Source organism: Apteryx mantelli, chromosome 23 (assembly GCF_036417845.1).
Source record: "Apteryx mantelli isolate bAptMan1 chromosome 23, bAptMan1.hap1, whole genome shotgun sequence".
In the NCBI taxonomy this organism is placed as follows: domain Eukaryota; kingdom Metazoa; phylum Chordata; class Aves; order Apterygiformes; family Apterygidae; genus Apteryx; species Apteryx mantelli.
Window position 1 is genome coordinate 7,205,847 of NC_090000.1, and position 70,773 is coordinate 7,276,619.

At 49.3% G+C, this 70,773-nt stretch overlaps 2 protein-coding genes across 2 annotated transcripts; both read right to left on the reverse strand.

Annotated features, from left to right (window-relative positions):
• Positions 1-11,005: 11,005 nt before the first annotated feature.
• Positions 11,006-14,062, reverse strand: TMEM45B (transmembrane protein 45B). The gene is made up of 5 exons (XM_013950531.2): positions 13,876-14,062; positions 13,360-13,572; positions 12,313-12,497; positions 11,450-11,595; positions 11,006-11,132 (listed from the first exon to the last, which is right to left on the reverse strand). The coding sequence occupies exons 1-5, from the start codon at positions 14,060-14,062 to the stop codon at positions 11,006-11,008; spliced, it is 858 nt and encodes a 285-aa protein (XP_013805985.2).
• An 8,947-nt stretch (positions 14,063-23,009) lies between these two features.
• LOC106491005 (transmembrane protein 45B-like) lies at positions 23,010-27,809 on the reverse strand. Its single transcript, XM_013950530.2, has 5 exons — positions 27,562-27,809; positions 26,994-27,206; positions 25,155-25,339; positions 23,911-24,056; positions 23,010-23,129 (listed from the first exon to the last, which is right to left on the reverse strand). Exons 1-5 carry the CDS (start codon positions 27,743-27,745, stop codon positions 23,012-23,014), a joined length of 846 nt encoding a protein of 281 aa, XP_013805984.1. The 5' UTR covers positions 27,746-27,809; the 3' UTR covers positions 23,010-23,011.
• Positions 27,810-70,773: the final 42,964 nt, after the last annotated feature.

The window sequence follows — 70,773 nt, forward strand, 5'->3', positions numbered from 1 at the left end:
CAAGGCAGGTTGGAAGGGACTTCCAGAGGGCATGTAGCCTAACTGCTGCTGAAAGGACCAGCTCTGAAATCAGATCGGGTTGTCCAGGGCTCTGTGCAGTCCAGTATAATGGTGCCTTTTCCTGCAGCAGCTGCTCTTCCCTTGTCCGTAGGCTTCGGGGTATGACTAAATGCCTGGAACCTCATGGGAGGGCAGCAGAGTCAGAAGGAGAACTCCCACTCCGTGTTAACAGCGGGTTATAGGGAAAAACGCAACCCTGTTCCTTCACTGGGCAAACGGACTTGTCTGTGTGCAGTTCCTTTCCTCGGGAGGCAGACAGGTCCTCGTGACGCGAGGCCCTATTCCTCTGTCATTCTGGGAAGCGGAGTTGAGGGAAGGGTCCCAAATATCAGCGTTGGCGATCTGTTCTTTCAAGAACCCTTTGGATGTAATGGGATAATCTGATTTACAGGCCTGGAGACTTAGTCCTGTCCTCTGAAGAGGTGACTGTGGATTTGAGCTTTCGGCAGACGCCGAGGTCAAAAGAAAGGAGATGTTCTTCGCCCAGTGTCTTTGGAGAACGGCTCCTTGCAACGTGAGTACTTGTGGGCTGGAAAAGAAGTAAATTACTATCAAGAACGTCACAGAACTGAGAAGCCTTTACTTCGCTATGCGGTGAGACGGCCTTCATTTTTCAAGATGCCATGTTGAGAACTTTGGGTCAAAGGTAAGAAAAAAATGAAGGGGCAAGTCCTTGTACTTATACTTATACTTGTACTTATAGCCCTATTCACTTAAGTCTGTTTTTAAAAATAGAGAACGCTTGAATTTCTTATGAACCATAATCATTAATAGACTTGAGCCTTCCCCAGAAATTAGTTTTAGTCTCTAGCAAAACAATGATGTCCTCTGAATCATGTACCACGTGCTCTGGGTTTAGATGGTCGAGCTGCTGCATTTTTTCTTGTGCTGCCACTTCATCATCTCTTTAATGAGCTCACCTTCCCTGGTGGGTGCTTCAAACTCTGTAGAAAGCAGGAGCAGTTCTTATTTTTGCCATGGGCTTAGACAGTGGCTTATACTTAAGATATTCCAGCGTTCTCTGTTTTGATAGACTATAATCAGTAAGAGATGGGGGACAGGACTGAGCCCATCCAGCAACGCAGTACTGTCTGCGAAGCCGTTACCACGTTCTCCTGTGCGCCTGTTGGAAATGCTTCTATAAAGAAATACTGAAGCTTCAGCACAGAAACTAGCTTTATACTTCAGAAGCGAAGTTCTCATTTTTCCACGAGGGACTTAGAAATTGGCTCAATTGTAAGAGATTCTGGTATTCTCAGTTTTCTTACACATTTATATAATTAATAAGTCAAGGGGGCCAGGACTGAGCCTGTCCAGCAAAGCTTTACCACATTCTTCTCTTTCCAGTGTTTGAGATTGTGTGTTTTGGCTTATGCTGAAACTTCAGTAGGTTCAAGTAGAGCAAACATTGCTCTTCCTGTCAGGGAGGATGTTTTGTAACAACACTGTCTTATATATATAAAAATCTGTAATGATGTTGTCCTCTATGCATAATTATTTTCTTATGTATATTATGATCTCCTATTGAAATATTCTCTTTAAATACTTTATGTATATAAAAACATCATGTATGTAATATTCTCTTATATCTGTTCTCTATGATATGCTGTTAATGTGTATGTATCCATGCATCACTTTGTACAGGGGGTGCAGCCTTTGGCTTTATCTTGAAAAATAAAACACTCTAGGCCAGAGGCTCTTGCCAATTTTTTTTTGAATAGGAAACGCCAGGGCGGAACCTATCTCGTGCGTTTTGCTTTTTTGGCCAAGGTGGGGTATGGGGGGGGTTGATCTTCTGGGCTGTCCTTATGATGCTGGGTGTTTTGGGTTTGGGAAGTGTCTGGGTGCCGGGAACACAAAGTCAGCTTCACTTTTATTTTAAGTTTAGTTATGAATTGGCTTGGCCTGATGGCTCAGCTGCCTCTTTGGATTTGCAAGAGGACAGTGTTGTACTTAAACACATTTTGGGCAGCTGTTTTCCTTGAAGAGAGCTGCAAACCCTTGGCTCCAGCAGACATCCCTGCAAATTTCTTTACCTGCACTGTACAGTTAAGAGACAGAACATGCACTTGTTCAAAGTCATCTTTTATTTTGAGGCTTTCAGGTTTACAGCAAGCACCTGGGAGATAACAGGTGTAGCACAGCAACAAGAGAAGCCATACAGCACATAGAATAAAACATAAAACATAATACAAAACAGCATAAAAGCTTTCAGTCAAAACAAAAGAAACAGGTACAGTTTTCTCCTCACTCATTATTTACCCGAGGGAGCTAACAAAACAGCTTTAAAGTCATATTTATACTTCCTTTGTTAGTTGTACCAGTACAGTCTCCATCACTGCACTCAAGCCTGTTCCAAAAGTTTCACGCCAAAATACAAAATAGTTTCTATATCAGATGAGCCTCGAGTTCAAGTGACAACAGGCCTACACAGAATTTTCTCAAGGACCAAGGCTATTAAATACAGGTCCATTTATTTGATTTTTTTTTCCCCCCTGTTTAAATCTGCTGTCTAGCCGTATTAGCAAGTCTTAAGAATTTCTGGTATTTTTAAACAGTAATGGTCATACCTGAAAATTGCACGTAGCTGTAGCTGTAGCTGCTCTAGGGTAGATGAGTAATCCATAACCTATAGAGCTTGCTGCTCTGCAGAGGGGTTCCTCAAGAAAGCAGGTACTTGTGTACATACACATAATTATATATACATACATACAGGATAACTTAACTTTTCCATCAGTCATTAAGCTAAATAAATAAATAAATAAATAATGGGGATTTTTCAATTCTTCATCCTTGGATCCTCTTGGAAAGACAAAGCGGATGCGGCATTTGAGGCTGACTGTTCTTCTCAGCTTGCAAAGGCTTCTGTAACAAGGAATATGGATACAACTTTAATTAAAGCAGAATAAAAACACATAGGTGCCACAGATACAGCTCAAAAATACTTGTTTTGGGATCATTGATAACTTATTGATCTAATTATGGGGTTTTTTTGTTTTTTGTTTTTTAATATAGGCTAAACCAGCTTCATTGTAAAAACATTTTAAAAATAAAACTATTTTGGTGACACTGATAGGATCAAGATGTAGGTAAAAACCCAGACATCTGCTGGAAATCAGTCACTTAAGCAATGGCACAGCTTGTTCAGGGAGCCTTCCTGATAAGCTCTATGAATACATTTATTTTGTCCCTTGGGTCGCAAGTATCATCTCCCAGTAAAAAGGAATGGGAACCATACATGTCCATCAAATGCCACTCACCCAGACAAAATATTCTCCCGTCCTCACATCTCAGTTACAACACTCACCAGATGATGGAGCAGTTGAAGCCAGCGAGGAGGAGGAGAGTGGTTGGGTTGGATTGTGCTGTGCCAGTAGCGGCAGGTCACCCGTAGTCCCCAAGCTCCTGTGTCCTCGGTCAGGTCTGCACAGGAGACGCATCGCAAATGCGCTGTGGGTCAAGTAAAAATCTTACATTATCTACTAGTGTTACAAGTAGAGCTATTCTTCTACTATGCTCTCACTTCCTCACTACAATTCCCCCCCCCCTTTTTTTTTTCTTTTTTTTAAAAACAGTATCATCCTGAGTCTAGAGAAATAAGGGAAAAATTGAAGTCACCAGCTAAGGAAAGCTAGGAGGCAAATAAGAGGCAACTGCTGTTATTTCTAGCTCTTCTTTCTTCATCACTGCACCAGTCACGGTTCAGAGCAGAATAGCTAATAAAAGCTATTCCAGTGACCCAGATCTTAATTGGGTACTAATGGCTCGAGCTCTATTTCCAGTCTGTGCTGGTAGCTGCTCATTTAGCCTAGGTATTCCGTGCCTTCATTCCCAGCACAATATCACCACGCGTGGCTATTTCTACTGGGCAAATACAATCAAAATAGGTGCTGGACAAGGAAGGTCTTGAGAGTAGTATTAAACACTTAGAAAACCCCTTCTTTAGTATGTGTACCTACCCTCTTAAACATGCACTTAGTCAGAAATACCTGAGACAAGACAACCAAGCTGCCAGCAGCAGGATCCCTGGGCAAGGGTGATGCTGAGCCTGAAGTCATCCAGGTGCAGACTGCACCGGTGAAGATGCTGCTGAGCAGTGGAAAGCAGCTGCGCCGATCAAACGCAGGACAGCGCGGGACACGGAAGCAGAGACGACCACCTGCCAAAACGCACACGGGAGCACGGACGTGTCATCGGCTCGAGCTGCGCACGCTGAACCCTGCATGGCAAGAGCTGGCCTGTATGCGTGACGTTCACTCGCCGCTGAGAGCGAGGGACATTGGTAATTGCCATCTTCAGTCAGAACCCAAAGAAACAAAAAACAAAAAACCACAACCCACAAAACCCAGAAGTTTCAAGCATTATACTAACTGTGTTAACTCAGATACTAACAACCCAGTACTCCACAAAAAGGTAGCCACAAAACTCCAGCTGTTTTCTTTTGTAAGAGCCAAACCTCAGAAGCAAAGCAGGAGCCCCAGAGATGAGCCTGACAGCTACTGCAGCCGGGGAATCTGAGGACGACTCGGATTCGCTAGGCATAATGAGGACGAAGGGGCTGCCAGATTTTTTGCAGTTGCACTAAAGCTATTTGCAAAGTTCTTTAAGGAAAAACAGTAGGGCAGGTAATTAGCTACTCATTGGACTCCACGTTGCTATACGGAAGTTTGGAAAGTACTTAGCACTTACCCAGAATATTGGTGCACGCATCTGTTCTCTGGCTGCCTACTGTGTTTTATTGCTATGATCCTTACGGCATCAACCCACCAACTGCAGAGCAGGAGTTGGGCAAAGCTGGCAGGGTTCAGTCTCTCTGAGCTTCCTTTTATGCATCTCCACGTGCAGCAGAGCGCTGCTGAGGAGTGACAACGGCACAGACTTACCCAAAGCCACCGAGGGAAGAGGCCTTCTCGCAGCAATGCCGCTACCTGGCAACTTGCTGGGTGACCGACGGCGCTGTGCCGGCCTGGTGTCAATATTGCTTCCCGTCCGGATTGCGAGGACGCTCTTGTAGGAGGGGGAGTACTTCAAAATGCTCATGAGAACTGCAGAAGCGGCACAGGCTCTCCAAGGGCTGATGTTCCTCCAGAGGGATTTGCCCCACATATGAAGATCCTGCCCTGGAAAGAGGAGAAAGCGTGTCAAGCAGCAGAGCAGTTTTAGTGCCTTCCCTCATTTCAGATATGCTGCATGCATATTCATAGAATAAAGCCTGTGTGTTCAGGATCACCTAAACCCAAGGGTTAGTTAAGAGAAGAGTCGAGCCTACACACTGCAGTGCAATGCAACGTTGTTTCCCAACAGCCGTAATGTGCTTTGCCTGAAGTCTAGGCTGCGTTTACTGCACCTTACTTGAATCCCTTGCAGAACTTGGCTGGGCTCCACGTAAAGCTGTTGGGGTCCTGGTGCTGCATTTGATGTCCATCCCCTTTGCAGCCCGCTTGGTTCCTTCAGAGGCAGCCTCGTCTCCTCTCCCCACAAGTGACCTGGGAAAGAAAGAATAAGAGAAAAAGAAATGAAAAAAAAAAAGGAGGGGGAAGAAACCTACAGGCTATTATGTCAAGTTTCCCCTATTTTCCTAGGGAAATTCATCTCGTTACCTTTGAGTAAACAGTTTGAAGCTGATGGGTGCATGTCATCCCCCACCTTGTTTAGACTGATAACCTGTCCTGTCTTTCTATAGCACACACAGGAGTCGAAAGACTCAGTTTGAGCATGTCGGGGAAGAGCATTTGAAGAAAACAAGGCATATTTTGCCTATGGTACATTTAGGAATTTAGCTTAGCTGTTCAGTTAGGATAGCACCAACTATGTTCGCTGCAATATTATACGTGTGGGCATGTGCCTTGAAGGTGTTTCTCAGAAAAACATCTGGCACCACTAACAAAGCTAAAGACCACGGTTACAACGCAATTTTCTGCTTGCGTTAACCTCACCATATTCCACAAGACTTACAGCTATGACTGGCCTTAAGTTTATAATACAGACCAGATTCATTTTTGGCTTGATTTGAAATAACTCCACTATAGCCAGAGCTTTTGGCTCGCCTGAAGCTCTACTGCCAACATGCTCCTGTGCTTTAGAAAGCTGCAGGGTGAGGATAACCCGTCTGGATTTAAGAACGCACGCTCCTCGCATGGCATTACATAGTCAAGTCTTGCTTTTCTGCCTTTAAAGGCACTATGCAGCTGCTCTTATCTGAGGTAAGATGCACATTGCACCTTGCTTGTTTTCTGAACAGTCATTAATCTAGAGCCCTCTTGTTGGATACTGAAGGATGCCCCAAGAACAAAGCAATTTGTTTCGTGAAACACATCAGTACACCTGCTTATTTTAACTTTTTCCCCTGACATACAGTGGCTGTATCTATTTTCAAAGCAGTGCCAGAAACCACCTGTCGGGAATCCATACACTTATCAGGCAAGACATGAGTGATCCAAGTAGTACTAGACAGGCCAGATTCCATAAATGATATATCAGGGTGAAAATTGAACACTATTTTCATAAACCCCACTCAGAGTCTTAAAAATGCCTGATTTATACGCATCATGTTAAAGACAGCAGGTAGCACCTACCTAGCATTTGGCAGCTGTGAAAACGGCCAAGTATTTCTGTGCACTTGCCATAAGTCTTATCAATGGCTCTACTCTGTCCTGGCCCCTCCGAATTTTCCTTCCTGCCGTATGCCGAGAACACATCCTCCCCTTTGATTCCCTTGGCAAGGGCTCTGCTCACCTGGAAGCGCATGCTAAACCACTCGCTTTAAGAGGACTTCTGTCAACCTAAAGTCACTCCGATGGTATTTAAGTGCAAAAAGTCTGTTTGCAACCGAGACGTGCACACGCACAGACCTTTGCTCACCTTCAGAACACACCAAAGAACAGAGCCGTCGACAGCAGTAAGAACGGCCGCAGAGCGCCAGAAGCACGTGGTGATGAGCATCGTGTTGTCAGTGGTCCCGGCTGGCCCGTTTGCACAGTCACTACGGCACAAGCCTGGTCTGCAGAGTACAGAACAACGCCTTAAATGCTGCATCCATCAGTTCATTTTATGTCCAGCCCGTTCCCCTCTGGACTCCCACGTCTGAAGCGCTCATGCTCTGCAACCCCGCAGCCCACGATCAGTCACCCCTCGTGCACGTCAGCTCCTTTACACCCAACTCGCTACTACTACAACTGCAGCAGGCCACTTAGCGGGAAGGGTGGGCAGCGGGTAGGCGACCCCTTCTATAGTAAGGAAGGCCACACATGAGCAGGCAGCATAGCTAGAGCTAAGTCAATGCACAAACAAAATGCTAAATTGTTAATTAATTACAGGCTATTATTACCACATGTAGCTGACAGATGAATTTTAGATGAGATGTAAATTATGCATAGTTATACAGGATATGTAAGTCACACCTGATGTAAGCATGTATGGGTTTCTATTGCTGTTTAGCTCGCTTGAGTTAAAAGGCAAGAAATGCTTTAAGTTTTAAAAACATGCTTGTTCTGGCAGAGAAAAGTGACCTAGAAAATCCAGTTGTCCTCTGAACAGCAATTACACCAAGTTTGGAAACTAAATTCTCTAATTAAATTGAAACAGAGTAGATTTTAGTGGTGCTTTAAGTGCAAATTTCAACTCTTCCTTTACCATGAATCTCTAGCAGTCTCTCAGTAATAACAATCAAGAGTTCTGCGTAAGCGTGCCAGGTACTCGGAGTTTACAGAGCACTTCAGCTCTCCTATGGCAGCACCTTTCCATATGGTCTTACTAAGCTTATCTTCCGTCACTCCAGCTACAATAACAGGGTATCCTAAAACACACATTGCCTTTGCCAGCTGTCCTCCTGAGCATCTTCCACAGCCAATTCCTCAGGTTCACGCAGGCTAAAAGCCTGTACCTGACACCTCCAGGAGCAGAGGATTTGTGGAAAGGGCAAAAAAATATTATCTCCCCCTCCAGAGAGGAAATCCTTAAGCAAACACCAACTTGAATTTGGCAGCGTGTTCCTTCCAAACACTTCAGCACATGCACGTGTACCTCTAGGTAGCTCAATAAATTCCCTAGTATAGCAGAGAATATTTGCCATTAAAAATACTGGTCTTAGTCTTTGTGCATGCCAATAGACAGGAAACAACCATAAAATGCAGACAAGCGTTACCTTAGTTCCCAGTTTGTGGGGTACCATTTAGTTAAACATTAACAGGTTGCTAATGTGCAGATCAGCCAGGAGAGGTGACTTCTCTTTCTGGCCAAGGTACTTCCAGGAGTAGATCGTGACCCACCAGAAGCCACAGACCATGAAAATTGACCCGCGAATGACACGTCCTGGCAAAGACCTGCTAACCGCAGCCTCCCTGGGGTCCTGAGGCTGAAAGCACAAAAAGGCTGTAAGAACTCCACAAGGAATTAAACTTTTTTTTTTTCCTTCCATAAAATGATAATAATACATCAGCAGAAAGCCTCTTAAACAAGCAGTCCTAGAGAATAAATCCTGAGTCTTGAAGACAGGCTCAGAAAGAGAACACCCTCGTGCTCTAGCTTTATACTCATAGTCTGTGATCCTAAGTTTATTAGGACACACAGTCAAGATGATCAGCAAGTCCTTGCTCTGAATGCACTTGTTCAAGGAAAGGAGAAACAAACATGCCCATCAAAAAAGACCTAGATTTTAAACAGCAAAAACCTCAGTAAGAGAAGGATTTAGCATTACCTAGATAATAAGGGAGGAGAAGAAAAAGAAAAATAAAAGAAAAAGAAAAAAAAGTAACATTAGCTGATCAAAAGGTAAAGAGGTTTTTTAGCTGCTTTTCAAGGAAAGTGTAGCATATAGGGTTATAACCTACGTCTTAAGCTTCCCACTAATGGCAGCTAGTCTATAACAGGTTGACCAGAAGACCCTGCTTCTAGCCCCCAGAGGATTATTAATAACCAGAGCACATCATCTCCATGCAACACATTGGATACTCTTGCACAGAAGACCCACATCATCACTCGTTAAAGACGATCCTCCCCACCAGATTTCCCAGAGAAATCATTGCTTACAAGTCAGAGCTGGTGGGAAGGGAGCGTCCCTAGCCGGACTCAGCGTTTGTAAGGTACTGCCAGCTCGGACACACAGCCGCCCCTCGGGCCCCTGCCTGTCCTAACCGTGCCTTTGGGACTGCAAAACAAAACCCCCCCACTCTTTAACCTGCCAGTCACAGACTCCCATCAGCCCAGCCCAAGGAGGACACCAAGGAGGCAATAACAGCATCAAACACCAGAGCTCAAAATGCTACACTCGCCTCCATTTCCGTGCTCCTCCCGACCCTTTCTCGGCTGGAACAACAGCCGTCAGCACAAAACGTGGGTCTTCTGCCACCCCTGCTCCAAGGGGAGAACATCTGAAGCGCTCACCCTACCTGGGACCTCTTGTGGGGCTGGGAAGGGCGACCTCTTGGATCCAAGGCAAGTTTTTCTTTCCTCCCAGAATTTGCTTGGGTTTTTGGAGTTGTGCAGACCGGCTGTGAAGTGTTTAGACTAAGCTGCCTCTGAGTGCATTAGGGGAGAAGTAGAGCAGAGGTATTAAAAGATAATAATCGAGCTGTTCTTGCTCCCTGTTCGCCTAGCCCTGCCCTTGGCCAGGCACAAAGCACAAGCATCTTGAAAGGCCTCCACTTTCTTGATGAACTCGCTGTTCTTCTGCTGATTCTTTTTAATGACATCTTCTAAAGCAGGCTTTGATCTTGATGGCAAGAAGCATCTCCCTACACTATTCAGCTGCAAAACAAATGAAAGAACTAAATGAAGCACCAAGGGAAAAAAAAAAACCTACAGACACCAAGTGCAGAGGAGACACCAAAAACTGAAAGGTTTTGTTTCCGTCTCTGCTCTGGAAGTGGCCAACTTTGGGGAGGGAATAAATTTCAGTTGAAAAGAGAAGCCGCACTAGAGCCGAGTTTGCTCCACAGTCCAGTTCTCAGAGACTTACCAGAAGCGTTTGTGTATGTACGCCCAACCCAGGTCTACTGAAGCTGTCACCTTGGTTCGAGGATCTCTCTCTGAATTCACATTAGGGCTGGCAGAGCCACAACACAGAGTAAAGCAAAGTAACTTACTGGATGCTTGCCTCCACGCTGAGCCTTGCCAGGCAAACACCCCATCTCCCAGGCACACCAAAAGCGACTGTCTGCCTCACGTTCCCGGTTCATTCACCCAGCCGCTGAGCACAAACACGCAGGAGAGCGGCTACTTCCCGCTGCTAACAAGCAAAACCTCCCATCCTTTCCACCCTGCTAGAAACACAGTCTGTTTCTCCAGGCAGGTTTGGTCACATTAAGTCACACAGAGTGATCCCACTAATATTTCATTCACTCCTACATCCCCAAACAGTTTTGAGCCCAGGCATCACCTTCCCCCCGTTTTCTATCTTAAGACATCATACTCAAAATCAATCAAGATGGTTCATTAAAGTACTTTATTGGTGATCACATATACTCTGCGCACTTTAAGCTTTGTGCAACCCCCCCCTCCATTTACACCAGCATGAGTGACAGCTACGAGGAGCTTGCTTTGAGGGCTAGTTCACAAGGCAGCTTGGCTCTCGTCTGCAGAAGCAGAAAGGAAGGCTCCGCTGTGTTCGGAAACAGCCGAATCAGCCATACCAGTCAGAGTCCGGGGCAAGCTGGTTGTGCTGTTCACAGCCTGCTCTGCACGGCACAGAAAATTAAAAACTGTCTCTCCAAGGAGCCTGCTTGGCACATGCTACCCTCAAATGGACGCAAGGGAGCTTGCGGGAAGGGGAAGAGTCCTTACGCGTCAGTGCTGTGCCCGCTGTTCTTTCTGGGTCCTGCCTCCCACTTCTGATGCTCCGTTTATCAAGTGTCAGCTTCATTTAACAAGACAAATTAAAAGCCTCATCCTAAGAGCTTTAAAACAACAGGAAGAAGTTTCCACTGTAGCAGGGACACCTGCCGCGGCCTCACTTGTCGTCCGAGCCGCTCTCCGGCAGCAGGGCGCCGCTGGAGCTCTTGCCTTTGCGGATGCACATCCCACAGTCCAGCTCAACATCGATGTCCCCAAATTTCAGCTGGCAGGATTCATTGCAGCTGCAGGAGAGACGGGAACACCATTCAGGTAACTGGGCGCTGATGCTTCTGGTCCCAGTCACCAGGCTCACCCCCAGGCTGCTTGGGAACCCTACTGAGGAGCACCTGCTACTCCCTAGACAGCAGCCTTCCCCATCACATCCATCTAAGCCTTGGACCAGCCTGTGCTCTCTGCGGACATGGAACTGGTCACATTGACCTACCATAGGCTGGATGCTAGATTTCCCACGGTAGCATTGAGTCTAGCTAGTGCTCTTGCCCATCACAGCTCACGCATGCTACCAGGAACAGCCAGGGGCCCTTCTCCCACCACATACCAGCGAGAGACGGCGGAGTTGGCTGCCATGACTGCAAGAGCACCGGCGTAGTGCCAGCAGAAGCACATGGTGAGGAACATGAAATTGCCACGGTCAGTCTGATCCCAACCTGGTCCTCCCCATGGAGGGGACAGCACAAATCCAATCTGGTCATAGGAGGAAGAGATATTAGGCACAAGCATACGTTTGGCTTTATCATAGTCATCTTCACTTTTCCTCCCCTTTTTTTTAACCACTTTGGACCAGCAGTTGCAGCCAGCTGTGGACCAGAGGCAAAACAATCTCAAGTGACGCCCAGATCACTGCCCTCAGCCCCCCCAAGCACATTTATCTCCCCAAACTGTCAAGGACACAGGGGTATCTCAGGAGGACAGGGATGCTCTGCAGACAAGTCCCTCACTCTTAGGGCTTGCAGTACAGCACAGCATCCAACCCAAACACTACATTGCAAGGTTATGGGTTTCTTTGTCCTTCTCCCCAAATCCAAAACACAGGTTCTGAGCTGGGTGATTATGCAAGAGGACTTAAACTATTTACATGTCCAGATGTTTCCAGTTACTTAGAGCAAAGAAAGGAAAATGTTGGACCTAATGAAAAAATATATAGCCATGATTGTCCTCTCCCACCTTTGTGGCTTCTAATTTCCATTTAGCGTGTAGCCTTGTCCGCATTGCATACGTTATGCACTCATATCTCCACAATCACAGCTCTGACATTAAGCCTTGTTTCCTGCTCATACATACTAAAATATTCCAGCTAACCTACAATTTTAACTCCATAAGACATTCCTTAAAGGTCACAGCAGCACCCCTCTTCTGTTCCCCAGCCCACTGCTCAGACGGGAGCACTGCATATGCACTGACCTGCCAGAACCAAGAGCCCTGAAGGAGGAAGGAGCTGGTCCTGAAGAACTCCAGGACGAAGTGATCTCGGATGAACACTTCCAGGAGTGCGCAGAGGGCTCCAGCAAAGATGACTATGGACAGCAGGGAGTGGAGGTGATGATCCAGCGCAGCATCACTGTAGTCATGGGAACAGAAAAGCAAGCCTGCCAAAATTCACACTGCGTTAGAAAAAGGATACTCAGGGATTTTCTTTTTTCTTTTTTTAAACCTGAGTTTTGAGACTATGCCCCAGCTCTTGCTATGACCTGCTGAATGGGAAGAGCATCAGAGTTCCTCCCTGTGTGCATCTGCCGAAGGGTGGGGGACACATTTTTTGTGAGCGCGCACTTCCAAAGAGAGCCAGCTGCTTGTCACCCAAAGATGCACAAGTCCTAAGGACACAAAGAACATCCAACCATGGCTGGGTTCGCATCGAACATTTGGAGAGAAACAGAGAATGGAGGCACTTCAGTGAACAGCCAGTGCCATCTCGTGGCTGCACACCCTACAGCCCTCATCCTGGCAGTCAGCGCACCTGCCCCTCTCCTAGCCTAGAAGGTTGCGTCTCCTTTTCCAGGTCCCAAGACAGTCTGGGTCATCTTTTTGGCCGCTGCACACATGGGATCCTACCAGTACTTCCTTAACCCCACCCTTGGTTTTTCTCCAGCACAGGGTGGCAGAACTGTCCCTACACAATGCCCAAGCCAGGATAAAAACAAGCCAATGCAGAGTTAAGCAATAAAGCTCATAACAAAGACATGAAATCACGACGTTTCCATCTTAGCAAGATTAATCTTCCAACTGAGCTGAGACTTGCACAGTTTGAATCCAGCTTTAACTGGACATCAGGAAAAAAAATACATATATATTTAGGTGGGCTCAACCACAAAACTGGAGCTGTTGTTCCAAACACCACAACAGTGTATCCTTCAAATGACGAGTCAGAACTGCATGTTACCGTGTCTCTAAAGACTCTCAAGGACCCCAGCATTTCCTATACGCTCCCAGGTAACATATATTACTCACCTTCAATAAGCAGAGCTATGGACAGCGAGAGACGATCTAACCCAACAGGCAGCTTGAGTGGGGAATGCGAGACAACTTCCACAATGCCGGAGAGGAGGAAGAACAGGTACACGGTTGTGTAGTGCCAGTGAGTTAGATCTGTCCAGCTGTGCGTCTTAGGACTGTACAGCAGCAGATGGGGACCAGCAGGAACAAATTGCTCGGCCAGGATCCCTAGGCAAGAGGGGCAGAAAGGTCACGCTTTTCCTTTTATACAAAGGGAGAAAAGGGCAGACTTGCGGGCAAAAGTTTCTTGGAGAAGGGGAAGTTGGAGGGGCATTTGTCCAGCATCATCCAGAGGAATTGTAGCAAACCGCCCCTGCACCAAGCACGCTGCCAGCACGCCTGCGGGCTTCCCCAGACCCGACACAGCCATTTCCCACCACAAGCAGCCCCTGGAGAGAGAGCAGCTGCAGGGTGGTACTGCTGTCTTGTTAGTGCTGGTAGATGTTGGGGCAGAGACTCACCAGCCCTTACCTGCGAGAGCAAAGAAAGCTTTGACTGTCCCTTCGAGGACTTCCAGGCGCTGGACACCATGGCTTGGCTGATTCTCAGCATTCGCTTTCCGTCTGAGATACTTCAGAGGGTATTTCACAGACCACCAGAGACCAAAAATGAGGAAGAAGGTGCCCCGGAGGGCATTGCCATTGAAACTTGATGGCATCAGGCTCACTTGCTGCTCACTACGCCTGAAAGAACAAACAGTGCCTGGAGATTATCCCCGCAGGAGAGCTTTCAGGCCCCTCAGTCGCGAGGTTTCTCCAGGGAGCCACATCCCAACAGACCCCAGCAGATACTAGCTCTGTCATCCGCTGCAGCAGGGTAATACCAGAGATGTGAGGTCACCAGGGAGAAGCTGCTGCTGGATAAGTAGCGCGAGAGCATTGGACCCTGACAACATACAATCACCAGGACTTCCGCTGGGCCAGAGAAAACGCGTTGGCATTCGAGAAATCATGGCAGCCACGAGTTTTTAGAAGAGTAACTATCTCAAATTTGTTGCTAGTAAAGAGCAAAGTCCTTTCAAACTAGATAATTAACATGGTGTGAATCCAGCCAGAGCACTCAGCAACCCCAGCTAGCCAAGGCTTGCTAGGCCTTACAGGCTGCCAAGCAAGAGGAATTAATAAGGTAGCCAGGCAGCTTGTTTGGCAGAAGTGCCCCCGGGGGCAAGAGTGCAAGATTCACTGCATGCGCATGGAGGAGAGCATAGCAGCTTTCCATAACTAGCTTTGTGCTTATTCCATATGACCTTCACATCACACACGAGCAGTGATCTGTCACAAGGGAAAGAAATTTCATCTGCAGACGCAAGGAGCTCAAAGCCTAGAGGTAAAAAAATTGCTTTTGTGCTAAGTCAGACCGATGCCACTAGACAGCAAGTAATAGAAAAGGAAGGAGCGGTGTACAGCAGTGTGACTGCTGCTGCGTGGAAAGTTATAACCTGCAAAGGATTTAAGCACATACTCAGGATGTCGAAAAAAATTCAAGAAAGAGCAGCAAGCACAGAAACGAACAAGCAACCGGAGCAGTTAGCAGGGTGGGCTTTTGATGTTACCTTGGGATAGTCTTCTTTCCTCTGGCAAGGCCTTTCTGCTTGCCCTTTGCATACCTCTGTCTCTAGAGAAGGGCTCACCCTCCTCCTACTGCGCAGCCCTTCTGTTCCTTTTCCACAACTTTGATTTACAGAGAAGAAAGCATTACTCATCCCCGGAAAAGCTACCACACCAAGTCCAGCTTACATCAGGAGTCCCTTGCATCACAAATCACATCCTTACTGTGTTTATAAATACCAAAGGAAATTGCTGAGGCCGGACGAACAACTCCAGCACGTTCTCCAAGTCCTCCCACACTAGAAAGTAATTAGCACTGCAAAATTAGGGTAGGATGCGGTGTGGCAAGTGCCTCAGGTAAGGGAGAGCTCTGCAAGACTTCCCTGGTCGGGGCTGGACTGCAGCGCAGGAGCTGGTTGACTTGGCTCAGGCTTTCCCAGCTCAGCTCTGCTGGCACAAGAAGTGCAGCGTCTGGATTTGGAGCCTGTTGTCATCCGTTGCCTCTCCAGGACGCAGGTAATCTGGGCAAGACTGAAGACTATTTACATTGAGTAAATGATTCTTCTCAGGAGGGAAGTCTATTCAACAGCCTTTCAGGGGGACGAGAAATGCCCTGTCCCAGGGGTTTGTTCAGGAATCGGTTATGGCTTTCTGCTGTATTTTGGATGTCTACATTAGCACGAGGTGACTCATGCCCCAGAAGAGCCCATGTCTTTGCTGATTACAACCTGGACGCCTTGTCCAGGACAAACATCCCCATTCCTCAGATGTCCACCTGCTAAAGCAACTAAAAATAAATACTACTGAAGTACATTTAACACTGTACAGTTGTGCGATATATAACCAAATTTGACCATTGTCTTCCAGGGACTTAAGCGCAAGGACAACAGCCTGAAGCTGGAGTCAGGAGTTTAACCTGATCAAGATACATAACAGGAATGTTTATTTTACACACTTAATTGGAGAAGAGGAGTAGGAGAGCAGGAAGTGGCCTCCCAGGGCCCAAGCATTGGAAATGAGAACCAGCACGTTCCACTCGCAGCTCAAGAGGCTGCTCTGAACACCGCCAGCAGCCACCTTTAACCTAAGGATCCATCACCCCTATGCTCACCGCATGTCCTGCCTTTGTCTTGGTTATCAGCAACCCCCAAATCACTCACTCCATCTCAGAGCTGTCCCTAGGATCTCTTATCCTGACCATCTCTTCCCCCAGTATAATCGCTTCACTCTACACTGTAGGGAACCCTGTGGCTTTATAACCTTTTGGCAGCCCAATTCTGCAAGACTTTAGACAGTTCTCACACAACCCCCTTGCTTCCCACTGCCAGGATTGTGGCTCTTCAGCTTCCCTCAGGGTCTGCTCTCTGCTGCAGCAAAGGGGAAGTAAGCAATGGAAGCCAAGAGATTTACACAGCGATTACAAAACCATAAGCTGTATATTTAGCTCTTTGTGGCCTTTTTTTTTTTTTTTGCTGCGCTCATGCCTAGAGCATATTCTGGGGCATCTTGGATTCAACAGAGATGCCCCGAACTCGCCCTTTGGTCAAGCAGAAGCTTTGCTCTAGCCCACTTGAGAAATGGCTTCTTTTAAGAAACAGCCACCATTTTGCAGAGAAACTAGACATGTTTCCAAGCAACAGTCCACTTGCACAGCCCTCACATCGGAGGCACAACAAAACAAACCCCCGCACGTCCCCATGGCCCCTCAACCAGTCCTCCAAGGCTGAACCTGATGCATCTCACCCGCTGGCTTTTCCTAGTTCCGGCGGTTGAGTACATGCTCACATAAAAGCTGATTAAGCTCCGAGTGAGCTGCAGCCCTGGAAAAGACTGCGGTTGAGGAGAGTCGCTTTGGTTATTTATTTTTTACTGTGAGCTAGCTGGTCTGTCAGAGGACTTGAAATATGGCCCCAGTCAGAAGTTATTACCTGAGCTGCCCTTCTCTCTCTGCTGCTTCCAGGCTACAATGCTTTTGCTTAATAGTCATAAGGCAACTGCCTTCTCCCCTTACAGCCCGTTGCACTGACTAGTGACAGCCACGCCGTGCTCCCAGCTGCTCAGCTCCAGCTTTCTGAGAAGGGACACGTTTCTGCCTCATTTCCAGTGTCTCCCCTGCTTTTCCCGAGCCATCACTGCTCCATCACCCATCCAGCAGAACCGCACAACCACAGATTTCTGTTCAAACTGAACAGCCCTTCTGCCTGGCCAGGGGGAAGGATTTGGTATGCCCCCACGCAAAGGTTTGTTCCCACCGACACAGGGCAGAAGGGAGCTCACAGACACATGGGTATCTCCCACGAACACCCACGGGTGCTCTGATCAGCTGGGCATCACCACAGGGCAGCAGGGGTCCAGGACAGCCAGCTGCTGTTCCTGTCCACCTGCCAAAAAGCTGGTCAGACGGAATGCACAAGGCAGGTTCAGGACCTGGCAGCAGACTTTGGAGAGTCTTCACCCAAATATCTCTTCCTGGATCCTCCTCTGCCCTCATGGGGTAGCTAACCAGGCAAATCTCTCTTGCACACACAGTCCTCACCCAACAGCAGAGGACCAAACCCACCTGCTCCCTGTTCTCCAGGAAACCCTTGGCCATCACAAAGCTCCAAAACCTGATAGCCCCCAAAAGGAGGGTTAAAAACAGAGCCACAGAAACCCAGATGCTGCCTGCGATTGCAAGGAGGCCGTCTTCAGCAGGGCCGCTTCAATCCATGTAATCGCAAGCCATCGTTAAAGAAAACCTCCGTTTCTCAGAGGTCAGTTCTCCCCCTCAGCCCTGCCTCTGCCCATGCTCAGGAAGCCACATCTGGCCCATGCAGATGCTCACCAATGTATTTCTCTCTATGGGGAAAGAAAGGCAGAAGAGGGATTTACCTGCAACTTGTCCCACTCCAGATGTGAGCAGCAAGGACCAGTTATTACTCAGAAGTGGCAGATAAAGGGAGAAGCGGTGCGGGGAGGTGTCTCTCAGACAGGATGTTTAGAGCCGAACATCCTGCAGGCCAGTTCAAAGCCCTCTGAGTCAACTGCCTTTCACAACCAGGGCACCTCGTGTCTGCTATTAAAAAAGGCTCCCAGTGTTTGCCACAAAATCAGGAAGAGCAACCAATTCCCGTTCCCATGGTAACCACATCTATTCAGTTATTAAGTTATTTTTTGGATGACTGGGAAAAGATCCAAGAAAACACAAGGCTACAGCATCCTCTGGCCTGGATGGGCTCTGTTGGAGGGGCTGAAGTCTCTGATCCCAACCATCACTGATACAACGACCCTTTTACAGAGCCCTGGTCTTGTAAAAGGTGCTTGTATGCAGGAGTTTCAGGGCTGGGGGGTTCCCAAACCAGAGCAGAGCCCTTGTGATATCCATCTCCCAGCCCATGGCAGCCAAGAGCAGGAGGAGGAAGAGAAGGAGGATGGCCTCCTTTCCCTTGAAGATGATTTGGCACTATCTCTGCATTATGGGTTTGCGTTATCTCTGCATGGTTGGTGGCAAGCAACAGTGGGAGGCGGGAAGAAAAGCCAGAGGACCATGCTGCTGCTGTGGCCCCAGCACGTATGGGGCTGAGCACTTGCAAAAGCAAAGCAGGCAGCTCCTGTAACCTAAGGGGAGCCCATAGGGCAAGAAAGCATAGGGGCTTCCACAGACACACATAGTATCACCCAAACTAACACCTCAGGATTTGCAGAGCAGCTACCTTGTCCAGCACAAGCAGCACAACAGCCTCAAAACTGAAGCACAAAGAAACACAGCAGTTTTCCTAAGCTCCCAGAGCAGCGCTTCCTTGCAGAAAGCCCCCAAAACAATACAGCAAATAAAGCCTACCTGAACTGTGCAGCACCAGCCAGCGTCACCTTCAGAAAAAGAGCAACAGCACCATCAGCAACCCCTTTGCAGGTCAATTTGCTCTTCTACAAGCACTGGACAAATACACACTGCTGATGAACACCCCATGCTACAAAACCATTTTCCCAAAAGACAGCTTTACACAAACCCACTACACAAACAGGACAAGTCGAGACTTTTGGGGAAGCAGCAAGAGGAGGAAGAGGGGAGGAAACGAGGACCAGCTGAAAAGCATCTGCTCCCAGGCTGGAGGTGCTTTTCTCTGCGGAGTTAAAGGGCCGGCAATGAGTAAAGCATGCAGAGAAAGGTTTCTGTGAAATGATGACTGCCGTTAAAGCATGCGTCTGTCTGTTGCAAGACAGAAAGTGAGAAAAGTTGTAAATGTAAGAAATGGTGAGAGAAAGAGGGGGTTCTACTCTTTTAAACTATTCCTACAATAAAAATGGGGGTGAAATTGTGACCAGTGCTTGGGAACAGTGGCCTGACAGTCGCGTACCTGGAAGGCTGGTGGCAAAACCCCCAAAATCACGGAGTGGGTCAATCACACCGTCGCTGTGCTAAAACCACCACTGGCATGAATGAATGCCACTCTATTGAACGGCACTTACGGTTCCTTAGCTGCAAACTGTTGCTGCGTGGGAGAGTATTATGGGATAACATCATTACACGCCTGCTCTCCTCTTGGTCCCTGGGAGAGCCGGCGGGGGGGGATCTGTTGCCCGACCCACTCCAGCCGCTCTAATGTTCTCCGGCTAAATGCCGAATCGCATCTGATTTCTTCTTTTTTTTTCTCTGCTGTAACTGCAACATCCTCTCCCTGAAGGTTCATCAGCAGCCTTGGTGCTAATGAAAAAATGCGATAATGTTTGCCTACTTCCTGGGGGTGGTGGGAGGCTCAATCTAATTAAAGGTTTGCCAGCAGCTTGAGTTCTGCAGATGGATGGTTGTTAGGGAAGTGCAAAGTATTATTATGACGATTACTAACATGGGCTTTCACAAACAGGCGACAGAGGAGGTGAAACAGGTGGTATAAGCATAGGCAGGGCTTGTTCTGCTTCCTACACTATCATTTCAGCCTTACATAAATGTGCCCGTGAACAACGGCAGTGGCAGATCCTATCGCTAGGCGAAAACATGAAACGAGTGGTTGACGGACGGTCTGTGCCAGAGCCTTTGATGAAGGGCTTGGCTTTTGAGCAGGAGGAAGAGGAGGGTGCCAAGGTATTTGGCTGCTTTTGGGGCTCTTGTTTGGGTTCTTCTGCAAGGCCACAGAGGTGAGTCAGCCTCCCCGGGGTTAGTTATCACCTTCAGGACAAACGCCGTCTCCTTCCTGCCTTAGATGAGCAGGTTACTTGTTCCAGGAGCGTCAACAGCCCCCACGCTAGAGCGACACCGGCCAAAATCATCTGGCTGGTGTTGCACGAGACAAAACCACACCGGCCCCAAGGCATCACCCAATGCACCACGGTCCTTCAAAGCTGGCTCACCTTGTAAGCAAGCCATGGGCACGTACAGTAGTATGTTCTGTGCTTGGAAGGCTTAGCATGAAGTTTCAAGATATTGGCTGATAATTTAATTTATACTGTGAGAAACCTGGTTCATGCCCACCAGATGATTCTAAGGTTGTGCCAAACACAATACTCTTTTTAGGACTGTCTTGGTGTGTCTATGGCATAAGAAATGAATGTGAGGACGTCTTGTGGCTTCACCTGGTTGATGTAACTCACTTTCTAATCGGCGGCCTCTGGACCCCTTACCACGCTCCGGCAATTAGCAACCTTCCCGTCCTTGCTTTAGTGCTTAAGCTGTTTTACAAACTTCTTTTAGCTGAAATGAAAATACGGAAATTTTCATCTCAAACCTGGTTCCTCAAAAAGTGACCCTCACCCATATTTTCTTTTCACTTAGTCGTAGGCTGTATCTCTGCTTTGCTGACCTTCATACCTGGGGAAAGAAATGTGCTCCAAAGGAGGAAAGCAAATTAGCAAGCATTATACTGACAGTCCTAAGATGTTTGCAGGACAAGGGAGTTAATGAGGCAGACAGGAAGCTATTCCAAGCTGTAGGTGCTGCAGAGGGGAAAAGTATTTTGTGGCCACACGGTGACAAGGGATAAAGAAAACGCTGGAGGAGATCTTGGAGTGAAAGGAGACTGCCGTTCGATTAACAGCAGTCAACCTAACCTTGAAGAATTAAACAAGCCCCTTCTCACCTTCACACTCAACTGCAACGTGTGTTTTTAAAAAAAACAAGGTCAGCCTTAATCTGTATCCCCTCAGATGGAAACAGCTTTTGACTCTCTTGGACAAAAAGGAGGAGGGTGTTTGCAAGGTGATTGCAACCTTTGCCAGCCTTGAGCACATTCCTGCGTGTTCAGCACCAGCTTTCTCACCGGGTGCTGCCCTCATGTGGCTGTTTCCTGGGAATGGTGATGTTTGTTCTACAAATGACCAGAAATAATTCATAGCACCATGCAAGGCCTTTCTGCTGTTCAATTAAGCCTGTTTCTCGTCCTGGAGGAACTGAGGTAACTCAGTTTGTCACCTTCAAATAAGGTTTTCTTTGTGCATCAAGAGGCAACAGTCTGCAAAATGCTCACCCCAGCTGCTGTGTTAGCGTAACAGCAAGAAGAATTCATGCGGTTTAGAAAAAATCCAATTGCACTCTTGGCAGAGCAAGGATCTGCAAAATTCCTGTTGTATTCCTCAGTCACAATTCATGAGACTTAATTGCATGGCATTTATGAGATGGATTTACAGAGATGTATCGCTCTGCTTTTTAATTCTCTTTGCACCAAGCCTGTTTGCACCTCCTGATATGCAGCACCACAAAATAAATCTGCTCAGTGGTGGAAAGAGGAAATAGAAATACAGGAAAGCTGGCACTCGAGGAAAGCTAGTTAGTCTTTATAGCACTGTTAATCAGCAATAATGTTCAGACTGTAGGCCCCTCAGCCTTCACCAGGCTCTTTGCACAAGTAGAAAGGGTGTTAAAATACCAGCTTTGCCTTCCCGGTGTGCGAGCATACAGTCACAAATACTTGGCCCTGCCGGCAAACTGCTGCTTTACTGTCAAGTCATGAACATAAGCACAAAATCTGCTTCATCCTCCCCACGGCACAGCTAGCAAGAAGATTAATAGCTGCCAAACATCCTTTCCGCCCAAGGATTTGAGATCGGAACAGCTGCAGTTCGGTTTGTGCTGGGATTTTTTATATATTTTTCTTTCATTCCTATAGTCACTACTGGAACATTTTCCTCCTATCTGGGAAGTGATGTGTCCAGTCTCTCTTTGCAACTATTTGTCTGGTAAGGGCAGGCTAAGAACAAACATAATGTGGTCAGCACATTTTTCTAGTGCCCTGGGCAGCATTAACTTTTCTTTGCAGCTTTTCTTGTAAGAGGCCACAGGAATGATGCTGGCTGTACTAAGTCGAGTGATTCTGCTTCGGCTCATAAAAAGAAGGAAACTGCCTATTGCATTTAACTTCCCCAGCTTGGGGTTTATTTTCAATAGCAGACTGCGACGCTTTATGAATTCCTGCTGCTTAGTCACACATCTTACAGACCTTTAGGCTCTCCAGGTCTGAGGACTGGCTTTGTCCAAGCTATCATTACACACCACATAATTTATCATGCTTAAACTTAAGGATATCAACTCAATGAGGATTTTTATTTCACATTTCTTGTCTCTTTTAGCCTTAAGTTAACATAAATTACAAAAAAGCCCTTTAGTTCCAAGCTTTGGTATCAAATTTATGTTGTGCAGGATCAGACTTGGACATTGCAAATTTGATGTAACCTAGCATTGAGTGTGCTTTCGCTCCTCCTCCTCGGGAGGCTCCCTTGGTGCTGAGGTGTCAGAGTACCCGACCACAGCCTGGAGGCTGCTCTGACTTCAATCACTGCAGGTCAAACCAGGGGTGCTTCGGAAATTCGGCTGGCCCAAGGGTGCCGTCTGTCACTATGGAAACACACGTGGGAACCCGCAAAGCAAAGTCATCTTGCAATGCTGAATTTCTGCACTGAATTTTGTTGCTAAAAATCATTGCAAACGGTGCTTGTTGCAGACGTGTGCTGGCACAAGCAGAGGGCAGCTACCATCCACGCACCTCAACGGTGGCACCTTTCTTGGTTGTTCTAAAATATAAATATTTAATTCAATTTTTCTTTTAGAAAGCTGATTCTTTAACTATTTGGAAAAGGAGGCTGCACCCTCTTCACTCTTCATCAGATCCGTTTAAGAAAGCAGCGTGGGAACTCGAGTCGCACTTTTGCTTCCGGACTCCCAGGCCAATGTATAGTTCTCCACCGATTCTCCTGCACCTCTGAATGCAGCTGCAACAGAAGAAAGATAAATCGCAGTTAACCAAGCCCCGAACCTAGTGCCCGCCACCAGGTTGCTCAGGAAGGCAAATGCACTGGTTCTGAAGCAGCAGGAATGCACAGAGGGAGAGAAACTCTTACAGAGGCTCTAAAATGCTTGGTTTTTTTCCTTTTCTTTTGACTCTGTATAAAGCCCTTTGCCTGCACAGCCTGCTCTCATGCCTCAGCAGGCAACGCAGCGTCCCTTGGAGGCTTTCAGGCTGTAGGAGCAGCACTGAGATGGCATAACACCCCCGTCCCCTTCCCAACCCCTTGGAAAAACCATGCCGGGGGCTGGCAATGCTTTATAAATCAGAGTGATGTTGCACCTCCAATACGTTAGTGACTGTCGACTGCCTGGAAATCCTTGGAAGAGAGGGGAGAAAGGCAGGCCAGGTGTCACGCATTCCTGGTAGAGCTCTGATTTCTCTATTGAATTAAAGTTTGACTTTCACCCAGTGCAGGGAAATAAAAGCGGTGTGACTTCCAAGAGCAGCTTCGGGGGCTTGGTGATTTGACTTTTCTCTGTTTAATGCGCGTGCCTCTTGCTGACACTGTTTTGCATCCTGTACACTCAACAAATAAAACACACATACCCATCTCAAGGCTCTAAAACTTGCTGCAATTGGAGGTTGCTTATTCAGCTGTGACTTTGTACGCCAGGATCGGATATTTAGCACTGTGGATTCGCTCCAGACATCCCCATAGCTGTCTTCCCACCCTGCTTCTGCCCAAATGCATGCCCCAGCCGTACCAGTAAGTGAGAGTGTAGTTTATGGTCAGGATGAACACAGCGGCTGCCCAGTGCCAGAAGAAGCACATGGTGAGGAACATGACGTTGTTGTGGTCTTCCTCGTCCCACATAGGGCCTCCCCATGGCTGGAACAGCACGACCCCGATCTGGATGGAAGTCATTTGTTATTTTGGGGAGAAGGGAGTGTAGTGAGCCCCTCTGGCACCCTCTGCTCCACCTTTGTTATTACCATGAGTCACACGGTAACCAAGGGGCTTGAGCCCCGTGGTTTGCCAACACAGTGCTGGACTCAACAGACCCACATTCAAATATCAGCTTTGCAATGAGTTTGATGCACAACCCTGAGCCAGTCGCACATGGGGTTACTGCTTTCCAACCTCAACAGGCATATTTTGGAGGCAAACTGGGGATGATGAGGCGCGTTTCTTCTTGGGGAGGGGAAGTGCTGAGAATGGCCTGGGTGCTTGAACCTGGCACGCCTGGCCTTGCAATGAGCCCTCGGTTTGCATGAATCGTTGGGCTTGACACCCTCGTGAATGAGCTTTGTCGATGGTCATCTCAGAAAGGAGGCAACACCAAGCAAACCTTCACCTTAGGTCTCTCCCGTACAATATCAGGACACGTTTATCCTTCTGCATTGCAGACACCATCCCATCCTTTAAGAACTCCGAATTTATTAGTTTACAAGCTCAGCCAGCCCAGGTTTTAATCTCCAAATAAAGGCCAGTGTGGCAGACCTGGAGCTGAAAAAGAGGAGGCTCACAATTTCTTTTCGGTGCCTTAGTTTTGGAATCGGTTATCTAACTAATTTCATTGCTTCTCCAGCTATTGCCAAAGCAATCACATGGCCACATCTTTACTCAGCCATTTCACTGCGTGGTGTGGGTTACATCTTTCCACTAAACCAGAGGGAGTGCTGCGGAGTGCATTAGACACATTAAGCAATTAGTACTTGGATGTTAGATACTGTAAAATGTTGCTTGCTCACTGAGAGTACTCTTTTCCCCTCCCTCCGCCCCCCAAGAAGCTATAAGCCAAGACAAACAGCTATTTCATCAGTAGCAGTCAACAGAGATGACCTGCAATAAGTAAATTTTCATGCTAGGTTATGATCTATTTACGAAGGGAGCCTTGCAAAATTATCCTTTAGAGAAAACAGATTGATATGTGATGCACAGCTTCTCTTTTCCATTTCACCCCTGCCTCAGCGGTCTGCTCCACAAGAGAAAGAAGGTTTTACTGACCTGCCAAAACCACGTTCCCTGGACAATGGTGACGCCAGCTCTGAACAGCTCCAGGACAATGTTATCACGGAGAAAGACTTCCAGCAGGATGCTGGAGGCCCCTGAAAATATGGCGATGAGCAGCAGGGAGTGGATATGCTGATCCAGCATGGGGCGGTGAAGGACGTGATAATAGAAGAGAAAACCTGTCAAAATTTGTACCACACTTAGAGGAGCATTAACAATAAAAAAACCACAGCCACTTCGCTCTTGTAGAGTAAATTGGTTCCACCTACATCTCAGAATGCTTTACTGGAGCAGAAACTTGAGCCCCATGTATATAAAATCAGCAAGCTAAAGGACAGGGAAGTGAAATGAATTCCTTAAGGTCCCATGGGCATGAGTGGCCACAGAGAGCACCCAGCTCCCTTCCGAGTCCTGGGCTTACAGCACACAACACTGCAAGACCACTCGGTTTTCTGCTGCACGTTTTTATTACTGCTAAGCATGTAGCAAAATTGCCTTTTTTCTCCATGATGGAATTTATGGTATGGTAAGACAGGAAGAAAACCTGCCTGGTCAGCCTGGAGAGGGGTCTCCACATGAGCAAGGAGACTCAGCGTGGCACCTGTCACTCCAGTTCTCCCAGTCACAGCCTCTAACTCAGTGCAGCAAGATGAGAGGCCCAGCCTTTGGTGGGGAGTATCTGGGCAATACTGGCACAAAAGGCAGAGGCAAAGGACAGAAGAACGGCATTTTTCTTCCTGTGTCAGTGCCATCAACCTCTTCAGATCACCCTCCCTCTCAGTCAGATTCCTGCTGTGTCCTGCTTTTCCATTACTTCACCTTCATCAATTTCTTGGCAGCTGGAAATCATGGATTTCCTTCTCTTACATACCAAACATTACCTTTTGAATTGTCTGTGTTGCTTCTTCAAAGCAACTGGGGTTAGGGAAAGGCAAATAACACAAGACACTCCTTGATAAAGAGTTTTCCTATATAAGCAAGAACTTCATTTCCTAGTGTCCTTTCCTTGCCCTGTTTGATCTGAGAGAGGTCTGAAATTGTGGCTCTCAACTTGCAAGGTAGTCTGAAGAGAAAATGATATTCACGATGCGCTCAAGCCAGTGAATAAAGTCACTTGAGTTTGCCACGTGCAAGGCAAGCAGATGAGGATGGCGCTGCCTGCGGTGCAATGGATGGCTCTCTGGGGAAACACACGGCGCTCAGACAGCTCTGTGGCTGCAAGACAAATGCAGCGTCCACCGGCCATTTATCACAGCAAGGAAACTCAGCCTGCCGTTTGGTACCCTGTCGCCTGAGAAACCCACGGCACGTACATGGCAGTAATTAGGTGGCAGCTGTTCTTCAAAGACAGAATCTGGGTTTTACCACCGCCAGGCAAAGTGTAGCCATTTCCGCCCAGAGCCCCTCAACGTCACGTTTGCCATCAAGCACGCTGGTGTGCCCGTCTCTAACGATGGTCTGTGGGTCACTTTTGGGAAAGCATTGGGGAGATGTGTCCTGCCTTCAGTTGCCTTCCCCAGCTTGCATCTGTGCTCAGCTGCTCGTCTACTGCTGTGTAGGAAACCATCCAGAGTATGGGGACCACCTGAATTTTTCCCTCTGGCTTGTATCTCCAGCCAGGCCCTAGAGAAGAGATCTGACAGGCAGAAGGACCTATTGATGCCTGCGCTTCCCATCGTGCTAGAGACAGTCCTCAGTAATGTCTCAGACCCAAAAGTGCCCTAACTTCAGGGACATTCAGAAGGATATCTCAACCTGGCAAATTTTGGTCCCTCTCTGCCTCCCCATCACACATCCTTCCCCTGATGAATGAACATGTTGCCTTCTACCAACCTTCAACAAACACAGCCACAGAGAGCATGAGGCGATCCAGGCCCAGCGGCACCACCTGGGAGAAATAGGTGAAGATGTCCACCATCCCCGAGAGGCCGTAGAAGAGGTACATGGTGGTGTGCTGCCAGTTCATCAGCTTCACCCATTCGTGATTCTCCCCGCTGTAGAGATACAGGTGTGGGCCGTCGGGGACGAACTGCTCTGCCAGCATCCCTGCACAGACACACGAGATCACGGCATTTTCCTCCTGATGGACTGGTTTACACACAAGGATGGGTGCTGCTACTCATTGCTGCAGGGAGTTTCTGAAGCCAAGAGCTAATGGTTTGGGGTTAGGGAGAAAGGACTGCCTGTATTAATGGTAGCTCAGCTTTGGGAAAGGTCATGAGGCTTGGTCTTCTCACATCAATGTCTACTACAGATCAAGACAAAACAAGTATCAGGGACACCTCCTTCCACGTCTGGACCATTCTCTCTGGAGTACGGACACAACGACTATATTGCAGTCATCACTACAGGATGGGAAGATACCAGCACATCTACTAAAATAGGCTGATATAATCCTTACCTATTAGAGCAAAGGTGATTTTGACTCCCCCTTCAATGGCATCTGCACACTGGAAACAATCATTTCTGCGGGACTTCTTATTTGCTTTCTGGCTGAGATGTCTCAGTGGGTATTTCACCGACCACCAGAGCCCAAAGAGGAGGAAGAAACTGCCCGGGAGCGCGTGACCCTTGAAGTTTGCCATCCCCGATAACTTCTTGGATCTAAAAGGCAAAGAAAAACAATGTCAATAAATAGCCTATGCTGGTGTTTGACATAACACTGCAAAAGCCTGAAGGTGGGTTTGATCCCTCCCAGGAATGGGATTGCGCTTTTCCTGCCCTTCAGCAAGTATGAGCAGCATCAGCGCAGAGGAAGGGCAGGCTTGGTACGATCAGGGAGGGAAGATAATATACAAGAAAAACAAGGTTTAGGGGTTAGAAAAAAATAGGAGAGCTTTGTTCAGCTCCTGCAGAAGGAACTGAGCGGCCACAGGAGTGGATTGCTATGTCTGGAAAACTTCTAAATTCCTGGAATGTTTTCAGCTCCTAGGGGGGAGCTGAAGCATTTTGTTTAAAACATACCTACACCTTGCTTTAAAAAAGGCTCCCCAGCCAAACGCCCTGAAAACAACAGCTTGCTCCCTGAGTCACCTCTTCCTCCCAGCCCTTCTGCTTTCTCCATCACCTAACGCAGGGTTTGCACGGCGCGGAGCCCAGGGCTCACGCCGAGTTGCTCAGAGCTACCAGGAGCTGCCCCAAAGCCGTAGGGCTGCAGGGCGATCTCCTCCCCGGCAGCCCACGCGCCTCTGTGCCCCTTCGTCCTGGCGCGCATGCATGTATAGTTATGCAGCTGTGCCAGGGGACCGGTTTCCAAGGAGAATTAGAACGATTAAAACCCAGCCGGCTCCTGTTTGCCGTTTGCTGGTTTGCTTAATTAGGTGGAGAAACGATTAGCTCTTTGATGTGGTCCCGAGCAATATGTTCAGGGGCACGCCTTGGCACGGTTACAGGTCCGTTGTGTCGGGCTGGTCAATTAGGCTTTTTTAATTGATAGCAGAGGCTGTGCTGCAGGTGCCCACGAGTTCCTCCTCGGATTAATACCGTTTCTCTCTGCACTGCGGTGCAGCTAGTGCTTTGCAGAAACCACCGCTCTTGTGACTTGGATTTGGTCCATCGGAATAGCAAGAGGCTGGGTAGCGTGGTGCTAAACCCCACCCGACAGCAATACAAGCCAAAATGTGCTCTTTTTCCGATGTTTCCTGCCTTCCGTATAGAGGATGGTTGGGGATCAAGGCTGAAAATGGCTTGTTGCTGCCAATCTTTGAGAGCGGAGAGCAGTTGCAGTTGCTTTATTTGAACCTGCTTGCGGGTCAGTTCATTCTGGGGACACTTTGCCTCCCTTAAGTTCATTGCCGCGGAGCGAGGTCCTATGCAGACGTCGTCTCCTGCACTCCGCTATCCCAGGGGCAGGTAAATGGGCGGATCGGAGCAGACCTGTCCAAGCAGCGTCTCCAGCCTGCCTGGTCCGAACTGGTTTAAATAAACCAGTTAGTTCAGCACCTCGAGGGAAGCAAACACTGCTTTCCTGTACAAACACCACCCCGGTGCGTGCAGCTACGTGCAGCAGCGGACACGGTCTGCTGACTTCCTTCAGGCTTGCACCTTACACCAGGTTTGCGCCCTTGCCGCCACGATCCTGCCTTCACTGCCAAGCCACCACCAAAGAGCTACCGTGAAAAATGTCACGCAAATTCCGGGGCAGCATTTAGGAGGGAATTTAATACTAGGGTGGAACTAGCTGTGCAGAAACCCACTCTCTTCCCCTGTCTTTGACAGCAGCTTTGCAGCCGGCTGGTAGCAGCACTGCGAGGCTCTGCCTTGCTGTACAACTTAAAGGGAGAGATTTATTGACAATAGGCACATTGGGCCATTGAACACAAGATCAAACAAAGACGCTGTTTACCAGCCATGCTAGCACAGTCCGATAGGTGAATACAATAGTCTCGTTAGGCCGTTGGAGGAGACGACCAGGTCTACCTTGTGCTAAAGGGAGCAACACGCCCGAGCCAAGGAGATGGCTGAAAATCTGTTTTTTGGGTAAACAGCGAACCACTTCACATATATATAGTAACATAATAATAGGTTAATTAAACAGAAAGCAGAATACCATGGCAAGAGAGCAATGTTGCAACATCATACTGCATTAATGCTATAATTCCAATGTTATAAAGCCATGGCAACAGTATTATATGTCACATATATATTTCCATGAACTGGCACCAGCAGTTCTGTTTTAAAGCTAGGTGTTTAATAGGAACTGATGGCTTTCCACATGACATGGTCAAGATGTTATTACCTAAAAGATACTCTGATTAATCGAAGTGTGGTAAAATACAGGTCGCTATTGGCTCTTAAACTAAATACAACCTGCTCCGAGCTCACGATGTGCTCAGAGGAGCACGAACTGTGCCCCGGTCCAGCCCGCACCTCGGCCGCTAAATAACCTCCCAACTGCCCGCGCAGCCCCGGCCGCCTTACCCTGCCCGGGTGGCCGGGCACCGGGGAGCACGTCTGCGGCAGGCGGCTGCCCTCGAGAGCCCCGCCGAGCGCCGGGTTTCTGCCGCCCGCGCCGGGGTGGTTTCTCGCTAGCAGGAAGCAGGACGTGCAGCCGCTTATCTGGAATGCGTGACGAGGAAAACGATTTCTTCGGCCTCCCTTCCTGCTCAGAAAACAAGCAAAAGGTGAACGCTGGAAAAACAGCGTTTTCAACCGTGAGCTCCTGCAGAACGAGCGGCTCGCGTTTATCCAGGTGGCTCTGACTTTACTTGCGATCTACCACATTTGGGAAAAAAAATAAGCTCAAGATCCAGTTGATGCTGGCGTTCGTAGCCACAGAGCGCTCTGCCACCAACTAAAATTATAGGGCATCACCAGAAAGTGCGACTTTGCCCAGTTTCTTAACGTGCTGTTTCTCCGTCATCTAATTTGGGTGGCCGATAACGTGCCTGAGTTCCCACTTGCTTTTAATTAATGCACTTTGCCCCCCGGTGTGTTTATTACGATACCATGCACTACACTGGCTTAATGATTTACTGTTTCATCTGCTCTTATCGCCTCGCAAAGGAGTCCATTTCTCCTTGTTTTAAAGCTAATTTGCCAAACTGCCCAGCGAGGGCTCCAGAGCCAAAGCGAGGATGGTGAGGAACCAGACAATTGGAAGAACCGGGCGCATTTAACCTAAAAAAAGATGACCCCAAGGGCAGATGTGGCAACAAGGTCCAAAACTGGAGGGCTGCTCTCCGTCTACACCAGATTCAGCTCCCCTCGTGCTCTTCTACTCCTGTCGCTTTACTGTGGTGGCCACAGATGACCTCTTGGTGGCCACATCCTGGGCTCTCAATGTTTTCCAAAGGCCTCCTTTGCTTCACCAGGTCCTCTGTAAAGGTTTTTTTGGATCACTGATAATGATTCAGTCAGGGCACTGTTCCCATTTGGAAATTAAAGTCTAAAGTCCCCTATCAGGAACAGCTCACAGCCATCACCTGTGCAATTCGCTTTGCCCTTCGACCTGCACAAATCAGATGGTGAAGGCGAATCTGAGATATCTGGACCTGCTGCAGGGCTGTGGCAGCGTCCGTCCCAGGGGAAACGCTGACTTGGCAAGGAAGGGAGACGTCTCCGGGTGTAGTGACGTCTGCGCCAAGCCTGGGTCTAACGTTGGGCATGGCACACGGGCACAGCACACAGGCACATCTGGAAGCAGCGCAGCTCTTTCCAGCCCTCTTGAGCTGTTTTTGGCCTCCGCCTGCTGCATCCGGCAGTGCAGGAGAGCGCTGAGGCCAGGTCTCAGAAAGAGCTGAGGTGCTTCAGCCCCCAAATCCTCCTCCTCAGCCCATTTCCTACCCCGCGTGTTCTCCACTTGCATCGCATCTCCCTGTGTTTGAACACAACACATCCCCCTGGCCCAGATACTCTGCAGGAAAAACCAGGCCAATATGGGCAATATTTCCTGGAGAGGAAGACATGGACATGAGACTAATTATACCTCCCCAGACGGAAAGATTACAAAGGAGACGTCCAAGAGATGTCAAGAGAAAAAGCAACTTGTGCAAATAGAAGTTCTCCTATCTCATTCCCATCCTTCCCCGGCCCTGTTCGCAGTCTGTCCGTCTGCACTTCCCCGCTCCGCAGCAGTGAGCATCCATTACCAGCGCCGTCTTACTCGTCTGCAAGGGCTGGGGAGTGCTCGTAATCATAGGAGCACGTCCATTAGTTCCCCTAGGAGCTGGTTCCCTAATGCATTAATGTCAGTCTAACACCCCTCTCCAAATGATTTTATCCCATTATCATCGTTATATCTCTGTCTCCATCTGCACCAACAAGTATAATGGCAGCATCGAACAATCATGTTATTTGCTACTAATACCGACTAGCCTGGCTCCGCCTGCAAAACCAGGAAAGCAACTTCTCCGCCTTTAAAGGATACTTTGGGGTTTTAGCCTTTAGGTTAAAAAAATGCCATAATGATCGGAGCCTGCCGGGCTTGATTGCGGGAGAAGAGCTGAAGAACCGCCAGGTATTGCAGGAGCTTGTACAGAGACCACTGAGAGGCACCAAAGCTAGACCAAACTAATCCTAAAACAAAGCGCTGCTTTTTCTTCACTTTATTATGTGCATGTGTTTATTTGCATTTTTAAGGAAACCAGAGCAGACTTTGATAACGACCTGCCTTAGAAAATGTGCGTTACCATCTTAAAAACCTGTTCTTTCCCCTCTTCTCTGCATCGCTGCTACAAGATTGAAGTGCTTTGCCAAGGGGGTGGTTGCCATGGGACTCGGCAGACGCAGGTCTGCCCAGAACGGGCATTATTTGCCTAGTGAAAGGAGACCCCTGCTCCTGCCTGCAGTCCCCAGGAGCTGTTTTAAGACAGATCCATAATACGATACTGATTAAATGCTTCCTTCAGCTGCCTTTGGCATCATTCAGAGAAAACTTTCCAAGACAAATGTGATACAGCTATTAAAGAAGCCACTTTGATTTCAATATGCTGAAGGTATAGCCAACTATTCACCTTAAATAGACACTCCTAAGCACGAGGGGTGCCTAGGTTTATTAGGTAGCTGTGGCTCTCGTATAGAAACTTTTGGAAGCGCTCTGTGTACCTGTGGTTGCACCTCGTGCTGGAAAACTCACGTCGTTAGCCTTTAAGGACAGGCAGATAGGCAGAAGGAAGGAGCCTTTCCGCTCTTTTTGATAAGGCTCTGGACTGACTTTGCTGCTATAGACCTGCCCCCAACAGGCATATTTTCAGGCTGCAGATGAGCAATTCCTGCGGGAAGGGCAATTCCGCGGGAAGGGGAGAGTTTCTGCTCCGGCGCACGCAGCCGGGATTTCGGCCCAGCTGCGACAGCTCCCTGGCGTTTGATCCGGTTGGAAGCAGAGCAGGGCGCAGGAAGGGCTTGCGGCAGCTCCCCGGCCTGCTTGTCCCCAGTCGGGACCCCCTGTTACTGTCACGTGAAAGGAGGGAAAGGGGTAATCAACCTTTGCCCACCAGAGCCCTCCTCAGAAGGACTTTCACTGAGTCAGGTTCGCAAAGTTGATCAAAATAAGCAATTTATTAAAGCAACAGATCAACAGGTTCAGGTTTGCCGGTGATAAATGCACTTACTGTAACAAATTCTACTTTTTCTGAGCTCAGACTGATAATTAAGCGCTTTCACCAATGGTGTTTTCCCCGGGGTAACGTCCGACATTGCTGGAGGCGCAAACCTTACCGAAAAGGCGTCGCTGTTTTGGGGAGGAGAGAGAGGTCCAGGCCCGTCGACCCGTCCGTAGGTTGGTGTTCTCGTCCTCCAAAGGGAGGATCGTTTACGCGCTGAATTTATACTCTGGGCGAGGTGGGGCCGAGTCAAACACCGTGGCATGTCTGGTCCTTGCCGAGCGCGGCAGAGGGTGTCAGTGGCTGCTGCCCCTTTTTTTTTTTTTCCTTTTGCCCCTACCGACAGCACCCGGCTGCTGCGAGACTCCCGCCTCGCCCCAGGTGTCGTTTTGGGTGGAGCGATGGTGAGACCTCCGTCTCGCCCCGGCGCTGCCTCACCCCTCGCCAGCACGGGCGTCGGACCGCAAATCACCCCGTGCGCCCACCGCTTGCCCCAAAGCAGGGAGGATCACAGAAAATCACAGACCTGTATCCCAACACCCCACCCCCCGCCTCCGCTCGGGCCCGGCTTATCGGATTTATTTTCCCACTTCCTCCTCGGAGGCGAGTGACAGCTCGCTGCCAGGCTGCCGGCTCGTGTCCCCCCTCCCTGCATCCCTCCCCCTGCATCCCCCCGGCTGCATCCCAAGCTGGGCAGGGGCAGCATGAAGCTGCCCCCCGGGGGGGTCCCTGGGACGCCCCAGGGCCATTTAGGAGGGAGCCGGGGCAGAGCCCCCGCTGCCGGCCAGCCCCACGTCTCCCACCCCGGCTGCTGGCTGCTTTCCGAAGGGAAAAGGGTCCAGGCTCGCCCACCCAGCCCCGTCCCCCTCCCCACGGATCGGGCTCAAGCGCCAGCCGCGGGGGACCCCATGGGCCAGGGACACCTGGGGGAGGCAGGCGGGCTCCCTTCCCCTCCCGGCTGCGGGGGCGATTTGCACCATTTGGGGTGATTTGACACTGCTTTTCCCCCTCCTTCCCAGCCCTTTCCCCACGCGAAGCCCCTCGCCGGCCCCGGCGCGTTACCTGCCGGGCGCTGGACGGCGGCACCGCACCTGCGCCCAGGTACGCCGCGCTCCTCCCCGCCGGCCCTGCCTCCTCCCCGCCGCTGCTCCCAGCCTCCCTCCGGCCCCCCGAACCCCGGCAGGGGAAAAAAAAAACCAACCAAAAAACGGGTGCTTGAATTCGGTGCCTTTTCCCCAACCTCTGCTGTGTCGCTGCGACACCCTGACTTGAAGAACAAAGTAAAAAAATTCGGCTAACCATCTCTTTCCAAGCCTTTACCCCAAAGCTGTTTGCTGTCAGTGCATTGCAGTGATTGCGGCTCCATCAGATCCCTCCTCCCCCCCCCCTCCCCGTGGGCAGCCCGGGCCGCGGTGCAGCCCCGACGGGGACTTCGCCCCCCGAATATTTCCCGCGGGGGCCCGCTGGCCGCGGCGGGGAGGCAGCCTGCCGCAGGCATTCGTTTCTTTGACCGCCTGCCTTTTCCCCCGTTTCCCGCTTTGCGATAAATCCCCCGCCAGGGATAAGCCATCATAACCCCATATTTCAACTCGCAGTGCAATTTTCTGACCGGGCCTCCTATAAAATGCAGTTTATTCTTAATAATACTTTCCGCTTTCATCTCCGGCTCGGCAAGTGCTTTGCAAATGTTAAATAATTAACCCCCACGACACCCCTGGGAGGGAGGCAAGTATTATTAGCCCTATTCGTAACAGCAGCCCTGCCAGAGCCTTCTGCGTAGGAGCCCTGCCAGCCCGCGCGCTAGCGCACCGTTACGGAGCGGCGCGGGAACGTGGGTCCCCGGCAGCAAGCGCCCTGCCGCAGGGAATTCGTAGCGAGGAAGCGGCGTTTCGCTGCCTGGCCTTGGCGAGGAGGTTTTAAATACGTCCACCTCCTTTCACGCGCGAGCCCATGGTTAGAAACCCTGTCGAGCAGTTCCCCCCCGCCCATCGCGTTTCGAGAAGGGAGATGCTCGTGCGAACGCAATCTCTTCCCTCGCCGCCGCTGCTGCTGTTTTTTAAACAGGTGATTTCTCATGGAAAAAAAGGGTGATCTGTGAATTCACCCGTTATTACTGCGCCCAGAGGCAGGAGCTGCTGAAATCACCGGAGGAAGAAAGCATCCTGGAGGCATCCTCTCCGTGCTGATTTTATCAGGGGCTCATCCTGACAGCTACCGGGGTGCCGGGGCTGGGTGCCCAACCCACGCGTGTTTGCTCAGGTGGGGCAGGTCAGGCTTCCCAGAGACAAAGACCAAGCTGCAGGCGAGGTTTTTTTGTTTAATCCCTTCTTTATCTGTGCACACAGAAACACGGCTTCTGCATTAGGTTGTTTCGTGAACGTCCTGGGAGCCTGCTGCCATTTTAACTCGTGTCCTGCAAGCGCTAGATGAATAAAGCAGGGTGTCACACGAAGGGCCGTGAAAAGACAGGGGATTTCCAAAACGCAAACGAAGCACCGAAAAATGTTGTGCAAAAATAAATAAATAAAACTTGCTTTCTTTTGCTCATTTTGTTAACGATGAAATTCCAAGCTCCTGGACTAGGGGTGTAAATCCCACGGCTCCAAATGGGTGGGTTTAGCTATTCTGGCAGAGACGGGGCTCCCAAATCTCAGTTTGCCCTTGCTGAATGTTTGGCTCTGCGTTGTTGGGGTTTCTTGGCTACCAGGAAATTTGCACCGTCAAATGTTTGCAGGAAGAAACCGCAAAGTGTGTGTGGAGTGGATCTTACTATAAGGAAACAAGAAACCTCTCCACGTGTATTTGTTACAGTAAACATCAGCCCTGAGCTGGTCGTTAAACAGACACCGAATCCATTCCCTTCCTCCATTTAAAAGGCAAATACTGGGCAGCCTGGCTAATGCCCTAGCCAGCATATTTTGGGATGAGAAAGTGAGGCCGCATTCTCGCCACGTCTCTTTAATTTATAGCTACGTCTTCCCTAGAGTTCAGCCACCCCTTAAAGCCCTCGCAGTTCCTTAAGCAGCCGTGAAAGCACATTTACAAACTGTAACTCCTCTAGCCTGTGCCCAAACCTCGGCCTCTCCCCGGCTATGGATACTGGGCTGCTGCTACTCGAGATGGGAGTCCTGATCTCTGCGCTGCATTGCACAGAAATAAAAAACAAAATAAAAAAAAGCCAAGATTTAAGTCTGGATTAGCAGCTTTTCCAAACATTGTTGCATTGACATGAAGTCAGCCCTGGAACAAAGATGCATTAAAAAAGCAAAAAAAGCAAAAAACCCCACTATTCCAGGGATTTTCCAGGCCCCAGAAAGCTGGTTTTGCCCTGTCCATCTCTAATTTTTCGTCTCCTGATGTCTATTTTCTCTGCCTGTTCAACGCAGACTCTAAATCCCCAGCCCTTCCTCCACGTCTCTCTGCAAATGCATCCACCGGGGCTTCAACAGCCAGCAGCAGCCTGTCCTCCTCCGTACGCCGGCACCGCAATCCGCAGGGAGCGACCCGGGAAGGCAGCACTTTGGGAAACGTCTCGGAGAGCCCCCAGGAGCTAACGGGCTCTGTGATACCTGTCGTCTCCGCAAAGGCGGCATTAAACACAGGCTGGAGCACGCAGCAGGAAGAGGAGGGAGAGCTGCTTTCGTGTGAATTCGCTCGGAAAGACCTCAGACTTCATTAACTGCCTGGGGAAACGGGGAGGAAATAATGGGCCGTAATAGCCGGGAAATTAGCTTCCTCCTTTCCGGGTGCTGGCAAGGAGGGCAGACGGAAGAACTGCTGTGTGGACGTGCACCCTGACAGCTCGGCTGCACGGAGCGGCTGCAGTTTTAGGGCGTGTGAAAATTTGGAGACACGTGGCACAGACTGCACAGAGCCCTGGGTTTAAGGGGTCCCTCACTGGGATATCGGCTTGTTTTCCCAGTGGGAGTCAAGCAGCTTAATCAACACCGCGTTTTCCTCTCCCTCCCTCCCGCGACCGTGCAGGAGGTTTACGGGCGCATGTGAAAACCTGCCTGAAAGAGCAGCGCTACGTCTGCGGCGCCAGGCTTCGCTGAAGGGTCCTTGGGGAAGGGCTCGGGCAAAGCATGCTCGGACCTCGTCGTTGCCTTATCCTGCAGAAGCGCTCATCATGCATCCACACGGTCCATTAATAGCTTGGATATCTTTTTCCGGGAGGAAACTACACCCCAAAGCCACTGCCTCATTCACGTGTCTTGTCCCTGATAGAAGTTTGTTTTCATCTACTCATTAGCTCTGCTTTTTCCCTTTCCAAGCTGATTACGGCTCTGGCAGTGCAGAGGCATATCCCATGCAGTTAAGGCCCGGAAAGCTCTTTGCTGCTATTACTACAGGGCAGAATAAGATGCAGTATTGCAGTAGCAACCTCAAAATTGATCATTGTGATCAAGAACGGCATTTCGAGCATCACGTAAGCTTTGAGTCTGCAATTCTGGGCAAGAAAATGGGCTGATATTCAAGCTTGAGAGACAAGAAATGCTTCATCTCTCGCTCGAGAGGTAAAGCTCATCGCCAGGGAGTTGTTTCTCCTCCGAGCAGCGATGCCAAACTACCTTGTAACGGGGGCAGCGGGAAAGGGGCACCGTCCTGCAGCCTCCTCCAAAGCACAGTCAGTGCAACTCACTCCGTGTGACAGGCGGCTTTAATTCCCCAGCCCAACGTCAGGGAACGGAAAGGGCCATCGCGAAGGATGGGCTGGGAATCACTGAAGAAGGTGAGGGCCTCGCTGGACGGCGCTCGAGACGTGACCCAGTTCCCGCAGACACTCTGTTCCCTCACAAAGCCATCGACGAAGAAGTTCGCCAGATGGCAAAAACGAGAAAATAAACAAATCCGATGCAGTGCATCTGCAGCAGCTTCCCCGGCCTGGGTGACGAGGGCATGCCAAACTGCAGCTGCAAAGAGCAAGCCGAATGCGCGCACGGCCAAGCCGAAAATAACCCGAGAAGGACTGCTTTTGTGCAGAAATTGGCAAAGAAAGGCATCGCGTGCAAACTGAAAACCAAAGGTTTCTCTGAGCGGTCTCCCCATGAACAGAGCCGAGGCCCCGGCAAGGGCAAAAATAGGCAAGACGAGACCGCAATTAAATAAAAGTGCTCAGAGACGACGTGATTTAAACTGCATCAGCCCCAGCTGGGCGCCAACGTGAGCATCCTTGGAAAAGCTAGAAGCATCAGTAAGGACAGAAGTTCACTAAAAAGAAAATTATGGACTCCGACAAAAGAAATATCAGAATAAGCAAAGCTGGCGAGCACGAAAGCAGTGACAGACAACACAAAGGGAAATAAGTAGAGATACGATGGCAGCTAAAGGTTAAAGCGGTTGCACTGAAAGAGGAGCACCAAGCCGTTTCCAAAGCAGGCACAACTCCACGGGAAATTTTAACATCGAACAAGCAAAAGCCAAAGCGGAAAAAATACTCACGGCTGAGGTGGAACAAAAAAAGTGGAAGAAATGCTCGACAAAACCGCTTCCATCCCTGCACCAGAGCGGGTGTGAGAGCCCCGCGACCCAAATATGAGAAACGCAGCGGGAGCGGGGCAGCCCCGGCCCTGCCCGCGGAGGAGGGCAACTGCCAGGGGCAGCTGGGACCACCCTCGCAGGTGCCCCGAGCTCTCGTCGTTAATGCGACCTTCCCACCTCCATCCCTCACGAGCGGAGCACCGTCGCGTCCTGTAACAGCGTGGGACACCCCGTGTTAATTCATCGGAGCGGCCGTGCTAAGGAGATGGGCAATTCTTTGCAAAACTGACGCACTTTTCAGCTAAATTGCAGCTTTTCACAGCCCCCTTTGCCGGGCACGTGGGATCAGGTGCAAAAGAGAGGAAGGATGCGGCAAAAAAAAAAAAAAAAAAAAAGCTTTTCGGAGGCTTTTTCCCTTCTCCTTCAAGCTGTCGTTCGGCAGCGAGTGGAGCAAGGGCACATCTCGGTGGCGGAGGGAGGAACGTCACCTCGCTGAGCCCCGCGGCTGCTGTCGCCCTTGCAGCTTGTCCGGGGATTTGCTGGCTGCCCACCCGGAGCCGGGCAAAACACTGTGGCTGATGGTTGAGGTTATCCGAAAAATGGAGCTCCTGGTGACCGGCGGGATCTGCAAAAATTAAAAAATAAAAAAGAGCAAACACCGTGGGTAGTTTCATGTGAAAAGAGAGGGGAAAATTAGCACGCCGGTTTGACACTTTAAACTCTTCGCTTCTTTTAATTAGGCTCGGCAAGCTTCGTTGTTAATCCTGATATTTGCTTTTTCTTCTTCCCAGTGTTTATCACAAGTTACAACTTTTTGCTCGGTTTTATCACCTTCCCACCTCTAACCCTGCTGCTTCAGCTCTGGCCCTCTCTGCAGAGCAAACATTTGCCATTTCCAGTAATTTTCCAGATTCTGCTCAATCCTGGGAACTGCGTTTCATTAGAAATCGTAAGTGGGGCCCTGGCATGAGAGAGAACATGAAAAATTGAGAATTTATCGACTTTCAGCAATTAAAAGCAAGCCGAGGGAGGAGCGGCCGCACATCCTCACGGCAGTAAAACCTCCCGCGCCGGGGGAGCCTGGGGACACGCGCAGGCTGAGGACGGAGAGCACACCCAACTCATCACATACGTGTCCCCAAGCAGGGCCGCTCCGGCTGGGCGCTCTTAGCAGAAGCAAGGAAAGAGGCAAACCCCAGACCCGGCAATTTTTAAGCTTACCCCGAAAAGCCCTGCCCACGCAGGACGGTGGCGTAAGACGCGGGGACACTAGGTGGTGCTGAGGGCTCGCGGAAACGGGGCTGCGGAGGGGGCGAGGGTGCGGGCTGGCGGCCTGGGGACCCCAGGGCCCCCTCGGCCTTGCGCTGCGCCACACGGGCAGCGCTGCGGCGTTGCTGACCGAAAGCAGCCGTTTCCAGGCTGCAAGAAGGAGCTGTATTTTGCTGCCAGCCTGGGCTGCGGAAAGCCCCAGGCCCGGCTTTGCTCTGCTTATCCCCACTCACACCCAAATAATAGTTTATTAAATAGCTTATTAAATAGCTTATTAAATAGCTTATTAAATAGCTTATTAAATAGCTTATTAAATAGCTTATTAAATAGCTTATTAAATAGCTTATTAAATAGCTTATTAAATAGCTTATTAAATAGCATCAGAAAAACAGCTGTAAGCCAGCGTGCCTCCGACCCCCTCCCGGCACCAGCCCCCTCCAGCATTAGGGCCGCGGGAACGGGGCCCCTCCTCGGCGCGTCCTTCCCTTCTGCCGTGACCCGGCTTCCCAGAGCGGTGGATTTTATTACCGCAGCTATTTCTAACCACTTTCCGAGCCCTTTCGGACCTGGAGCGGCCCCCGCAGCGGGGAGCTGCGCTGCACGGCGCGGGACTCCCGTGTGCATCCTATCCCACAGATTTTTACCCGCTTTGGAAAGATTTGGGGGAACCGGTTCCCACGCCTAAAAAACAAAGAAAGCGAAGGTGGGGAACCGGGATGCGCTTTCGGGAGCGAGGAGAGGGACGCCGCGTCCCGACGCTCTTTAGCCTCCCCAACTTTTGGGGCCCTTTTGCAGGCGCAGAGCGGCTCTTCCGCCATCCTTAGCCGCCCCCGTGCGAAACGCGGGGGCTGCTAACGAGGCTGAAAAATAATCCCGGCTGCACCCCCTCCTCCCATTCCTCCCCGCTGCCGGGGGGCTCCGGTTACGCCGCCCGTCCGAAAACAGCGGCTAAAATAATTGCGCAGTTGTCACCGCTGTGCAGCCGGGGGGGGCGGTGGCGGGGGGGGGGGGGGGCTATTTTAAAACACCGGCTTAGCCCAAAGGGCCGGGGCGCTGGTGGCGAGGCCCAGCTGTCCGCGGCGAGGGCGAGCCGGCGCTTCAAAGCGCCAGGCGGGATGCCTCCGCGCCGGCCGTGGCGGCCAGGGGACGGGCGGCCCCGGCGGCGAGACGCGCTAATGGGATTTCGACGTCTCGTTTCCAGAGCGGGTTTCTGGGCTTTGGGAGACGTCGGAAGCAGCTGGAAGGGAGCTGGGGCGGAGGGAGGGATGGAGAGGGGGGATAGGAGGGAGGCTGGGAAAGGGGACGGTGATTAACGGGGGCTTTAATGACTCACCACGTGCTCAGCTACTTGTTCGGGTGCATAGCACAAGGGCAGGCTGCAAGCGGATGCAGAAGCGCCGGGGGCAGCAGTACCGTGCACGCTGCAGACGGCTGAGCTGGTTAGCCGAGAAGGGAGCAATCCAGGACGTCAGGGAAGGGCTTCCCCATTTCTCCAAACCAAAAGACACCGTTTTTATGCTGTCTATAAGATAAGAGCTGGTGATTACACAGTATCAGTGTTTGTCAGCCCAAAGCATAAGCAGAACCCAATTTTTCCCTTCAGTTTAGCATAAGCCGCCAGGGCGGGTGGCAGGGAGAAGGCAAGGATGCTGTTTTCACCTTGGTCTCTTCCTTGCACTCTTCCCTTTAATTTGCGATGCCCGCAGACAAGCAGGATTGCACCGCTTCCCAGTGGTCACCAGGTCTGAGCCTGGTGCAAACCTGCAGCAAGTGCCTAGGAACCTGCTTTCTGCCTGCTACATCCTCTGATCTCCACTTGGGCAGTGAAGCCCTGCGAGGTCCTCCAACGGTGAAATCTCAAACTAGTAGTAGGGCCCTAATCTGCTCCAGCAAAGAGCTGATGGTTGCTTCTTGGACAGAGACTACTCCATAAGAAGGGCTATGATTGAATGCAACTTTCTGAGCAGTTCCTGCATTTCTTCCTTCCCATACGTGTGTCCTGAGACCCTCCATGGTCCCCTGGACAAGGGAAGAGACTGCTTCATTGGCACCCGGTACCTCAAAATCGGGGAAGGACAGGCAGGAGGAAAAGGAGGCATTTCTAATGGGCAGAAAACAGCTCTTTTGCTGGTACAACCACCTCCTTTCTGTCCCCCAGGAGCACACCAGCTTTCTCAATACACCTCATGGTCCTTGTGCTTCACCTGACACAAAGAGGCACTTGTCCAAGATACCAGGCTCCAAATCAGCAACAAGAGCAACAACAAGATGCTGAGTTGTGGGTGCTTTTCCAGCCTTATGCTCCGACTCTCCGTTTTATTTTGCATCGTTTCTCCGCAAGCCACTAAAGCTCGCTGCCTGCCTGTTTCCCGTGTTTAGCTTCCCGCTTGCCGCCAGCAGCGCATCCATCCCGGTTACCTTCCTCTCTGCGACGAGGTCCTGCTGCCTGGGCCATCTGTGCGAATTTAGCCCCCGAGTCAAGCGCCACGGGAGATCAGTAATGAACGGCCTAACACGTAATAAAGCCACTTGTCCGTATGTTTCTCCTTCCTCCAAATAGCACTTCCCTCCCTTTCCCAGAAAGGTTAGACACCACAGTTAGCCCCAAACTTTGCTATTTTTTAAAAAATAACACAGCGTGCTGAGCAAAGCTGGGACTTGCCGCTTTTCAGAGCTCTCATTAACTGCTCACCTCTTGTCTGCAAAGAAATAGGCAGAGGGTGGTTTGGGTTTCTTTTTTTGTTTTTTTACCATTTTTTCCTTTGGGGTTACATATGAGGACTGAGTCAGCTCCTCTGCTGCCACATGATTAAGGAAAGTGGTATTTCATAACCCGCTCTCTTGCGGGGCAAACTCCACCGCTGCGTTTCACACCTCGGCTCCGTCGGACATCCGCTCCGGCTGGGCCGGGGCCGCGCTCGGCCGGAAGCATCAGCTGCTTTTACCCTTTCCCTCCCCCCAATAAAAACGACTTCCCAAGAGCCGTGTCTCTCCCTATCATTAAGAATTGACTATTTCAGGTCTCGGGCAGTGATTTCCCCCAAGGCGGTTGCTGCAAGTCATATAGGATGCAGACGTCCCCGGGACCGGTGAACTGCTACTCCTGCCTGCTCCGACCAGCAAATCCAACGAGGCTTTACCTGGCAGCATGGAGCAGTTGGGCCAAACCATATAGAAAGTGGGCACCCGCCCAGGAGAGGCTGGAGGCTTGGACTCCTTGGAAGGAGAACCGGGAGGACCGGCAATTCCCAGAGCCAGGCAAGATCCATCTGTCAGCAGCTGCAAGCCATTTATTAGCCGGGTTTTAATGTTTCGGCCAAAGCTGCCTTTGGGGGAAGGAGGTTGAGGGGGCAGGGGAGAAGGCAAAAATGTGGAAAAAAAAAAGAAAAAAAGAAAAAAAACCTATGTTAATTACTAGCCCATTTGTAGGAGGCGAAGCTGCCCCGGTCTGTCATCGCGTCCCGCCGTGGAGCTGCTCCCCGGGGCTCCCGCTTTCCCGCTGGGCTCCCGCGGGGCCCGCGTTTCTCGGCATTGCCATAGGGACGGCAGCTGCGGCCGGCTTCCCCCGTCAGAAGGCACCGCCGGCCCTTCCCCAACCCTCCCGGCAGCATTTGTCGCCGCAGCTTTCCGCTAATCTCCCTTGCGTTTGTAATTATTTTATCGCCCGGGCGCCCCGACGCCGGAGCCGCCCTCCCGCCCCGCGGCGGCCGCCCGCAGCACGGCGTGCCGAGATGAAAAGGAGCCGGGGGCGGCGAGCGGAGACGGGCTCACGAGGAAGACGGGGGGCTTCAAACGGGCTGGGGCTCCTCCGGGCTGCCCGCTCGAGGGCCGGGGCGATTGAAGTCGGCCGAGGCGCGGAGCCGGCGGCCTTTGAGGCAGACCGCGCCATCGCCGCCAAGAATAATTGAACAAATAGTTTATCTGGCTCGCCGACAGCTGTAGGGAATGGGCGATTTCCAGAGGATTAGGGGAGCGCTGTGAAAAGGAGCTCCCACGGGAAGCCTAAAACCCTCCTCTTGAATTCGAGCGGCCAAGAACACATGTTAGAGCCTTTGACTTACTTTTTAAGCAGCTTCTCTTTCTTTCCAAAACGACTCTATAAACCAAAAAATTTAAGTAGTTGAAGCGCGAGGCGGGAAAACGGGTTCCACGGGAGAGCGCTGAACTATTTAGTGGTAGCTGATTTCTAAATGGGCTTTTCCTCTGGTGCTTATTTTAATTTGATCTAATCCTGCCGGTGCTATTGTAACTTTTTCTCCAGCGTTTCCATTTATTGGGTTTTAAGTTTATGGGAGTCACCGGGGCCCAGGGAACCAGGCTAGGAGACGAGAGCGCCGCCTCGTTGCATCACTCTCCCCGCTTGTCAGGCGAAGCTCAGCCATGGCATGCAACTGGGATGTGCTTTTCATTGCCGCCACCAAAAGCCTTCTTCCCCATAAAATTAACACCCAAAACAAACACTCTACACCCAGCTGCTGTTTTGCCTGGGGTAACGTCATAGCAGATATAATCCCAAACCCCTCTACCTCTGATTGCATGTGAGTAGATGCAGTTAGAGATGAAGATAAGACACCTCAGTGCTGGGCTGCAGTTCAGCTATGGAAACTTCTTCTGCAGCATGTCCCACGGAGCACTCCAACCCCTGCCTGAAGGGTCATGTCTGGAGGAGCTAAAGCAGGCAGCGCTCTGCACCTCCCCTCCGCATCGACACGCTCTACGCTGATTCTGCCTCAGCCCCTCCAGGTTTCTGCTAAAACCTTTTTGCAAAGTCATCACCTCTCCTTTTGGAGAGGGTCGAGGCTAAGGCTGCAAACACAGACTCTAATTTTTGGGGCACTGTTTGAGGTCAGGAGCCTTCAGTAACCAGCACTCAGGTTACTCAAAAATCCAGCTCACATGGAGCTGGAGATGCTCAGGCACCCCAAAGCCTCCAGCACCCTTTGTACCCTCTCTCCCTACAGCCTCAGAGCAAAAACCATGCCAGTCCACCTGCGGACACCTGCAGAGAAGCAAACCACTGAGAGCATTGCTGGGAGTAACTCACCCAGTCCAGGGAGAGGTTTCTAAGAGAGCTGGTACAAGCCTCCAGTTTGACCTCATCTCTCTCCCTTTGCTGCAGAGTCAAGACAACCAAGTTTGACCAGACATCTCATTTTCAAACAGCTACAATTATGTGAGATGAACCTCCCTTTTCCGGCCGGAGGCCAATTCCAATCACCCCAGGCGACCGCGCTCGGCAGAGCCTGCAGGAGCACAGCCAACACCATGCAACCATGGTCACACCAACAACAGTGTTCACACTGACACAGCCTCAGCTTGAGGGTCTCCCCCTTTCCCCCAGCGTGAAGCCGTCCTAAAACCAAGACTGGGGTGTTAATGCCCTGGCCACTCTGGGCTTCCCCTGGCCTTGCTCCACTGGAGATGAGAGGGCAGAGCTGGTGGAAACCAAGTCCAATGCCATCCCCTCTCATACTTCGCACCACCTCAGACTTAGATTTGGATCGAGACAGATTTAACGATCTAATCACTATTTTTAGAAAACCAGTCCTCCTCTGAGCATGTATTTGGCAATCCCTACAGCTGCATCACCAGCAGTGAAACCTTTGGGGATGGGTTTTGCCTAATTCCAGTCACTCATCAGGAAAATAAACTTTTACGCCCTTCCCTTGCTGGTACGAAATTATTCTTTACTACCTTTTCATCAGAGCATTATCCAAGCTAGTTTTAAATTCATTGGGGTGACAGGTCCCTGTGAAATCACGTGATTTTCTAATTTTTACTATTGTAGAACAAAAAAATGTGGCAGTTACTGGAGGAGAAATTCCCTGGAGGTTATTAAGCACACTGGTCTGGAGGCAGCCTTTGCCTTAGGGACTCCATAAACCACTGACCGCTGAAAGCTGCGGTATTTCCTAGGAAAAAAAGATTTCTCCGTGCCATAGCTCTCAATGGTACTCAGCTCAAAATTGCCTTTTTCTTGCTTGCCTTCCCTAGAATTTGGTGAATCTATGGTTTCTCCTCACTCCCAGTGTTTAAGTAGAAGGAGAGAGACTGGACAGGGCTGATGGCCTCTGGGTGCAGGAGCTAAGAATACTCAATTTTGGGGCCAATCATTCAGCATCTAAGATCGGTGTCAATTTCTAGATTTGCGAGGGGAGCAGTTACTAGAGAAAACCAAGATAAGGCAGTTCTAGCAGACTTCAATACATAAGCTACAGTTCAAGAGGAAAAAAATGAAAAGAAAACCCAACTTTTAAATTATGGGCTGACAAGAGCTTAACAAAAGGAGTTTCATTTGTGGATTTCCTTTTTTTTTTCCTCCTTTTTTTTAATACCATTCAATTATTTCACTCACTGGAGAGATCTTAACTTGAATCTCAGCCCTAGAAAATGCATTACTTACTGCCGAATTGATGTCACTGCCAAAGAATTTTCTCTCGGCTTAAGCTGTCTGCTGCAACACGCCAGTGGCACGTTTGAGACATTTCCGTATTTATGGAGCGAAATTCCTTGTGTTGGTTCTTCACTTTGCCCCTTTCCCCCTCGTTTTTATTTAATTCCTTTTCAAAGGCTGGGCGAGCTGGAAGAGTTGGGCGCATCGAGCAACACGGTGGATGACTGCAGATTTCTGCAGTCAATGGGAATCGCTCGCGCATCCCACCTGCACTTTGCCCACTGAGCTGTGGACAACCAAAGGGACTGGGAACAACCTCCAGACCCACTCTGGGCACCATGACCTTGCTACATCTCCCTAGTCATCTACCACCTACCGTACAAGCTGGATTCAGACAGGCATTAAAATCGCAATTAAGAAGCAACATCTTCCACTGGGGGTTTGGTCAGGTGTCTCTGCAGCCCGGGACCCTCTTGCCCCTTGAGTTTTGAGGTGGGTATATTGGTGATGCACAAATTATCAGTCACAGAGGCTGTCACCACGGCTGGTGCAAAGGCTTGCACCTTGCTCACGTTCCCGGGACACGACGGCCACGGAGTGCAATCACCACCACGCTCCTCTGCGAGCGGCTCTGGGTCGCCGCTCAGGCTTGTTGGCGAGAGGCCATGCGTTGTAACACGCTCATCTGCAGTGTGTTGCGGGGCCGTTAGATGTCTCCGCGCGCCGTGCTCGGAGGTGAGATGGCATCGGACCCGGCGATGCGCACAGCGGGACTGCGGCTGAGCAGCGCTCGTCGGCTGGCTGCACCCGAGATTGCTTTCTGGCTCAGGAGGATATAACGTCACTTAACACAGTACCGCTGAAGCTTCACGGGGGGGACAACAAACCTGCAATGCATGAACACATCGAGCATCAAATACACTGCAGAGCCAGTGCTTCGGGTCGGCTGGGACAGATATTCTTTAAAGGTCTCAGCTTACAACCTGCCCTGTGCCCTCAGTTGTGCTTGGGCTTCAGCAGGATTTAAGCACGCTCGCTGTTTAACAGGCCCAGATACTAACATTTGTTTGCTCCTCATCTTAGTTTCTTTCTTGCCATCCCATTCTTGTACCCTTGCTTTTTCCTGCTCCCTTCATTCTCTCTCAAAAGGAAGGCAGAAGCGTAGCCAGAACACTCCTAGGTTTTCCTCAGCCCTAGAGATTTGTTTCCTGCTCTTCCTCTCAGCAGAGCCTCCAAATCTTGACTTATTTTCAAATGAGTTATTTGTCACTGTGGCTGTAATGGCTTTGCTCTGCTTTTTTTGCACAAGATAACAGAGAACCCCTTTTTACCATAGGAATTCAGTAGCACCTAGAGATCTCTCGGGCATCCCTTTCATCCTGCACCGGTTGTACCAAAAAAATAAAAATCAGCAGGTGCTTGTTTGGAATTTTATGTTGCCAAAAACAGCAGATGGAGGAAAATTATCACAACTCCTGCAGTCTGCCTACTAGGGCTGACTGACCTCCTGAACTGGCCCCAAGAGATCCAGCAAGACCCGCAGGTGAGGAGCAGGACCCGAGCAGTAACGCCAGACACCGTCCACTTCAGAGTGCCCCTGCAATGCACTTCAGTTTAGCACTAGTGTGCTAAAACAGCATCCCTACAAAGTGGTTCAAAGCCCCTAGATTAAGTTTCCAAGTACTTTCAGCTTGCTGAGATCTGCAAAGTGCAGAGCTGCATGTGGCCCTTGCAAGTGCAGGGCTGGAAGAACTTCACCTGCAAACTGGCACCACCTGGGGACCAAACTGTGCTCAGATTTGCCAGCCAGGGCAGAAGGGAAAACATCAAACCACATGCTGCAGATGTTAAATATTTAAAAAGCAGCAAAGAAACCAGTAGCATTGGTCCTACCTGGTAGTGCCATTATTGAAAAAAATTCAGCAAGCATCCTGGAGCATCAGGAAACCCCCTGACATAAAAACAAGACCAGATGGGATTTGGGGCATCCTTGGGGAGCTGTCTAATACAAGCAAGAGGAAGGCCAGCATGCCCTAGCTAGCATAGCCCAGTCCTCTCCAAGGAGGCAGAGGGAGACATGAGCTGAGTCCCCTGCCAGTCCATCACTCCCTAGAGGTCTTCTCCATCACCTGTCAAGGCAGTTGTCACCCAGGGCAGGGGCATGACCAGGTGCCTACCAGGCTTTCTCAGCTCCATGATTCAGCTTGCACTGACACCAAAGCCAACCCCACTGGGAGGAAACAGGGGCCTAGGCTGGCTCACATTTTATTAGCTGCTGTCCCTGATGGGTTTCACCTGGAAACACTTGGAAACACCAAGACCCAGTGGTCACAGTTGTGTAATTTGCCTTGTGAGTTTTTTCTGTCCTGTAGGCAAACAGGCTTTGGAATGAAATCCAAGCACCCCCAAAGTGGAAGCCATCCCGTTGGCGCTGGAGGGGTTATCTGAGAGCCCTTGGAGTGCTGACAGCTTGATAACGAGTCAGGTGCTTTTCAGGCAGAGACTGTAACCTACAGCATGTGAAAATGTCAGGCTGCCAAAAACACCAACAACCCCACATCAATCCCCCCCCTCCACCCCTGGCAATTTCCTCTTCTAACCTGATGCACTTTGGCTTAGCCCCGATGGAAACAGCTGGATTCTCTGCACTAGAGTGAAAAAAAATACAAGATGCTGTAGTTCAAACCATCCATAAGCCCTGCTTTGGGACATTTCCCTTGTCTTGCTCAGCAATGCTGCTGCGGGTGACTTCAAAGCTTCATCTGCTTTTTAATGAGCCCAAAAGGGATGATGAAGTTAGTAGTAGTGGCCAGTCTGTGATTTGAGGGAAGGCTTTTTTGAATCACAAAGGGGGAAGATTGAACATTTAAGGCTGTTAAGTGCCTCATAATCTTCCTGAGCTAAATTCATCCTAGGCGTCACCCTATGGAGCCACCAGGCCAGGAAGGGCGGCTGCTCCCTGTAGCATGTGTGATGCCCCCAGCAGTCCTGAAAGCCCAGACTGGAGCTCAGGTCTCCTTTCTCCGGCAGCGCATCTCCTGCTCCCTCTCGGAGGGGATGCTGCCTGGCTCAGGAAAAACAGCTGAGATCTGCTAAAACAGCTATTACGCTGGGATTATTTTCATATGTGTCCAGCCTGATGGGAGACAGGGAGACAGTTCACTTTTAATGCTGTCTGGTTTTTATGACCCCCACCTCAGCTGCCCCTGCTTGACCTTTAACAGGACTGATCAGATCTGTCTTCACTCAGATCATTTTTTCAAATCTCCCTAGCCCCAAAGTCTTGTTTTCCATGGCTTTTATCAGGCTTAGCATGATGGTACCCTCACCAAGTGCTGAGGAACTCTTAGAGAAGCTCTTAAGAGCAGATATGCAAAAATATTCAGGAACCTACATCCCAGTGAAATCAGTAGGATTTAGGATCCCACCAGCATGTACGTATCTGATGTCTGGTGCTAAGCACACACTTTAAGTATCACCAAATATAGGAGATGGGCTGAAGCTTTACCATAGTGCCGTGGATTCATTTTATGAGTTCACCGCCCAAAGCCAGACCAGTAATGCTGTGCAGTCAAGGGGCTCTCAGCCTGCCTGTGGGAAGGCTGCTTGATGTAGGCCCATGACTTTTGAAACATTTCTTCCCAACTTTAAGGAGGATGAATGCAGCTAGCCAGCATTTTTGCCAACCCTTTCACTCCCATCTTATTTCACAACCCCTCTGCCTCCCTCCTATCATCCTCCCTCCCTGCACGTACAATTGCTGATGTCTTCCCAACCAGATGCACACCTGCAGGAAAAGTTGGCGTCTTCTCTTTCCAAGCTGTCACAGAGTCAAATAGTTTATGAGTCTATTGATGACAGATAAATTAATTGCAGAAAATATGAATGACTTAACATTTTGTGTGCTAATACCTCCCCCCCCTTTTAAATCCACGTCACAGGATATCTCAGGCTATTTGGGTTGTGTTCAGATTCCCATGTCCTGCCGCCTACTTAAGGTGGCAGAAGATCTCCTGTGGCTTGTGAGCTCCTGGATTCGATGTTTTAAGCATGCAACATAGCTCTTATGGAAAAGCGCTTAATGGACTTAACACAGAATGGATTAAGGATGGAAGTGACAGGGACTTGTGGTTTTGGAGGAGACTTTTACTGGGTGTCAAAGCATGCTCAGATCCCACTGCGGTCACTGGCACCCAGATTCATCCCACCTCAGTTAACCACAGGGCTTAGGCTTCCTCCGCAGCCATCGGGCAGAGCTCAGTCCTGCTATTCAGCTCACCCTGGTCATCTTTGGGAACAGCCACTTCTCTTCAGGGACCAGAGAGGGAACCTGGGCTCCCAGTGGAGGTGCTTACTAAAGTTGGGGGTAAGAAGGGAGGGGAGGTGCTGCACTTACTGAAGGTACCTTCCCAGGCTGGGACCTGGGAAGATCTGGAGTCTCTTCCTGGCCTTGCCACGGGTTGACTTCACGAAACCACAGTCACTTGTGACAAAAATAGCAAAAGCCCCAGTGTGACTTCTGAGCGCCCTCCTGTGGGAGTCCATGCAGTGTCCTGGGGCCATTTTACATCTATACCTGAACAAATGAAAATGAGTGCCCGGACAGAGGGGAACAAAGTTCTTTAACGCCCTGAAGAGGGAGAGGCTGTGCCTTTTATTAAACATGGGAGAATCCACTGTGTTCGTGACTGCTTCTCCCTCTCTCGCAGGGGGCTGAGAAGGTTTCCTATAGCAGACGACATGAGTATGCAATTGGCTCTGAGACTGGGTCTCTAGTTCAAGCCGCAGAGAGTCATGAGAATTCATTTGGTTTTGGTTCAACCCCCGTTGCTGGGCAAGGTGGTGCTTGCAGACTGATAATGAGCCCAAATTACATGTATAGATGACCTGGATGTGAATGTTGTAAGCCCAGGCTGAATCTGGCCACAAGTGATCACCCTGATATTTATGCATGTATCAATGACTAACCCATCACTAGTCAGATAGATATCTATAGCCAATGCATTAGATCATCGCCTGATATTGATCCAACAAGTTTTAATTATCTACTTAGATTTAAAAGAATTTCATTTTGTGGATTGAGGACATTCATCCCTCTGTTTTATGCAACACAATATGCCGCAGAATTGATTAGCAGTCTAGAAAACATGACATCTGAGCAAAGACTGAAAAAGACAGGGTTGCTCAGTCAAGAAAAGGGAAGTTGGAGAGCGAAGCATGATTACAGCCATGCAAGATATCAGAGAGAAGCAGTGAAGTAGCCTCTTTCCCTGTTTGCTCTCCATAGGGTGAGTAATGAATGGCCTGGAAGTGGAGCAAGGAGGTTCAGGCTGACCTTTAGGAGACATATAAAGATAATGAAAAAACAGAACTGATTGCTTAAGAAAATAGGGAATTTGAGTCACTGAAGGTTTTTGAGAGCAGGATAGACAAACCTGTCATATGGATTAGAAAGAGTTGACTCTGCCTTTACATCTTGAGGTGGCAGGTAGATTAGATGATGTTTCAAGGTAGCTCTCCAATTCTGCTCTCTATCATTGCTAGCAAACACTTGAGCACAATATAGTCAGTATTGGGGCTGAAGTGGATGTTTATAGTTAGACATGTACCAAACCAGTCTGCAGATCTTGTACCACTAAAGTTAATGGCAGATACTATAAGAGCAGCCCTCCACTTTCTTTCACTCAGTCATTAAAGCAGGATAACTCCGTAGGAGTGAAAGCCAGGAGTAAGAGCTAAGCAATCTTGGGTCTACTTACATTGATTCTGCCCCCACATTGTTACTTGACTTTACAAGAAAGGAAATGGCCTAAACAACAGACATACAGCAATGTGTTTTGTCTGTAAGCTTCAGCCCTCATCAGTGCCGAATGAGGTCAGCCTGACATTTTCATAGCACCCATTCGAGACAGGATGCTTTATGAGCAGCAAGAAGATGAGATTGCTGCTCAAAATTGCTCCCATGCACCAAGACAAGATCATGGCATGTGTGATGCCACCCCAGGGTGAACCCTGGTGCCTGGGATATGGACTGCCCTGTTGCCTGGGCTACAGACACTTGGTGGTTCTCCCCCAAACATCATCAGGGGTTCCCATGACCCTTATGAAGCCACTTCACTTCTCCCGCTTTCCAGATTAGAGGCACCTTATAATGTGCAGCGAGGCTAGTTCCTGGCCCAGACACTATCAGCCTGGAGTACCTAGGCTCAAATTAATGTCATTGCTCTGGATGTGCAACAGATTTTTGCTCAGGTTGGTAATGCACCATATATTCCACAACCATGCACCTTATGCTCTGATGGTTGGTTGCAACGACTGTTAAACGGGCCCTTGCTTTTCCCGGGGAACAATTATTTAAATGAGAAGGAGGAGGTGCCTCCCCACCTGCTATTTAGTCTGCGGGATGTCAACAGAAAACAAGTCACAAATGACCGAGGCCGCATTACAGGCCAAGCGAACATAATAAGGTCTCTGCCCTGTTCTCCCTCCTGCAGGGAGAACTGCTTGTTTTGGTAGAAACTACTGACTTTAGAGGTGTTCGTTTTGGTTTACCCCGGGGTGGTCTGGAGGCAAATCTTAGTTCCTGCCTCTAGAACAGTTCCACCTTAATGCAAAATAAATAAAGAAAGAAAAGCTTTGAAACCAGAGGAGAAGTAAGCCAATGGCAGAGAATCTGGAGAACTGTGCTGGAGAAGACACCCTCTCTATAAAAAGTGACTTTTGATAATTGCTGGAAAAGAGCCAGCATGTATTTTGGGAGAGAGGAAAAAAAATAATCTATGACCTAATGTTTCTGGAATCCAGCCACTAACCTGGGTGCCCTGTGGCTGTTTAATTTTTTTATCCGCCTTTCCAAAATGCATTTCACAATCTGGATTGTTTTGTGTGCAAGGCAGAAAGAGAGAGGCTGCGCACCTCCCTTTTAAGGGCTCTCTCTGGTCTCTTCCTTGAATGGCTCTTATTCAGGCAAAAAGTAGATAACACCTCTAAAGCCAATTCATCATCCACTGTAACAACCTGAAGATCTCATTAGAATGGAGCCATGAAGAAAGGTGATAATTAAATTGCGATGTAATTAGATGGATGCTCTGTAGTATTACTCCTACTACTATAACTACTATTGCTACTGTTGTAAAACAGTAATAAAAGAAGAAAACTCCAAAGGCAAAGTATGAGTAATGTGTAAATGCAGTTATTTTTACTAGCATATGCCACTTCTGCTACATATTAATATATAAATATATGCAGGACAACTCTATGAAGTCTGTGTCTCAGTGAAATTTCCTAGACCTGTTGTCCCATGGGGAATGATGCGATGATCTCTCAGCTTCTACCGGGAAATGCTGCCATTTCTGTGTGTTAAAAGAGTGCAGGACTGTGATCTTAGTCTCCTGAGGACACAAAATGAAGCAGGATTAGCAGTAAAATGTAAGTGTTAAGAAATAAAGCAACTAACCATTGAATCAAGAGTTCATGAAGTGCAGAGTATTTTCGCCACTTTTCCAGACAAAATTTCTCCTCACAAGTTGTATTACAAATGAACCCAAAGTGATTGGCTTGATGTAGGAATTAATACATTTTTTTTCCTAGACTGGGCTTAGCAGGAAGCGAGTGTAGATGATCATTATGTCCACTTTGGACAGTAAAATCAATGTTTCTGTGTTAACCAATTAGTATGCCCTGGATTACAGGGCCATATGTAGTTACTGGGGGTTTGATGCACTTAAGGAAAAAAAAATCAAAATGTGACTCTTTTGCTTTCAAAACTTTAAGCTTGTCTGACTTCTCTTGGCCAAGAAATACCTACATTGCTTATAATCTATGGGTTCAAATGCCTGCCTTGGGGCAGGCCATCCCTCCCTAGCAGATTCCTGACACAGGATGAAGACCGTGCCTGAGCTCATCCTATAGAATAAATGTTTCTAGCATCCTACACATGCTCTGCCCCTGCCTCAGCACCACCTGGTTTAGCACAGTAGAGATTGCTCAAGTGGAAACTCAGCTTTAGGGACAGGGATGCAGCAAGGCTCGCAGAGGGCGGGGATGAAACAAAGCATCTGCAGTGCCCAGCACCTGGGACGCACTGGCCTGTGCTTCCAGTGGGGACACGGTCCTTGTGTGTAGTAGCTATGTGCTGCTTGGGAACACCTCGCCGTAGATAATCCCTTGCACAGGTAGGACGGTGGTGGGCCAGGAATAAGCACTTCCATAGCCTCCTTGGGGAAATTCCTCGCTGGGGGACCCTCGGACCATACCACTGGATTTGTGCGATGCGTCCGACAAGCCACTCTGGTGTGCCGGGCTCAGGGGACCTGATCTCCTTCCCCTAGACATCTGCGAGAACTTGGTCCGGACATGTGCGCAGGTAATTTAGAGCATGAATCTTTACCTCCTAACCTCCCGGCCTCCCCTGTCACACCCCTTCAGCTCAGACTCTAGCTATGCCATGTGAGCCCACATTTTCCATTTGATTTTACAGCCTGTAGGGCTGTTTCTACAAGATTGGCCGGTAGGGATGTTAGCAGATTACAAATCAAAGGGAAGGAATTTGCTCCAGAAAATGCAATGGCAGTGATGGCTCCTGTTGAAGCCTTCATCAGATGTAATTAAACAAAGCTTCATATTAGGAAAATGCTTGTACTTGCTAGCTCCCCTAGGCTGAACTGGCTTTCGCTTCCCCATCAATTAACTCTTTCGGGCACACTGTGTGCACGAACAATCACTGGATCGCTCCCAGGCAGCAGAGCACATTGCTGTCATTAGCTCACCGGGGGCGCTGGGCAGCCAGCTCGCTCTCCCAGTCTCCCGTGGGAGACGGGAACAGCAGCCTGACGATTAATGCTAAGACCACAGGAGCCTGAAGTCTTGGTTTCTGTGTTCGGCTCTGCCACTTTTTAAGCTCTGTGACTCCAGTGAAGCAACAGCAGCGATGGTCATTTTAGCCGATGCTGATGGCTAACACAAAGGAGACACCAGATCCAAAAGCATAAATCACTGCAGTGCTCAGAAAACAGACAGGATGTCAACCTAAGAGGTGCAAAAGTGGCATTTTCCAGCTCACGGGCAGTTATAACTTCTCTCCGCAGATCCACCTCTTTCCCCGGGAAGTGGGGGCGGTAGTTCCTTGCTCCATCAGGCTGTCCTCTGCCAGACCTGCCACCCATGCACGCAAGGGAAGGCAGGAGCTTGAGACAAAGCATTGCTGCTGGGAGAGAAGCAGGAGGGCTTTGGGGTGATTTATGAACGCTGTGCGCCCTCTCAGTGAATGGCATGTTTAGCATCTGCATGCATCTGAGCAGCTTCATAGAGGAAAAATAAGCTGGGAAGAAAAATGACGTCTCAAAGTAAGCCACCCGTCAGCAAACACTTGAGGGTTGTTAGAGATAATGTCCAGAAGCTTTAAGGGCTTCCCTGTTTCCCTAGCCAACCTGCAAAACTAATCTGGGCCAGAAGGGCAAAAGTCTGAGGATACAGAAGAACGAAAGGACCGTAGGATTTATGAAGGAACAACAGACAACAGAGCTGTTTCGGGGAACCACATGGAGACCTCAGTAGCCCCCAAGTGTCAAAAGAAGTCGACAGGCCAAGCCACCAGCAGTAAAAGCAAGACTTTTCCCTCCTGTAAAATACTTCTTCCTCTAAACATTTCTCTTACATGTTCCCATTAAGTACCTCATACTTTCCTGCCACTGCTGCTCGCTGGTGAGACCTTCATCGGGCAGGAACGTGGGTACCTGAGCCCTGTCAGACAAGCTGGGCAGCAGCAGCAAACGCAGAGCTGCTGCGATGCAGGACCTGGACGAAGAGGGGGGTAGAATTAAGCACAAGAATTAAGGCTGCAAATGTGAAGCACAAATAGACCCCAGGCTCAAGACGGGGCTTGTGAAGGGGAGCAGAGTACGTGGCAGGAGCGGCCAGGCCTCGATAGCGCTTGGTACAGGATCTCTGAATTATTTCATGTTGTCCCACTCCATGACTCAGCCAGGTTTTGTTAAGCTGGTGGTGTGAAAGGATTTTCATTCGAAGAATGGTTTTGTCTTTTGCCCAAGTCTGCACATGGCATTTCCAAGGAAAGCTACTTCTGGTAATGCCTTGCCTTTGCGCTTGTCACCGAGCTTTGAGCATGTGCTCGGAGGTGGCTCAGGAAGCAACGTGGCCCGGCGGTGACAGCAGGTGACGGGCAACCTTCCCTTTGCGGCAGTGCCACCAACTTACTGTGTGGTCTCGGGCGAACCACATAACCTCTGTGTGACTCTGTTTACCAGGGCTGCGCACCAAGGAGCGCAACCTTTACCTCATCACGGGCCGAGAGGCTTAATTATTCCCAGACGGATGGATGCTGTATAAGCGCAAAGTGTTATGATGACTAAATCTTCCTGGAGGTGCCTCTAATATCTCTGATTAGTTTGTTTATCCCCCAGATTCTGTACCATGGGCATGACAAGGATTACAAGGAGCATGTTTAAGCAGGGGCAAGAGCGCGGCGCCAAATACCTCTAGGTTAGAGTGAAGCAGATGATGGAAAACCAATTAATTTTTTACAACAGGAGAAATAGCTACAGGATTAAGAAACATTAATTATTTATTGAACTGCTGCCTCTGCAAAAAGAGTTTAGACAGAGATATATAAAATAATCACTCATTAAACACAATGGGATAATAACTTTGGTAACCTGAGCTCCTGTTTTGATACTGCTCCTTTCTCAGAGATGAATTAAAATAATAGGAGAATGGGGCAAAAATACTTAGGAGCCTCTTGAAGAGCAAACCCATCACTGTAACATCAGGGCTTTGGGTTATCAAATGTTCAGCACATGGTGCGTGGAGCCTGGTTCTGGTCTCCCTGGCATAAATTCCTGAGCTTCTCTGCGCCTAAGTGAGTCAAGCGAACTGACTTAGCTGAGATCTACCCTGAAACATAGGGGAACACTAGAGTCAGACTATGGTGATGAGCTCGAGAGCCCCTGAGCTGCCCCAGCTCAGCAAGTCACCGCTGGCCAGCGGTACTGCAATAACCTACCACGGGCACCTCTCTAGCCCGGGGCAATTTTGGAATAAAATGCATTTACCGAAGCCACCTTCCTGCCAGTAATACATTAAACCCTGGGAAGTCAGCAATGTGGTAACCCAACAGCCTGTTGGTCCATGCCTGGATCTGCAGCCCGGATGCAGGTGCCTTGAGATACTGCTGCTGTCCTCACCGGACCTGCGCTGAGGACCTGGCACCGGAATAACTCGTCGCTGGACAAGAAATAGCGTTTTTTAGTGGGATCTGGTTGTGGGAAACTTTTCTTTGGCTTCCATACTGCTGAGATGCTCCCCATGTCCCTCACATGTGTGCGCATACACACGCGTTTCACTGCAGAGTCTGGCATTCACAACAAGGAACTCAGAGAAAACGCAGACAAAACAACCATTTCCTGTTTTGCCTGGAAATCAGAAAAAATAATAAACAATTTAGAACAACTAGAGAGGCTGGGGACTGCGTGCTTTAACTGAATGAGTCTTTAGCTGTGATTTCAGGGTCTGGATTCATGCTGGAAACCCGGCTGGGAAGGGGGCGTGAACGGGAATTACCTGCTCAGCTCTCCTATCGAAACGGAGCCTCTTGAGAAAGCGGGACCAGCTCCCCTCGGTTTGGGATGTGGGCTTTCATGTTCTTTTCTAATACTGAGTCAGTGTTATTGGATACCTGGCTGTCCCAGTCCTTTTTGGGAGCTTCAGATAATGCTGTGTAAGGAATCAATGCTTTTGAAAACTGTGAATGAAGAGCTGGACTTTCCAGCCTTAACGAAGCTCTGATGGGGCACAGCTCCTGGGTTTGCCCAGGGCCAGAGGTGCCTTTCTCCTCCTCCTTGACACGAATTCGTGATGAGCTTCCCACATCGTTGCTGAGATGGTGCTTTTGTCTCCTGATGTTTCTGCCGCAGCTTTGCTCTGCCCAAAATTCAGGCTCGCCTCAAGGCAGGCAAAACTCTGGTGTCTGCTTGAACCCCCATAAAAGGGAGTCAAATGATTTATCAGGAATCTGCAAAGCCCTCTGAGCCAGTGTGGATTGTTACTTGTGGGCCAGGATTGCAGTGTCACCTTCTTACTGCATTTACAGAGGATACCAAAGCCTTGCTCCTGGAGGAAGGAGATCTCCTGCTTCTCTGCTCCATGCTTTGCATAGCCTGAACTCATGGTCCTTGTCGTCTGTCCCTCTGGAGATGAGGCCTGGGGTAGCAGGCTGGACGCAGGATGACTCCCACCTAAGCGTCAGCGAGAAGGAGGATTGGAGTGAGTAGGAGATGAGTGCTGGACCCGGTACCTGTGGAATCCTCTTGGCCTTGGTGTCCTTGTTCTGGTATATCTACATGCAGTTCTTGAGATGCACACTCAGAAGGACGTGAGGATAAGTTGCATAAGTTTTAATGCAAGTCTAGGATAAGTAGCATATGTTTTAATGCAGCTCCAGGCTGGAGCTTGCCGTGTGCATACGTGACCCGTGACAAGGGAAGTTTAAGGCTGGATGGGCAGCAGAGCATTTCCCACCACCCACAGTGTCCTGCGGAGAGCACCAATGTGACCGGCCGGCACAGCCAGGCTTCTAGCACGGCGGTGGCTGTAACGGCAGCGATTGGGAAAAAGATAGACGTGAACAGCATGCCCGTACAGGCCTCCCGTGAGCTTACCCAAGCAGGTTTCAACTGCGGAGGGGCCCTCACCCATCACGGCCTCTCAGTGTATGCGGCAAGAGCTCTTTTTTCCATGTGGCTTGGTAAATTCGGAGGCTTTTTGCCACTGGAGACTGTCTCGTGGTACTGACAAGGAGGAAAGGGGGGGAAATTCTGCCCCGGTGAGAACAGGCTATGTCCCTTAGAGGCGAGCCTGAGCCTAACCCTGGGAATTTAGCAGCGATGAACTTCTGGGAAGTGAAAGGGGATGTCTTGCAACATTTGCAGCCGGGGAGATTGATTGGCAATGGAATTTTGCAGCTGGCTCCATCCTTGGCTGAACGGGATTCCTAAGTCCCAACACCCTTCATCTTCGCCCTGTACAGCTCTGGCTTTTACCCCCCAGCCCTCAGGCAAGAGTTCATTATTTCTTGCTGCAAGTTCCTCCTTGGATTAGGAGCTTTTTGGAGTGCAGCCTGATCTTGAATGTTTGCTGAGCTCTAGTGCCTTGCGTACACAGCCTCTAAGAGTCACACTCATGTTCCCTCTCTGGCCCAAACAGCAAGTCAAGGCGTGAGACTTTGCATGATCGCACCCAATGGGAGAGAATTATATGACCTGAGTTCAATGTTCAGGGTGGGCCTGTTAGCATACAAAGTCACAAAAACCTGTTTTTGGTAACACAAGGGAGGAAAAACTTCACCAGGAGGTTTCCTTGTTCGGGCACCCAACGGTGCCACTTCAGCAAGCCCCATTCCTGAAAGAGCTAAGGTCTCTGCGTCTTTGGAAGAAACATTTACTATGTTTGCAGGCCCGGATCCCAGCCTCCGCATCTGCCCTTGCTTATCAACCTTGCCGTCTTCAACCTGCCCACATACTCAGTGCCATGGGCATGTCTGCTGCTGCTTTACTACCCAAAAGGGCTTTAACTGATCCTCCCATTGAGCCTGATTATTTTTGGCACACCAGTAGTTTCAGTATGCTTGTTGAATACAAAAGCAAGGCAATTGTTCATGCAGTCATGATGGTAGTTATCAATACAGAATAGTAATAATTATAATCTAGGAAGAATAATTATGCACTTTCCCCTTGTGATTTTCAAAGGCAAAGAACAACCGGCTTTGCTTTGTAGAGCTGAAGCACAAAACATCTCCAGCTGTTGACGTTAAGGAACGAAGGTTTGGCAATTCGAGCAGAACTGTAAACAGTCAGGCAAACTCAGGAACAGACTTGGCTCCCAGATTTTATTCCCAGTCTGCTACTCGCTTTGGAAACTCGCTTCGGCATGGTGTCTCTGGCCACAGGAGTTTGGAGGTTCTTTCCTGGCCAATCAGAATGTGCAAGAGCCAGGGAAATGCCCTGAAACGTTTAATCTGGGTCCTTGGAGCCTCAGAAAGTTGGTTTGATTTGAGTTTGGTTCAAGCCTGTAGCAAAGTTGCCAGGAGGGATGGAAGGGAGAGTGAAAGATAAAACAGGAGGAATTTCCTATGGCTCTTCTCCACATGCCTTCCTATCGCTGTCTTCATTTCCCTAACAATTACGCAGCAATGGGGTTTTTCATCTGAGGTTTTTAATCCCTGCAGGCCTCGGCCACTGCCAGGAGCGGAGCTGAGTGCACAGCTAGTCTGTGAAGCCGCCCGCAAGCATGTGACTGACTCTCCTCCCCTTCCTGGTGCCTGTTGTCCCTCCCTTGTTGCATCCCATCTCGCAATCCATAGCATAAAGTCTTCAGGCAAGGGATGACACGACCCAGACTTTTTCAGATGTGGTCACTAAGAGGCAAGGCCCCCCAGCTCCCCCCTAGCTCCAAACTGAGCCACATCTTCTGTTAAGGAGGTCCTGCCAGGAGGTCAGCTGGTCAAAGCCCCCCGTGCAGTTGGGTTATCCCAAAGGCCATATAGGGCACTTGGGTGGAAGAAGAAAGGAGAGATACTGGGAGGAGACCATCCCACAAGAACAAGCAGATCAATGTCAAACCATTTCTTTTTCCTACCAAGAAGGAGCTGATTTCCCAGGTTGCCCCTGCAGAGAGAGATGAGAGTCCGTCAGAGCAGCCCCAGCCTCGAGGCAGCGGCCCAGTCCTGGGGCTTCCAAGGAAGAAGTCAGAGACAAAAGTTTGATCCATAAAAGCTTCGGGGGGGTGGAAAAAAATGATAATAATAATAAAAATGCCTGGGGGTGATTTCATAACATTAATAGGTAATGTAGTCAATTATGTAGGCTTATTTTATTTCAGCAAAGTGCAGGTGGTGAGCTACATCTCATCGCAGGTGCTTTTCCAATTAGCTTGACGTATTCTAGGTGAATAAATGGCCGAGTGCCAAACCTCTGTGCCACTAGCAACAGACTAATCCAAACTAATCCGGAGGACTCATCTTGCTTCATGCTAAAGCAACCAGAGCCTATTTTATTTATTATCTCTTGAAAGATCTCTTCTTGTCTTGGAAAAAGGAGGAGGAATATTTCACACTGAAGGCCATAAATACACTTCATTCTGCATTCAGCAGGGGCTGGAAGACTCTTGCTGTTTGAATGGCAATTGCTTATTACCATTATGTAATAGCAGATGAATATCCTGTTCTGCATTTGCTAAATGTTTTCTTTTAATAATCAACGCATAGCCACATAATGGGCAGGGTTATGCAATAGCCTGCCTTATGAGCTCTTAAGGGAGACATCTGTTTTTCAGCATTGTTAATTACTAGCATCTGATCGCTAAAATGTATTTATTTACTTTTGTGATTACAACGGGGCGAGCCCTATTGCTTATGAAAGGGGCAGGCTGATAAGACCGCCTAGTGTGGGCATGGTGTGGGCAGGAGTTATACAAGACAGTCCCACACACATACCTGCATTTACCAGGAATTTAAGTTTTAACGTGAAGCCTTTTAGTGCCCTTTTGGTTCAAGCCGGGTTAAAGCTAAGGCCTCAGCTCCGAAGTCTGGCATGCGGCACCAGTCAGCCCCACGGGAAAGATTTGGTGGGGCACCTTCGCCAGTCTCGTGTCCATCGGCCAGGGGGTTTGGGGGTCAGACCCTGGGCATCCGCACGAATGTAGGATAACTCAGAGAGCTCCCACGTCTCTCTGGGAATTTGGTCTGAATAAAGGGCACAAGGTGCTCGGTTTTGAACCAGGGCAGGGAAGTTTACAGTCCCTCCACATCTTTGCATATTCTTTCCCAGGACTACGAATAAGCAAGATCTTTGGGGAGAGGAAGTTTTTCTTCCTAGTTTTCTAAAGGGACTTACCCTATGATGAAGGAAGCTGCTGACAGAGCTTTCCAGAGGTCCTAAGGTCCCTCATTCCCATTCATTTCACTAACAGTTCCTTACAGTGGATCTGCAAATGTCTCCACATGCGCAATGTTATGTGCAACCTTACTCACCAAAATCCTGAAGTCTGCCCTCCCTGTGGGGTTTCCCAGAGCGCCGACCCAGGGTAAGCAGGCGATACCCGATGACCGTGCACCGAACCAGCTTCGGCCACTCATGAGTGGTCCCACCACCTGCCTCTTCTCCTCTCGGGAAGCCTTTGGAAGCTCCAAGCCTCTTCGGGCATCCCTGAAGATCACGCAAGGAGCTAGCTAAGACTCAGGCAAGAGGAGCACACTGCTAGGATGAGCTGCCTGACGTCAGCCGGCTCCGGTCCAGGAGCCTCAGACACCTGCTCAGCCTCGCAGGGCAGCTGCTGCCTGAACCCACCAGCGCGCAAGCGGCAACATGAGCCGTTTGGATCGCTCGCCTCCAACATTGTTCTTCCGAGTGTTTGGAAAAGGCCTCATGAAAAGTGACTCAGAGAAATAGCTGACAAGTGCCAGCCTCACCTTCTTATTGTTTCATCAAAACGGGAAAGACAGTGAGGGAGAAGAGTCAACCTTCTCCATGATATCTGCTGTCCCGACTTGTCTGCAGCTCGCAGGCTGAGTGAAATGTTGACACAGAGTTGACATCTCAGCTTGATTTATGAAAAGCTCAAACAGGGGAAAAAATTAAACATTATAAATCAATGAGTAACATCCATAACCCTGAAGTGCTTGTTGTAAACAATACAAAACACCGGCCTAATTTTTATACGTGTAATTTACGATGAGCAATTCCTTCCAAATGAGAAAATTTAAAAGGAAAAAACCGTCACTTGTTAGAATATCATTAATTCAATCAGATGAGAACGGAGCCAGCCATTGTTCTTAATGGTGGAAAGCTTCATGGGAGCTAATTGCTTCTGTGTGGTTGCTTTTAGCGTGTTTCTATTCAGAGGAGTGAAGATCAGTTAGCGCTGGAGAAGTAGCACCCCAAGAGGTCAGAGTGGATGCCTGGCATGTCTGCTGCCCAGCTCGGGGTGGGTCACCAACCCTCTGTGCTGCAGACTTCTCCATCTCTCAAGACCATCCAGCCCAGACTGGAAATGCTGCCGCTCCCATGCTGGGACACAGCGGATGGGACGGAGCATCTCCATCCTCTTCACCTGGCTCTGGAAGAACATTTCTGCTTATGCTGCAGTCAGAGCAAAGCCACCTGGCCTGCAGAAATGTGTGACTGAGGCAGGAATCACATCCGGATGCAAGTCCCAATCCCAAATCGTACCCACAAGACCTTCTTTGTATTTAGCCCCCGCCCTGAAGTGGCTGCATTTTAGCACCGTCTCTCCTGTCTCTCCGGGCACCGGGGAACGCTGTTTGCCTTTAGGTGATTAACAGATTCCAAAGCGCTTTGGGATGGAAAGTTCCTCATAAATAAATAAATGGATCTAACAGCAATGTAATGAGACTGCAATTAATTAATGTTTGCAGAACACCGTGAGAGGCACAATGAAATGTGCTAGCAAAATGTGAGGTATTACTAAAGAAAATGTATTATTGTTGGCACACCGGCAAACATTAGCAAAGCTCTTTGCTTGCTATCTGCTTACCCACCGAGCTCTTTCACAACTGTTGTTCCTCCCGAAGGGAAGCGGGATGCTTAACCGGACGATTTGCATGCCAGCAAACGCTCCTCCAGCTCACAGCTCTTTCATTAAGGGAGGTAATGACTGAGCTCTGAGAAAGTACAGAGAGGGGAGGGCGTTGCTGGCGCGGGAGCTCGGAGGCTGCACCGGGTGTGCAAAGCTCACCCTGCATGGGGACCAGTAGCGCGCGTGAGACGGAGAACCACGAGCTCGGCTGCGTGGCAGGATCTGGCCTCGACTGCAGGATAAACACACTGTCAGACCAAACATGACTTTGTGCTCAGGAGAGCAAGAAATAGATCTCTCTTTGAGGCTTTGGGCTCACTGGGGGATGCTGGGGCCTTTGAAAGCAGCCAGGAGTGCTTGTGCCTCGCTGCTCTTTGCTAGAGGTGGCTTCATCCCCAGAGTTGGCAAGTGGTCTTGATTCTAATGTAAACCTAATAAATTCTAATAAATCAAATATTAGGGTTTTGGCCCTTCAGTCCCTGAATTCCCTTTAACGCCTGCATGCTGCAATCATTTCAAGTCTGACTATTATGCAGATTTCCATAGTTTTGACTGCCCTGGAGTCAGGCATGGTGTCCAGTGATTTCCAAGCGTAGGGCAGAAGTCTGTGTGTACTGGGGGTTATCAAGCTGTTCCCGTACATTTGCATCTTGAAAGTCAATATGCAAAGAATGAGGGTTAAGCTAATGATAGCTGAGTATCAGACTGGGAAGAAACAATCTCTGGACCAACGTTCGGTTGGAGTAGATAAGCCTAGGCCCGTTGACTTCACCGAGGATCTACTCCTTCACACTGCCAGAGCATCTGTCTTTGTGCAATTAATATGTGCACATATATTGCAAAGTTAAGATTACAGATTTCCTATGAATGACTAAATAGTTCTTTCACCAGGAATACTTGGACAGTGGCTGCAAGAACCCCCAGCAATTACAGAGCCAAGGCATAGGCTATCGCTTTACACACACATATGAACGCGCACATGTACATCAACACCTAGGAGAGGGTCACTATAACCTTCAGAGCGTGAAAAGCAAAACAAATCTGTTCCCACTTTATCTCTGGGGAAAGAACTGAGACGGCAAGTTGCATATAGACACTTCACAGATTGAGCAATGACATTTGTTTTTCTGGTAAGCTCTTAAATGCTTTGAAAGAAATGAAACATGATCCATCCACAACATAAGCTTATACCATTGACTCCAAAGCCGTCCTCTCAATTACACTTACAAACAGCATTTTCCTGTACAGAATTAGGAAGAATCCCCTTAATCCCTTGCTGATTGTAGTGCAGCACCAATATGCCACTTCCCCGCGTGTCTCATCTCCCCCATGCAGCGGAGCAGGGCTGGGTACCACTCAGGGGAAAAAAACCCAAGATACCCCCAGAAATGAGGCAGCGTGATCTGTCCGACCACATCCACTTGCAGGATCACGAGGAGAGTTTGCTCCACAGGCTGCGGAAAGTCTGCCAATATTTGGAAAGCATAAATAATGAAGGCCTGCTGCATCCGACCATCCTATCTGCTAGGACAATACGGTGACCCACTAGATCCACATCCGAACCAAATTCGCCAAGATCCTAATGGCCACGTACATCTTTTGCCCACAAACCCTCTCTTTCAGAAATTTCTCTGCAGCAGGCAGCTTCTCACGCTGGTCCCGTGTCTCACCTACCCAAACAAGCCTGCTTTTTGGCAGAATAACTCAGGAAGGAGAGTGGAAGACAGCTTGTTTGCCAATATCTAATCATAATTGGAGAGCCAGAAAACTACTTATCTTAGGAATTGCTTAATAATGCGCTGAGTGCATGAAGGATTATCGTTGCATATAATTAAACACACAGAGCTACACAGAGGGAGATAAGGATCCCGCGCAAACGGACGAGAAGGGAGGTAATTGCGATTTAAGCTTCGGCTCTGCCAGCTTTTCACCTAGATCGTTGCGAACTGTCTCAACATGCGTGCCTGGAGAGAGGAGGGCTGGGGAAGCGGGACGGGAACGGGGGAAGGCAGCGATAAGCCCGTCACTCACTGCCGCCGTATTTGCCCCTGCTGTGCCGTTTCCACAAGCAGCGCCCGCAAAAGCCGCGGGAAGCCCTGGAGTGCAACCGGGGAAATCAGGGCAGCGGCACGGTTAAGCCCTGGGGTGCAAATTGACTTGCTCCGTGGAAGAACAATTTAGCACTGTGAGCTTTCGTGTCTGGCTCGATAGCAGAGCAAGCGGGGAGGCGCGGGCGAGGTGCGACGCCGGGGCGCGGGGCGGCTCGCGCTCCCTGCCAGCACCCGGCCGAGGCCGCTGCTGCTTGCGCCAGCGAGAAGTTTGTCCCCAGAGCCCAAGCAATAAGTCTCTGTTGCAATATTAAAAATTTCCTGATGATTTGCACCGGAGGTTGTTGCCAATATGCCTTGCTGAGCATTTCGGGCAAAGGTTGGGAAGCGTTAGCAGATGGCACGCGAACCCCTGCCCGAGCGCAGCGGCAGAGCGGAGCCGCCAGGCTGCGGCGGCTTAGCTTTTGCTGTGTTTAGTTTTAGTTTTGCGGAGGAAAGAGTGAGACGCTCTCAGTTTCATTTTGCCCCTCTGCTGGCACATGGGCCCAGAGCAAACGAGAAAAAAAAGAAGGGAAAAAAAACCAGGGAAATGGAGGCGAATACAAATGAGAGCAGAGAGCTCAGCAGGACGTTTCTGACACAAGATTACCTTCGTTTCTCAGAAGCAGCGCTGCCAGCACTCGTGCTGATACCGCTCAGCTCATCACGGTAAGGGGTTTCCTTCATGCCCCGCTTCCTGGAGTTACATGAGCATTAGCAGCACCATTATTTATTATGTTTATTGTGGAACCTGTAAAGCCTTGCTCACAGACCCTGAATAAACACAGACCGGCACAAGCGAGGCTTTCTTCAGCCAGCTCGCAGCCTTAGCGAAAAGAGATTGCAAACAGACAGGTAAAAGGAGAACGGCAGCTATTGCACTGAATTATTTTCCACTTTTTTGTGCCTATGAATAAAGGTTAGAAAAATGTGTCCGCAAAGACACAGGGACCAGCGGGAATCCAGAAAGCAACCCGAAACTTATGACTCCCAAAGCTTATGATCATTTTTAACTGGTTTCAAGGTTTTGGGAGGGTCTCGCTCCGGTAATACTGACGTCGCTGGCAGGATGCAAAGTGCCACAAGCGTCGAGCGCAGCCTCTCGGCACCTCCCGGATCCCAAACCGCCCATCCTATCTCGGCCCCAGGCTCCGGCACCATAAATCAAGGTGGGCGGCGACCACCAGGGAAAAGCTCCCCTGAGCTATGAGATGCTCTTGGCCAGGCTCCCGCGAGCCGTCTCCAAAGCCGGAGGAACGCTCACCTTCCCCTCACCCGGCAGGCAGGGACACTAGAAGAATAAAGTATATCAAAATAAATACGAGGGAAGGGGAGAATGGTTAAAGTCCCCTTGGCAAGGCAAGCACCAGGCTTTGCACTAACTAACATATTAAGAAACAAAACAAAGGCCTAACAGATGGGGGAGAAAATATTTATTTTCCTTTTTTTTTCCCCCCCTCGAGCCGTTTTCCCTTCCAGCCAAATAATATTTATCCCATGGGGCTTTGACAGTCATCTAGAAACCGCACAAAGCGTATTTGTTCTCATTTGCCTCCGAGGCAAGAGGACCGGTGGAGCAGCTCTAAAGAACGAGGGTGGAAGGAAAAAAAAAACAAAAAAACCCCAGCTCTCTTATTTGAAAGGGAGAACAGCAAATATATCGATGCTCTTATTCATGCAGCCTGATCCGTGCCTGATGTCTAAACAAACCCGGCTGAGGTTAGACCGCAATAGACCTGCTGACAAAATAGCTTGTTGATTAAAAAAAATTTTTAATGATTTATTCTTTCTCTCCCACCTCTGCAGCCGCTTACAGCCAGGGCAGCGCTGCGATTTCCAAAGATGCTCATAAATTACCCACCCGGCCCGGTCCCACGACCCGGCGAGGAGCCGCCCGGCCGTTGGGCCGGGAGCAGATGCTCGGCTCCACGCCGCCTCACCTGCGACTCCTTATCCCGCACCCTTCCCCTGCCACCAGCCCCGGAAGCGCCTGCCCTGCACCCAAAACCGGAGCAGAGTTTGGCTACCAGCATCACCAGGATGGGATTTCCCTCGCCATGCCAGATGCCAGGGTTATTTTTACACCTTAAGCCCTGTACAACTCCCCCCCCCCCCCCCCCAAAACCCTATAGGAAACGTGATGGATGATGGTGGCTCCTCGAAGCCATGCTGTGGCATTTGAGGCACGGTAAATTCGATCCGAAAACACGCTCCCTCCTCCTGGGAGCGCTGCTAGCCAAAAACATTTTGAAGACAAATTCACAATGGTGTAATAGATACGTGACTGAAGAGGTGTTTTTTTAGGTAAGCCTTAATCCTTAATAAATTACAGATAATTCCTATTTAAGTGGCTTATAATGAATGTCTGGATACATTTAATAACTACATGGCACAGAAGAGAGCAGAGAGGAGAGAACTCATAAGCCAAAGGACCAATTAGTTATAAATTTAGTTACGAGACTAGCTCAGCAACCCATGGAAAGACTCAAACATTTTATTTTGGGAAACGCTGGTCTGCTGGAATTGAAATACTCTGTGGGAAGAGGACTGCTTTTTAAAGCATGGGAGAGTTTGGAGGTGGACAGGAGGAAATGAGGAAGCAGCTTTAGAGCTGGTGGAGATTTTTTTTTCCTTTTGTGGGAAAAAAAGATCATGATATGAAAAGTGATCCTTTTGAAGTGCTCCAGATTGACCCTTTTTCAGAATCTGAGAGGTTCTCTGTTCATTCCCAATAGCTTTAAAAACAAATTAGGTATTTTTAATCAGCAAACACTGAGGTATCAGTATTGATTTGCCTTGAAAAATAATTTTTTTGACAATGTGAAAAACAAGAAGGGCTGCTAACTTTGATGCCTGAGCATTTTTGGTTTGAAAAGGGAACTTTTCCGGTGAGACTGGTCAATATTTTTCAAATGCAACATATCTCAGCTCCCAGACTCCCCGTATCACCATGTGAAACTTAAAGCACGGCCCTTTCTCACTGCTCTGACACGGGGCCACGGAGGGGAAATAGTTGTGGGCTGTTTGCCCCAATGAACACCCACATGATAAGCAAATTTGTTCACCCACCTTGGCACTGGGTCTGAAATTGGAGCTGTGGCACCGTCCCCAGGAACCCCTGCGCTGTGGAGATCACCCCGCGAGCCCTGCAGAATTGGGATTTTTCAGAAGCACCAAAATTCCCCATTTGTGAAAATTGCATTAAGCTCCTTAATGTTTTAAAACCTGAGCCTTCCCTTACGTCTTACGAAACACATTCCCTATTGCACTGCCCCTCCCGCCCCTTCCAAGGGTGCAAACAGCACCGGGGGAAGCCCCCAACCACCGCGAACGCTGCGCAGCAGGGCAGGATCAGCCCCCGCCCCAGGTCTATTCTTTCCCCACCCGCTGGTGCATTTTAGCAGGTGACGAATCTGGGGGAGATAATGCTGCTTGCCGGTTAATTAATCCGGCATTACAAGAGCAACGAGAGCCTAATGACTGGCCTTAATCCCCCTGCAATAACACTGCATACCGCGTTTCAAAGCGGGCCACCTGTTGGTGCGCAACCAAGGTATTCGCATCACGGTGGCTACCAGCGATTAAAGCCATATCCACTGTTGATATTTTATTAGCCATAATTTGATACATACACTTGATCTAAGCCTGAAATATTATTTTACAGCATTAATTGAAAGCATTGACACCAAGTGCTTGGGTCGCTCGCTCTAATGTGATTTATGGGTGGCATTTAATTGCCTGACAATCTTGATTTACCACATCTACCTGGTAGGTACCATGGGCATTTAAGTCAATTAACTTGGTGGCCTTAGTATATATTACCTGGGAAGGAAAGAGAGTTTCTCATGAACAATTAAACTCCAGACAGAAAAAAAAGTTGAATATTTCAGGCATCTAAATTGCAAACAAGATAATATGACCTGGGTAGAGTCACACAACAGCTGCTGGTAGAGCATTGCTTTATTAAGGATCCTAGTGATTTTTCATGGAAGATTTAACTAATTAGTTGGGTAGGCCCTCAATAAACTAGACACTAAGTTGTGTTTAGCTTTGATTACATAGTAGCCCTGCTGACCCATTCACTCACTGAGAGTTAGGCATGTGCTTAAGTGCTTGGCTGAATTAGGGTCAATATAAATACACATCTCTTGCAAGCATCTAGGAAGCTGCACTGATGCTGAGTTAATGAACTCAGCAGTTCAGGGAGATTTGCAATGGGGAAAAAATTAAAAAAGAAAACAGAAGAAAAGTGAGCACAATAAAAGGAGGAAAGAAAACAGCTGGTGGTTCTATACAGGCCATGGTGCACATTTGCTCTTGAGGTAACTTGTCCAGCCCAAGCCGGGCCACCACTCACCATCCTGGAACCTCTCCACTTAGGCCCCCAGATTATCTCCCCTCCTCACACCACTCCCCTGCACTGGGCTCCTCTTCATTCCCTTCCTCCAAAACAAAAATCCTTGAGCATCCCACATTTTTTCCTCCATCTGTTTTCCTTTCTTCAGACCCAGATCTCCCCCCCTCTGTGTCCTCCACCAGAGGACCTCCCAGCAGCTCCCTTGCCCTTCCCATTACCTCCATCCTTTAGCTGCTGTCAGACTCATCCTCACCTTCTCCCCTTGATTTCCCTAATTATTTCCCCAACTAGCAGGAGCATGCCCTAATTTATACCGCTTGCTCTTCTCAGCTACCACCCATTCCCAGTTGCTCCTCATCACCAAACTCATTTCATA

Coding starts and splice junctions, on each gene's coding strand:
- TMEM45B (XM_013950531.2), bottom strand. CDS start 14,062: ATGCCATCAAGTTTCAATGGCAATGCCCTCCGGGGCACCTTCTTCCTC. Junction 13,573..13,875: donor AGCTTTCTTTGCTCTCGCAG/GTAAGGGCTGGT, acceptor CCTCTTGCCTAG/GGATCCTGGCCGAGCAATTT. Junction 12,498..13,359: donor CATAGCTCTGCTTATTGAAG/GTGAGTAATATA, acceptor GAATTTTGGCAG/GCTTGCTTTTCTGTTCCCAT.
- LOC106491005 (XM_013950530.2), bottom strand. CDS start 27,745: ATGGCAAACTTCAAGGGTCACGCGCTCCCGGGCAGTTTCTTCCTCCTC. Junction 27,207..27,561: donor AATCACCTTTGCTCTAATAG/GTAAGGATTATA, acceptor GTGTCTGTGCAG/GGATGCTGGCAGAGCAGTTC. Junction 23,130..23,910: donor AACTACACTCTCACTTACTG/GTACGGCTGGGG, acceptor CTTCTGTTGCAG/CTGCATTCAGAGGTGCAGGA.